Source organism: Rattus rattus, chromosome 8 (genome assembly GCF_011064425.1).
Source record: "Rattus rattus isolate New Zealand chromosome 8, Rrattus_CSIRO_v1, whole genome shotgun sequence".
Lineage (NCBI taxonomy): Eukaryota > Metazoa > Chordata > Mammalia > Rodentia > Muridae > Rattus > Rattus rattus.
Genome location: NC_046161.1, coordinates 46,055,589 through 46,118,143, shown reverse-complemented (window position 1 = coordinate 46,118,143; position 62,555 = coordinate 46,055,589). Strand labels below are relative to the sequence as shown.

Sequence of the window (62,555 nt, the reverse complement as noted above, 5' to 3'; positions counted from 1 at the left end):
AATTCAACTAGGCAGGAACCTGGAAGCAGGAGCTGGTGCAGAGGCCATGGAGGGATGCTGCTTACTGGCTTGCTCCTCATGGCTTACTCAGCCTGCTTCACAGAACCCAGAACTCCCAGCCCAAGAATGACAGCACTCACAATGGGGAATGTCAGCACTCTTCCAGTCAATCACTAATTAAGAAAACGCCCTACAGACATACCTACAGCCAGAATTTTCTCAATCGAGGCTCCTCCCTCTCAGAGGACTCTACCTTGTGTCGAGTTGACAAAACTAAGCAGCAAAGCCCCTCACCAGGTAGTTCCCATGCTTACTGTTTCGATAGGAACTCATGACCTTAAAATGCCCAGGAAGAAGGACATCTGAGGCTGTTGGTACACTACCAAAGGCAACTCGTGGAGCCGTTCTGTAATACGGATGGGCTGGGTGGCAAGGAAGGCATTTCCACTGGGGTGGACCAGATTGCAGGAAGACGAGAAAATGGAGGAGTATAGGCACGGATATTTACACAGAGGCTTGGCTAGGAGGCCATGCTGGGCTGTGACGTTAGAAGGTTTCACTGGCTTGGCATCCAGCAGCCTTGATGGTAAAGGATGGATGTCACAAAAGCCAAAGGGGCAAGAGACATTTGAAGGAATTCTTGTGTTGGTTGAGGAAAACCAGGCATTGGAGAGTGTATGCAGATTAACTCCAGTTGTATGAACTCCAGTAGGTGAAATCTACCAGGGACAATACCCACTTCAGGGAAGGCTGGGCATCTGGGAAGTGCCTCTGTCAGTGTCCCCTCTTCAGCTGACCCCTCAGGTGCAATCCCATTGTGAGGACCTGCCATGCTGTTTTCTGATCTGTGGATGTTTGACTTTTATAATTCAGCGAAAAGCTGAATCATACGACTCACTTTTCTTACCCTTGCTGAAAACCCTGGCTAAGTACTTGTTTATCTGTGCACCGGGCTCTCTCTGTCTCCTAGGTTTATTGAGAGAAAATGGGATTCTGAATTTAAATCACCATTTCAGGGTAGAAGTGCGGCCATCCTCCATTTATCTTGTGTTCTACCCGTCTGAAGTGAGTGTAATGCAGAATCACTTGTCTGTCCCCATGGCCGCGGCCAGAAGAGGATATTGATTTGTAAGAGTTACTCATGCTGACCAAGGAATGTTCACTGGCCCCTGTTTAGCAAATGCCACCCAGCTGACTCAGCCTGGGAACATTTGGTTCTTGCAGTGTCTGAGAAGAACAATAAATACAATTCCTCCTTTCAAACAAGTGCTTCTAGGTCTCGAGTGTGGTTCCTAGTGAAGGAGCCTTGGTCTCACCTAGGAATGTGCTAGAAATGGAGGCAGGGCTATGGTCTGTCAGCTCTACCAGAAAGTCTGAGAAAGGATTCCTGCATGTTTTTATTCTGTTAAGATTTATTTATTTTATGTATGTGAGCACACTGTCACTCTCTTCAGACACACCAGAGGAGAGCATCAGATCCCATTACAGATGCTTGTGAGCCACCGTGTGGTTACTGGGAATTGAACTCAGGACCTCAGGAAGAGCAGTCAGTGCTCTCAACCACTGAGCCATCTCTCCAGCCTCTCCAGCATGTTTCTTAGCAAACCTTCCAGGAGGGTCAGATGTACATTAAATAAGAAACATAGGACTGAGCAACAAAGTGAGAGATTAAGTAGGTGGGGTTGAGGATCACAGTGAGACTGACTGAAGCTTCTTGCTTGAGTGTGCAGACCTAGGTGGGGTAGCTGGACCTTCTGTCTACCACTGAATCCCAAGAAGGCAGGCCCAGCCTCCCTGTGGTCACCTCTGTGAGGCAGAGAGGTGGAGGTAATTGGACTTTCTGCGGACAGACAGCTCCCCCAGAAGAAAACATGGGAAACAGTGTTGTCCACAAACTCTCCAGTCAATGTCTGCGTCTTCCTGGGAAGGAATGCAGAATACATCCTGAGGCTGTGTCCATCTTATGTATGGGTTCTCTGGGGGAAAGGGAGACCTTCCTACCCATTGCTCCTTCAGGGAGCAAGCATGTAGGGTTGTTGGTAACTGGAAGGTATTGTCTTCTCCCTCTCTGGTGGTCAGACCATAGGCTTTGGGTTCTGAGCCATCGACTTCCAGTCCATTTGTCCAATAACGTGCAGCAGAGTCATGAAAGCAGCCCCGAGAGCATGAGTAGAGAGGGCCTCGTGTGTTCTGCCTCTGCAAAGGGCACGGGGCTTGGGGAGCTCTGAACATAAACATCCTTAATCCTCCTGCCTCCACGGCCTATCTGTGCCATCCAGCCATCTTCTGTTTAATATGAAAAGTGGGTGACTCCTTTCCCTTTTCCAGGGCACGTTCCAGACAGACACTAAGTGTAGAAATGGAGGTATATGACTCATTCCTTCAATCCACACGCCCTACTGTACAGCAGAGGAGTCAGGTCCCTGGCTGGAGCAACCGGTCCCAGGTTCGACCACTAATCCCCGCTACAGCAGACCACACGCTGCAGTGCCGGCTCATCACCTGCTGAGGACCCTCAGGCCTCTTCAGCCTCTGCTTCCAGGCAGTCTCCCAGAGGACTAGCCCATACCCCACCACAGCCATATCTTTCCTAATGGCTTCTGCCTGTGTCAGTCACTCGCCTCAGCCAGGAAGGATCTGTCCAGAAGGGCAGCATTGGCTGTGGATAGCAGGCTCTCTGTTGAGCAGAGAGGCTGGAGGTTCTGCTAAGAAATGGGATTAAACATGGCTTTGATACAATCCTACAACATGGCCGTGGTCCGTAACTCCCAGCCTGCTAAGTCCCACGCGCTCCTGCTCCTTATTTATTTACTTATATACACAGAAAGTGACCTTTCGAGGACTCCAAACCCTCCCTTGCCACAGTATGTTCCAATCCAGTTGTATGCCAATTTCTGTGTATGGCCAAGGAGAGGCCTACTGAGAAATTTGATAAGATATCACCACTACAGCAAAGCACATGATTATCTTTTAAGTTGTTTTTAAAAAAGCTGATAACAAAAGGCTTTAAGTGCAGGAGAGGGCAGTGTGAATAAACAAGCCTCGATAGCAGACAGACAGCGTTGCACTGATAAAGGGCTGTCTGCTCGTGTGCCCTCTGTACCGCCCTCATACCCTGAAAGCCTCCGACCAACGAAAAGACGCCTACCGTGACACATGTTGTATGGTTTTTATGAAAAATCTTTGAAGTTTACCTTTGAGCCTGGCAAAGACCTGGCACATTCTTTGCAGCACAACACGTTCCGAAGGTGACAGTTTGCAATGTGACTCAGCTATCTGAACAGTCACCCCAATGTCAGACAGCTGAGTCACACTGCAAACTGTCACCCAATGCTTCAGTCCCTTCACATTCAAACCTCCCTCAGCCAGGCCTGGTGCCACGGCATGAATTATTAAGGCTGCCCCACATCCCAGCTCTGCCGCTGAACCCTCCTCACCCCTTCTCCAAACACTGGCCTGTGTCTTAGTGACACTCAGTGCAACTGGAGAAGAGGAGAAACCGAGACGGAGCAGGGAGGTCCCAGGGGTCGGGAGGACCTGTGAGCGAGAGTGTGATAGCCACTGCCTGCCTCCAGGTGCAGAGAGAACGGGGAAGCCAGGCTCCAGATGACGGTAGAATATATTTATTGCTGTATTTATATACAATTATACAAACAGACCGGACAGGAGGGGGTATGTCACATCGATTTCTGCAGATTCCACAGGAACACACATGGAAGGAAGCTCACACCACCAAGTTTGTTCTCAGAGAGAAGCCAAAGATAAGTCATAAGTCACATACATTTTTTTAAAAAGTTGTAAAGTCTTGAAAATTCTCCCCGTATATTCCATCTTATGAGCTAATTAATCATGCAGAAAAAAGTGCTGGGGGAGGGGGACTCGGTGGTATTTCCAGAAGCTTAGGCCTTCCAGCACATTTGAGAAAGTGGCATCTTCAAGCCGAGCTCAGCAGATGCTGCCTCAGGACTACAGGGCTGCAGACATCCCAAGTCCTGATCTCCCGAGGTCTGATCCCAGGAAAGGCAGTGAGGAAGTGCAGGAAACACAGTAACAGGAAGAGGGAAACCCATAGCAAACAGGCGGTGGGGAGAAGCATCAGCAAGTGCCCTGGTTGATGGAGATACCAGAGTGTGGGAGTGTATGTGTTCAAGACTCAGGGCTGTCTCTGTACATCCTTAGTCTAAAGCCCACCGTGGGTCAGTCACCCGGGACCTGTACAGAGAGATGACAGGACGGTCAGGGAGAAAGAAGAAACTTCGACTTAAATATCACCAGGACGGGTTGCCAAGGGCATGGCCTTGAGAGTTCCTGTTCAGCGCTCTGGGAATGTTCAGGGGCTGGGCAGGAGGTGGAGCGCTGTGCTGAGGAGATGGCAGGAGGCACAGGCTGCTCTCTGACCTCAGACCAGCTGGAATTGTCCAGGGCCTCACAAGAAATCAACAAGAGGCTCGGGAACATTCTGACCCAGGATCATGTGATATTACACATGTAAAGCTGCAGTCAGGTATTTCTGATATGAAGAAGAGGGAGGAGAGCCTGAGGAGTGGGCTCATCCACTGACACAAGCTCCACATGGTGCACACCAGGTCACTTCAAGGACCCCACACAGAGAAACCTGAGGTCAGATCTAATCAGGCCTTTAGATAAAAAAAAAAAATCCACCCAGATCCTTGCAGAGACCCCAAGGCCTGAATGTTGAGAATGAGGAGCCCGGTGATCCACACAGGCCACTGAGCCAGCAGCCGCCAAACTGATCAGTCATTTGGCTAGAGTCTGGTCCTGAGACTGTAGGTGGCTCCACCGCTCAGGAAACCAGCCAGCTAAGTTCCTGTCTGTGGCTTTGGATGTCACCTCTACATTCTTGCCAGCAGAATCCCTCAGGCTGGCTGGATGACAGTTCTGGAGGGAAGCCCTAAAGATGGAAGAACCAAGGCTAAGGGACAACTGAGTCCTTTTCCACTAACAACCGACTGCGGAGGCCGCAGCCCTTCCAGGGTTGACAACCATATGACATTTCAGGCTGAAAGAGACGGCGACTGCCAGCTCCCTCAGTCCCCTCATGAATCCATCTCTGGATAATTCAACATCTGTCATTTGAGCTTGGCAGCCCTGGTGAGTCACACAAGCACCTTTTCTTCTCTTGACAACGATTGCTTGGCGACAGCCTTCCTCAAAGGCATCGCCTTGAAGGGGCACAGGGTCAGCACACGAAAGGCACTGAGACCGTAGCAGGGCAGTCAGCCTATTTTAATCTAGAGTTTTTCTAATCAAACAAAATGGAGTAAATAAATGTCTGTGTTGGAAGACGGGGTTTCATGGTGGGAAAATTGTGGAGAATGTTGTCTGTAGCATCCGTGAACGGTTAGAATGCATTTCCAGCAGAGATTTTTGTTCAAACACCAGGAATAAGAACAGCTGGATTCTCTGAATTTGCGGTTGGCACGCCACACCCATTTCTAAATGAGAGCGAGCCGACACAGACGGGTGCTCTGCGGCCTTCGAGCTAACCTTCAAACTGTGACCGTTTCAGTGGCATCAAGGGTTGTCTGGGTGTCTGGTGTGACCTGCGCCTCACGTCAAAGACTCTCAAACCCAAGGCTGAAGAAGTCAGTCATTTCTAGACTCCCTCCCTGGTATGAGCATAATACCTGTGCCATCACACCAGGGGGTGTACAAGGCACGCTGCTGTGACGGAGCCTACGTCACTTCCTCAGGCATGGCTGCAAGTGTGTCCATGTGTAACCAGGTGGGGAAAACTCCCCTGGAACGTTTGGGAGACCTCAACCTGGACCCTTTCCAGTCTCTACAATAAACTGAAGTGCTGCGGTTTCATGTAGGACTAAGTAATTTTCTAACAATCTGTCGTCATGGTGAGGACGTCAAAATGATTTTTAAATACAGCCAGACTGAGGGAGGTGCATAATAACTTTATTAATAAGGCAGATGAACCAGTTCTTTGATCTTCTGACTCAAGATGCAGGTACAGCATAGTTGTATGGCTTTAATACTCCGAAGAGTCACGTGTGAGGGGACACGCCTAACGCCCCGTTCTCACTTATCCAGAGAGCCTTTCACAGATGCAACAGAGCGTCCTACCTAAAACAGCACTTACAACAATCACTTGAGCACAGTCACAGATAAAAATCTCACTTTCACAGACTCAAGCTGACAGCGAAGTGATTTATTGGAGGATGGAGTCCTTGCCTGGGGAAGAGCCTGTTGGATGCGGACTATCGAGAAGGTCAGGATGGCGCAGGATGGGACGCTATAGCACGCTGGGGCTCAGCTCCTTCAGCTCGACAGTAACTAAAGGCTCTGGTCAGCAGGTGAACAGATGTAGGTTCTAGGGGGTCCCCCAGGATCTGTGCATGTCTCCTGGGGGCATGGGATCGCGCCCGCAGCGGCTGCCAGCTATACTTACCTCATGAGGAGGGAGGCACCGTCCTGTTACATCTGCTTTATGCTGCTTTGACAAGAACGCATCTGGAACAGTGCATACAGTTTGGGTCCCCACCTTTTGAAAGAGACATCAAGAGGTTAGGAGATTGGGAGTGCAGAGGGGCACATGGGTAAGTAAGGTGGGGGTGGGGGTAGCATGCTCAGCAGTACCAAAGCTAGGGAAATCTTTGTTTGTTTTTTGTTTTGTTTTTAGGCTTGGATTATCAGAAGGCCACATGGGAAACTCAGCTGCTGACCTGATGTCCTCTCTAACTCTTAAAATCTACCTTTGAAGCTCTGCTAGTGGAACGGGGAAGTAAGACTATCGGAGGGTTCCTGAGGCAGGTGCTAGAGAGGGTTCTCTGAGAACTGCAGCAGCCATCCACAGACTGATAAGTTCCACAGCAACCAGGGCTCTAAAGCCACACACACCGGAACTTTCAACAGTGGGCGTCCCTGCCTTGCTGTGTAGCTAAGGGTGACCTTGAACTTCTGTTCTTCAAGATCCACCTCGTCAGTGCTGGATCTCTGGGTATGTGCCACCATCTGGTTCCGTGTGGTGCTGGCAATGGAACCCAGGGCTTCCTGCAAGTTAGTCAAGCAATCTTAACAAGCGAGCTACATCCCCAGCCCACAGTTTCTGTATTACTTTACAGCTGTTCATGGCCTTGAGGGCACAGCCAGCCTGATGAACCTAACAGATTTTGTGGTACCTGCTTAGAAACCTCGAGCTGCTGTCTGTAATGAGCAACAATTCCCAATGTACTATCACCCATCCCTAGTAGGCTGGTGTTTGAAGAGAAGCAACAAGATATCCTCACAGCTGCACTGGCACTGGCTACGGAGACCAGTGTTGGCCGAAGTGAATTCCTTATTCTCAGATACAGACCAAAAGCAAGGTGAGGGTTAACCCAACCAAGGAAGGACTGCACTGGCCACACCTACTCACCAGCCAGCTCCCCAACTAGTGCTCAGGCATTTTCTGCAGTGATGAGCTAAGCAGTTAGAAACAGAAGTCTCTGTCTCCTAGGTGGGCTGTGTACCAAAAGGCACCTGTGGGGGCTATCTCCCTATAAACTACTGTGGATGGTGGCTTTGCAGCTAGGTCACTGACCCCATAATGAAAACTGAGCCCTTACAGTAAAATATAGAAGAAACTCCAAATTTGTCAAATCTGGTAATAAAAGGATAGAAATAATGAGTTACTAATAGCTTAATAATTTTCTTTAGTACTTGAGCTTGTTAAGCTGAGCAGAATTAATTAGAAATTAATGATTAGCAATTGAAACGTGAGGACATCTTAAAGGGATATCAAGCACTTGGAGGAAGTTAGCGGTTAGTTGACCATAGCTGGCTTTCTCTCTGTGGTGTCAAATGCCCCTTCAAATATATGGTTGGTTGTACTTTTTTTCTTGGATTGGCAGTTCTATGGTCTCCATCATAACCACCGCTGAGGGAGGCTTAGAAGGGCGAAGAGATGAAAAGGGAAGAAAAGCAAAGGAATTAAAGAATGATTTAACGCGCGTGTTAACGTTTAGACAAAGGGGGCGGGGAGCGAAGAGAAGGGGGTGGGGAGCGAAGAGAAGGGGGCGACTTGGAGAAGACAGAGCTAATAAAGGAAGCCCAGAGCAAGAGGGAAGAAATTCCCAAGCTGACCGGCAGGTGGCGCTATTACATAGCACTACGTTGAAGACCCGATCCCCTGGCGGGGAGGAGAGGGAGGTACATACTGACCAGACTGGCAGGATAGTCACAGTGCAGGTGGCTCGGGACTTGTGGAGCACTGGCCATAGCTAGGACATATGTTATAGCGAGTTATTTCAAACACATCAATTTGCATTAACATTAGATACATGTTCACCTAGTTCAGAAGATTAACCAAATATTCTTGAACACAGTTATCTCAATATGCATACGAATTACAATGAGATGAATTGGAAATCCGCTTTCGTTAACAAACCTCTTAGCAAACTATGAATAAGCCTATAAGAGGAAATTTCATTAATCAGGTAAAGGTCATGTCCCCAACCCCAGGACACAGTGTGGTATGTTAGAAACCTTGACCTCAAGAGAAACCGCCAGCACTCAGCACTGCATTGGAAAACCCATCCACCAATCAGTAGAGTAGAAATGGGGAGTGCTGGGAAGACTGAAAACTGTCACCACTGCAGAACAGAATGCCCCAAAGAACTTCTAAAATATTAAAAAACAAAAACAAAAAAAAATATAGGAATTCAGGGAATGTTCTCAAGGCTAGCAGGCAAAAACTGGTTTCATTTCTCCACCCGAGCCAGAATACTTTCAGTCACAGCCCTTAAGAGACTGTGAGATAAGACTATTAATAATAAACCCAACAAAAAGATGTACGTCCTTCTAACAACTTAAGCAACTTTACCCAAGCACATGATGAAGGAAGCCAGTACACTGAGATGATGATATTGTTTCTAGGAGTCTTTAATATTATACTGATGTCATTTCTTCCAGACTAGCCTATTCAAACATTTCTCATCAGGACCTTTTTCACTTTTAAAAAACAAAAAACAAAACAAAGAATGAACCAACCAGACAAACAAACAAAAAACTAATTCCAAGATTTACACAAAAGAGCTGGATCTGACAGGGATTTCTTATCAGAATGAGAAGAAACTTCAGAAGCAAGCTACGTCAGGAATGAAGACCTGTTAAACTAAAGCAGAATAGTACTGACCAATGACAGCCATATTGGTTATAGAGCATCAATCATAGTGGGATGTGGAAGAGGAAACAGCAGTGGTAACCAGAAGCCCTCTGTGGCAAGGAAGGGACCTGGCACCCGCCTGTGTCCATCCACACTGCTCGGGAACCATGCATCAGCTGCCAGCCATGGCCTCCTCCACCAAGCCCACCTGCAGCTCCCAGGAATTTTGCTCCCGACATCCAGCATGCACAGGCTCCTGCAGGAGTAGAGGACCCTACCTCACCTTCTTAGAGGCTACCCAGGTCACTCCAGGACGTCCTGCACCAGCCACACAGGGGAGGGGGTGCTTTCAACCCTACTCTGACTTAGTCCTCTCCTGGACATTGTAAATCACCTCCCCTGAAAGAAACAGGGAGGAAATTAGCCAGCAAACTAGTCCAGGTGTGCAGTGTAGAAGCAAAGATAAGAAAATACAAGACATCATGCCTCCCGAACAAGTCTCTAATCCCATAATAATGCCACCTAACAAAAATGACCAGAAGAACTACCATACAAAGAATTCAAAAGAATGATATTACTGTGTTCAGGTTACTCAAGACATGATAGCCATAAAGAGGGAAGGAGGGAAGGAAGGAAGGAAGGAGGGAGGGAGGGAAGGAGGGAAGGAAGGAGACAAGGAGGGAGACAGGAAGAAAGAGGGGGTGACAAGGAAGTTAACCCAGGATATGAAAATAGGAGACAAGAAGAGAATTACTGAAGAGAGCCCAACTTAAATGGTGCTGGGAATAAAAACTTTAAGCCAGATGTAAATCGCAGTGAGAAGCCTCACCAGTAGTATGGACCATGCTACAATCAGGGCAGGAAGACGTGGTAGAGGAATCAGATTGCTCAGCAAGGGCCATGTCTGTCAGACCCTCAAAGCCGATGCTAGAAGGGTCTTCCAAGGGCAGGCCCTGCCCTTCACTACAGCCAAGGAAACCCCCACTGTGACCCTATCAACAGTGGCGACAGCTGAGAAGGCCACGACACTCACCATCTGTGGCCTTGTCTTTAAGTGCAGGGTCTCACTATTAGCCTTGGCGAGCCGAGAAATTTATTATGTAAATTTGTTATGTAAAACTAGCCTCAAATTAAGGAGCTCTTCCAACCTCCCACTCCCAAGTGCTGGATAAGGTGGGAGCCATCTGCATCACTACAGATTCTTGAACCCAGAGAACCGGCCTGTGGAATAAGCAAATCTAATTTGTCTTCCCAACAGTTTTGGTTCTAACCATGACCTAAGCTTTTTTTTCCCATTGCTTACAAATCTAAAGCCTTCCTAACGATTTAAAAATAAAAAAACAAACATGAAATATACCTATAAATGAAGCCATGCTAAAACCTAGGCCTGCTCCCATACATGCTAGCTATTGGCCACACGCATGACAGTAATTAACTGGCTCATGAAGGCAAAACCTTACAATTTCTGGCCTTTACGGAAACGTTTTGCCACACCATGTGTGGTAGCTCACATCTGTGTAATCCTAGCACTCAGGAAAGCAAAGCAAGAGTTCAAGCCCAGCCTAGGCTACACAGTGAGCCCTTGTCTCACACAAAAGGTCATTTGCCAACCCTTGCTCTGGTTTGATAACCTGCACCTACGAACCTCAACGCATCTCTACTGATTCTCGCTTAACAGTGGAGTTTTTCACTCCATTTCCCCCAAGTAAAACTGCTACAATTTAAAAGAGACATAAAGGTAAATTAGATCCATGTTTACCTGGAGACAGAACATCTGTAAAATGTTACTATGTTGTTGTTTTTTTTTTTCTTTTCAAATATCTGACTAAGGCACGGACAACTGACTTTATTGACAACTGACTTTATAATCACACTCAGTTCTGAGAGTTCACTTAATATTCTTGTTACACACGGCCTTCTAGTTCACAGCTACAGGGAACTACTGTACTGTTCAAGCCACAGCTGACCTCACTCCTCAGGCTGCAGGATCCCACACACACACACACACACACCCATGGCCCTGCCGGGCTTCCTTCCTCCCCTATGATGTCACTCCTCAGGCAGCCCCCTCCCCCAGGGCTTCCTTCCTCCCTCAACCTTCCCTCCAATGCAACGACCTCTTGCATTCTCTCCAGCCTGATTTTAGTCCTTAGGTCCCAATTCCTGCTGAGTCCTGAAACACTTTACTCAACACCTAGTAGGGATCGGCATGAGCCTGTTTTTATCTCCCTCTTCGTTCCTGCACTCTCTATAGACATACGTTTAAATAGAATTTCATACGGAAGTGCTGTATCTGCATCCATCATTCCCAGCGTCTCCTGCCAGCTTCTTCCTGTGTCCTGCCCACTCCCTCAAGCTCACGACCTCCTCTTTAATTATTGCTCCGTATGTGCACACGTGTACATACACAGTTTGCCGAGCGCACTTAGTGCTGCTCCATTTGGGAGGATAACCCATCAGAGGGCTCATCCTTGGAAGAGAATGAGTCTCCTGCTCTCGACAGCCATTCATTGACTATGGCTCTCCACCTCTTGGGAGCATTTGCCTCTTTCTGAGTTGGGGAGCTTTAACAGGCAATGAAAAGTCGCATTCTCTCCCCATGCAGGGGCCAGTCACCTATCTCAGTTTGCATCGAAGCCACATTCACCTCATCTTGAAGCAGCAGCAGGAGCCTCGTCGCCCATTGATGGTTCTCATTTTCAGTCACTGCCACTCTGTTACTTTTGAACGGAGGGTTCAGCCTGGCCTCTGACGGATACTCACTCAGGTGTGTGCAGACAAGACCAGCCCACAAGAGCATTCAAGCATGTGACATATACAGAACACATAGACATATAGATCTGGACAAGTACAGTTCCCACTGCAGCACAAACCAAAGTTCAATGTAGACTCTGCCATGATGGCTGTTGCCTTTGGACAACACAGTACTGAGTAACTCACCGACCTTCAATCCGCCTGCAGCCTTCCTGACTCATTTCTGTGGATAAGGCAGAGGTGCCCTTTCTCCAGGCAGGCGCATCCCTGTGCATAGCTAATTACTGGGCCAATGCCACTTGTACCTCTGACCTAGCGTACCTTCACCTTCTGTCCCTCAAACTTCTACTGGAACACTTTGCGCCTAACTCTGGGAATCATGTCGTCTCCAAGGCAAAACTGCTCAGTGTAAATGTGGCCTAAACCTGGGAACTAGGAAAGACATGGTCTGGTCCCTTTCCAGCTTATTACACCAGTCTCCTCTGACTTTGTTCAGCCATCGGTCATAACCCTTCCCTTCTTTACCTGAAGCCAGACCAGCCCTCTTTTGCCTAAAGGCCTTCCGTGTGCTATTCTCTCTTCCAGGAAGCTTGCAGCAAAGACTGAATCTGCTGTCCAATGGGATCCTTCGGGTAAGCAGGTAGATTGTGCTTGGCTTGATAAGCTTCTCCAGTTGTGAAACAAGAGGCCAATTTCACACAGAATTACATTCTACCTCCCATCTACTATTTTATTGAAATAAACACCCCCAGTTCTGAGAATCAACTTAGCATTCCTCTCCAGACATGCAGTGAGATTACCTGAGGTGAGCCTGTGCACCTCCCTTCCCAAGGCCTCCCTCCCTCTTTCCCTCTGATCCTAGCTACTGTTTCTAGATGTCTTTCTGACTTGTCTGGGAAGATAAGAAGGCACAGCCTTTTGGTAGGGCTCCTGTGTCTGCGGAGCCATGTGTGTCCCCAGAGTTCCTGACTGGAGTTCTGGTTAGGCCCAGAGCACCTACCGCCCTGACTTAAGTGAAGGAGAGGGAAGGATATTTCTCTCCCTTCAAGTGCCTTCTTACATACCACCTGGCATGGGTTAAGTGGAAAGAAAACAGGACAAGGATTGTTGAATATGGGCCATGTCGCACAATTAAACCTAGTACTGAAATGTGCAGCACCTTAATTTTGCTTAATAATGCCCTTTGCTTTTCCTCCAGAAAGTGAGGTCATTAGGGCAAGGGCTTACGTCACGATGATGTCCTGAATGGTGTCTGGAAGGTTCTCAGCACTGAAATATTTGAACGAATGCATGCAAGTTCTCTCCCCACCAAAGACCTTCAGCAGCAGTTCAATAGATTTTAATCTTCCACCTTGACTAATCCTGACCCACCCAAGGCAGCTCAGCTCTACTCAGCACTACCCTTTACCCAGCTCCAGAGCAGGCTTCTGTCCCTAAATTCAATCCCTGCCCACAGAGCTGATGCCCTTGGTCCCAGCATGTAGCTACCCACAAGTGCCACACTGCCACCTCTGTGCAAATGGCCATGGAGAGCGGCTCTCCATGTCTGCTAGTGTGACTTTGCCTAAGGGCAGAGGGTCGGGGATGACCACACGGACATCCAGTCAGCGGGAGACTGAACATGTCTGACTGCTTGCCACTTATCTCTACTCTTCCACTTCCTCCTGCCTGCACTCTTAGCTCATCTGTGAATCCTCCAGGCCTTGTCATTAGTAAGTGTTCCCAACAAGATTATCAAGTAACAGAATCATTTACGTGCCACATGGAGAATAATTACTCCATGGTGATCACCACTTTGCTGGCGATAAGCCTGTGGGTTTGGGCAGGAAGTGCCAGGTGGATGGAGTTCGTGCTGGAGTGTCAGCTTTAGGCCCTGGGAGAGACCCAGGACGGTTAGAGAGCGCACTCCCCTGCTCTTTGAGACTTGAGGATCACAGAGCTTTATGAGAAACACCTTCCACCAGCCAACTGTCTCCCATGCCAGCGTGACAACTGTGACAGCGCCCTGTCCTGGGGCCCTTGAAGGGGCGTCAACCTTCTGTAGGGTTTGAGCTCTTCCTTCTCCATGTTCCTCTGCTTGGCAGCCGTGTTGCTGCTCCGCACGGTTCTGCCTAACCCCATCTTCTTCTAGCATTTCCCCCGGATCCCATCAGCAGCCCAAACTGCCCGTCCAACCTACTTCCCCACATGACTTTCCTGGGTCACACGCTGCCTTCTGAACCTTAGCCTGGAATGCTTCAGTAAGAACAGGCAGCGGCAGCCTGTTGTCTCTCAGTCTATCTGGACCTTGATAGATTTGCATATATAGTTTCTTTGATCTCTTGTGCTTATAGAAATTTCCAGAATTGATTGCCCAAAGACACTGCAGCTAGTAAATAACTATAGCAGTGCCCTCTGAAATAATCACCACTGTGTCACATCTTAATGACGAGGACCTTCAGTGACCCACAGAAGCTGGCTCTCTAGTCCCTAGAAACCTGTTCAAGGAACGCCTTCCAGTCATGAGATCATCAGGGTCCTCTGGGAGCACAGAATTTCTTTTATAGGCACCAGTTTGAGGTAACAGCTTTTCAACTACACAGAAGAATTGAAAAGTGCATGGATATTAGCCAACATTAGCCGGTAGTTTTTAAAAACACATCTGAAGTCAAAGTTATCCATTTCTGACAAGTGCTCTGACAAGGCGATCTGACTCAGAACTATGAACACAGTAGTCAGAATCATGACACAGCATGCTGTTAAGACTTGAATCAGGACCCAGAATCTCTAACTCTAGTTCACCAGGAATCCTCCCACAAAAAGTCAACACAGTCAGAAAAAGGTCCTATGAGTCCCCAAACAGGTCATTTAGAAAAGAAGCAGAAGAAAAGAGTATCGCTACATTCAGCAAAGCTGAGGACACATCCACATGTTTCTCTAAGTTCCTGGGAGGTGACACTCTCCTCCTCAGGGCCACAGTCTTCCTGCCGGCTAACTACTGAACACCAACTCCAGGCTTTCTTTAACCTCTGTACTTTTTCACTGTGGAGCACATTGCAACATTAGTTATCAAAGCCACCAGTCGTCCTTGAATCAAACTAACTACCCTGGCGCGTCTCCTAGCTGCACGCATGTATCCTGGCAGCATCCTTCCTGGCTCTGGTCCTCCAGTCAGTGTGTGGTGACTCACATTTCCCACTTGCTTCTCAAGTCTACAGACTGGCTCCCATCTTGCCTTTCTTTAGTGAGGTCTTCACCAAAGCCTGCTCTTCCTAAGTCAAGCATACAGTAGCCCGTAATCCCCGCACTTCGGAGGAGACTGAAGCAGGAATATTGACATTGAGTACAAGGGAGTGAGAGCCTGTCTTAATAAACAAGAATTCTACAACTCTGTTCCTTCTTTATGAAAAGACAGTAGTACGAGAGTTTAAAAAAAAAAAAAACTAATCATAGAATTACCATCTGATTCAGCAATTCCGTTTATGGAATATGATATTTTCATACCAAAGTTCTCAGCGCCATTAGTAAAAATGTGGAAATGATATGGTTGGTGTAATGATAAAAACGTGGACAATACTTAAATGCCAACTGACCAGTAAATGGATAAAATGTGGGACATTTATTCAACCTCAACAAGAAATAAAACACCATAAAACATGAATATCACGTGAGGTGAAATGCATGAAGTATGCCAGACACAAATGGACAAATATGTATGGTTTACTTTGATGAGGTGCCTAGAAACCCCACAATTCAGACAGAAAAGGCCAACAGTAGCTACCAAGAACTAAGAAGAGCTGTCACTGAGTGGGTACGGCTTCAGCATGGATGACGTTCTGCAGACAGAGGCTGGCGGTGGACGTACAACAGTGGAAATCTGGCGATCTAACACTGTGCCCTTGAGATGAGTAAAACCACTCGCTTCACCTTACACAAGGTTTAACACGAATCCAACCCATACTCAACCGAAAACTCTAACTCCATTAAACTCTTGCCTAACCCACATGCTGCTGGCTACGCCATTTGACGGGGTTATCAGCTGGGTTTGAATCTTAAGACTTAAAACCTGGAGCTTCTTCTCTTAGGATCTCTTTAGTAACCAGTGTTTAGTAACCAGTGTTTAGTGCTTGACCCATGAAATGGACACTGTAAGGTATCAGAGAACAAGCATCCCTGGGACCCCCATACCCAATACTCATGGTCTCGGCTACTATGCCTAGGTATCTCTACCACCTTTCAGCCAATATCGTTAGCACTTAAATGACTGTACTAATGGAGCAGTAACATAGAAGACTCAATGCTACACCTCAGTTTCACAGGTTCTGTAGTACGGACAGGAGTGGGGGAGAGGGAAACTGCCTTGGGATTCTAAGAAATGCATGTATTTCTAGGTCTAAGATAACGCAAATTGAGAACAGGAAAGGGTTATATGTATTTTGACGGTGTGAAAAGAATCCACATGTAGTCAGGGATGTTTCCAAGTCATCTGAGCATCCCCAAGTCCTTACCACATGTCTGCTACTAGGCATTGGCTGTAAGAGGAAAGGCTAGGCCAGTACCATCAGTCTCTAGGAACAAATCTGATGACATGCGTAGATATCAAAATAGAATCCAAGTGACAAAACCAAAATGGACAATTAGGATATGGAAATAAAGGGGAACTTCAAAGACTGGAGTAACCCGTTAGCTATAAGCAGGGAAGAACCTAGGCATGCAAAAATAAGAGAGCAACTGCAGGGTACTGGCATTTTAAAAGCCAACTGATACTGTGACCAAGAAACGCAAACCGATGTAAAGGCTAAGATAAATTAATACTTGAAGGCCATGGTTACTCTTATCTTGCTTCAAAAGTCCTCAAATGTAGCAGGCAATTAATTAAAAAATAACTTTGATTAAATGAAGGTTACTAAGAATGCAGAACCACTGTGTGCTCAGGAGCTCCATAGACAAGACACAAAGGTGACCTAAGAGGCTTTCTTAGTTGGGCTATGAAGTTCTATGAGATAAAGTAAATATTTCAGTGCTTAAGGCAGTGCGTGAGCATGAACACCTCACCCCCCTCAAGGGAGTGTGTCTAAGAAGAAAATGTCTTGCTTATGGCTTATAAGCTTGAGTCAGAACATCTGGTTCATACAACAGAAAGTGTTGAAGAGGAGACAGTGCAGGGGTCACAGCCTTTCCCATTAGGAAATGGCAGTCCTTAAATTCCTCAAAGATGGGCTCATCATTAAGAGATAATAAGTCTACTCAGGAAAAATAGTAGGAGTTAATAGTATTTAACTGGAAAACCAAGGTTGGAAAAGGTAAGCTTGCACATCATAGCTGTTCTACTATGTAGGAAGCACGGCCGGGGCTGGGGGGTGGGGGTGGTGCTCCTGGTGTTTTACTTAGCAGGATGAACAGACAGGGCTGCAGTTAGCCTAGACTGGCCTTCAACAAGAGTGGACCCAAGGATGACCTTCACATTCTCCTGCCTTCCCCTCCTGAATTCTGGGATCACAGGAGTGTAGATGCCACACCTGGCTTTGGGCGTTTGAGGAGACCATCACTCTACCTGACACAACTGCCTCACTGGTCAGTTAGCAAATTAATGCAAATTTAATAACCCCTTATATGTTACTTCAAGTTTTAATATTTAAAAGATGAGATTTCATTGGGTACATATAGGTGTAGATTTGATGTTCATCTTTTTGTTTCTTAAAACATTCCAGATCTTTAAAGTAAAAAATAGAAGTTGCCCTAAACTACGACAGCCACTGTTCTATGTATAGTAAAATTTCCAATAATGTGTCAAGCTTAAAAACAGTAATTCTAGTTCTAAAAAAGGTTCTCTAAAATTAAAAAAAAAATAAGTAAAACATTCTATAAAAATGTCTTTGTTTATCACAGGAGGGAGTAAGGGAGAATCTTGGGTAAGAGAGGGAAGGGAAAGAGGGGAACAAAATGATTGAAGCCGAGAGCCAGCAGAAAGAATAGAAACAGGCGTCCTCGGGAGATAGGAGGTTGGAGGGACCCTCCAGAATGTACCAGGTACCTGGGAGGTGAGAGACTCTCAGGACTGAAAGGGAGGGACCTTAGATGAAATGCCCTACAGTGGGGAGAGGGGACTTGTAGAGCCCACCTCCAGCAGAAAGACAGGGCATCAAGTGAGGGATGGGGTTGCCATCCACAGTCAAAAACTCTGACCCTTAACTGCTCCTTTTCTGAAAGAACTGCAGATAAAAATGGAGAGGAGCCTGAGGAAAAGGAGGTCCAGGAACAGGCCCAAAGTGGGTTCTAGCTCAAGGGGAGGTCTCAAGGCCTAAGGCTATGGAGCACTCACAAAAAGGGGCCTATCATGACTGCCCTCTGAAAGACCCAACAAGCAGCTAAAAGCAGCAGATACAGATATTTACACACAACCAATGAACAGAAGCTGCTGACCCTTCTGGGTGAACTAGGGAAAAGCTGGAAGAAGCTGAGGAGGAGGGTGACCCAGTAGGAGGACCAGCAGTCTCCACTAACCTGGATCCTCGAGATCTCTCAGACACTGGACCACCAACCAGGCAGCACACATCAGCTGATATGAGGACCCCAAAACATATTGCAGAAGACTCCCAGATCTGGATTCAGTAGAAGATGCACCTAACCCTCAAGAGACTGGAGGCCCCAGGGAGTGGGGAGGTCTGGTTGAGTGGGAACATCCTCATGAAGAGAGGGGGAAGCAGTGGGGGTTGGGAGAAGGCATGGGATGTGGAACAGTCAGAGGGTGGACCGGGAGGGGAATAAAATTTGGAGCATAAAAAAAAGATTAAATTAAAAAAAAAAAAGTCATTGCTTTTCAAGATCAGTGAAATCACTGCCTACTCCTGGAGAGAGAAAGAACAGTTGTTGGCTTTTAAAGTGTTCTAGATGAGAGCCATTACTTTTTTATTTATGAATATATGCTAAGTATTAATGAGAGACCATCTAAAAGGCGATTCTACATTTATGGCACCTGCTCTGACACAGCTTTCATAAGACTATTGTCTGAATAGAGGCACCCAGCATAAAGCAGAGCGCACCAGAGATTTAACAGTGGGAGGAGTCGAGAGTGAAACCCCGCCTTCCTTCCCTGGGAAGAAGACTCTGGATGGAGAAAAATAAAGCAGTGCCTGAATTCCAAATCCCGGGGTGGCAGAGATGTGGGTCACTGTGACCTCCACAGTAAGAGGAGGGGATAAAGAGCACGCTTGTGAGCATTCAAACTTTGTCCCTAAAGACATCACATAGTTCACGGCTCAAATGACAATTCAAGGGCTGTGTGAGAAAACCATGTTAAATAACAACAGTGGACCTCAAAGACATGAGCTTTTGTCACTTTATTGTTAACCAATGAATATTATCCAAAATTAGAGATGTAATTGTAATTTACTTGTACAACATGAAATTATGCTAATGGGAAATTACCAAATACTCATTAGTGTGTTTTCACATTGCTATATGAACATGTGCTCTCAACTGCTAATGATAAATGTTATAACTGATTCGGTCACTATGAAAACCCATTTTGCAAATGGCTGTTCCTGTTTAGAAAAATTCATATAGCTATAAAAATGGATTAAACCCACTTTAATCCTAACCTACAAATAGACTATTAACAGCAAATATAACTGGTAGCCTCTCAACACTGTAACAACTGGTGCAGCGATAATGTACACAATGCAAATAGAAAAGAAAACAGTAAAACCCGAGGGAAGTCGATTCTTTTAGCAATAAGGACTATTACTCTGACGCTTTGGAAAAGTGAACACTCATACTTCAAAGTCTCTCCCTCTCACATGTGGAAGGCAATTCCCTCGCTGATTCTGAAGCATGTGCACAACCACTGTACAACAGTCACTTCAAGGTTAACCAGTTTGTCTTTTGTCCTACAGAGTCCAAAAAATATATTAACCCTTTCTTTTTTATAATGTTTGCCCAAATTAATCCTTTTTAAGTCAGCAAAAAAATCAAAAGCACAAAACCAAGTTGAATCTACTGTGCGTGAAAACTGCTTAATAAAATAAAATGGCAATTGTAATCGGTAAGTGTTAAGTCTGAGTGCATAATACCAAATGGAAAGGAGCTGAACCACACAGAGAAAACAAGGCTTTCTGGAGCTTCAAATTCAGGGGCTTCATGATCAGAGAATGTAAGAGCATCTTTCTAGCTGGAAAAGACTTCTTCAGTAAGACATAATTGAAATAAAATTTGCTTTTAGAGATTGCAAAGAAAATAGGCAGTGATTTAGAAACCAAATATGCTAAAACGGTGTTACCCATCCCATCAAGAATGAAGAGTGGGAATGCTTCACGTGCTGCAAAGGCAATGTCTTTCTCACAAAGGGTCACTTCCTCAGACACAGAACACCCTCAGGGAACAGCATTTACCAGTGAGAATATACAATCTAAACACGAATCAGAGCCCCACAAGTCAACAAAGAGGCAGTTAGAACATAAGCACTGGAATCTCAAACCTATATTCAATGAGAGACATGATTGAGATTGCCCATGGGTAACAGACATGCAGCATACAGACTGGGTGAGCAGTCACCAGTGTGGAGTGAGGTAGTAGTATGTTCTTGGAACTGATCCATATGCCGCCCTTGCAGAAAGGCCAAGGTTTGGTTGGTTTTTTCCCCTTCAACAATCGGAATCGGCTATCATCAACAGTTATCTTCTGTTGGACATCTGTGTTTCTAATCAACCTAAGAACAAAACTTGAATTTTTTTCAGAGATCACGTACCTGCAGGCAGTGTTTCATCAATAATTTTCCTAGAAACAACTGCCTAGTGGCTATGTCTCTAGAGTGACAGGCAAGGAAAGCCACCAGAGGACTACAGGATGTGAGACACCATCACTCAAGCTATCAGAGATGACTGTACTTAAGTAAAGCAAACATTCAATCAGGTAAGGGATCTCTGTAATAATTAACCACCGCTGCATACTCTGCTGTCCAACCTTCTAATCGCCTTGTGATGTAGCCTCATGTCTGTCTGTCTGCCCCGCTATCTCATTTTAAAAACCTCCAGTAAGTGATCCGTGTGACACCAGAATTACAGCTCTAGCATGACAAGGCATGAGAAGGCCACACTGACAAAACATGAGGATGAACATGGAGATGTATGTAGCCTACAACATGGAAAGGGCAAAGAAAACGGAGTTCACTAACTAAACATGCACTGAAATGTCCACCATTATCCTGAAATGTACACAGTGCTCAAAGCACACACACATTTGTCAGACATGGTCATTAGTGTTAATAGTCAACCGAGAAAGAGGAAACAAAAAGTGAAAAATGTACAAAAAGGTGACAGAATGCCATTATCCATTCCCTGGACAAAAGAAAAGTGACCACACATGACATCACACTGCTGCTTAATGCTGAAGTGCGCCCCTCGGGTTCTGCTAGTGAGCACAGTCAACTGTCTGAGTGCTTTGGCAAGGCGGGATGCATCGCACTGCACCGCACAGGCCTGCTTTTCTCTGCTGTGGTTCAGCTCAGGGAGGACATGGATCACAAGAACGGCTCTCACATTGCTTCAAACTCATCGATGCGCTGCTTGGTGTTGCCTTGTCGAATCTGCCGCAGAGTCTTGTACTTATCACGGCCTGCCTTGACGTTCTCAGCATGGAGAACATCATTCTGTGTCTTCTTGGTTTCATCTCTCGCTTGGGCTAATTCTGAACTTAATGCCTGCATTAAAAAAACAATTACAATTCCATAAAGTTATGAAAATTATAACAATAGGTTAAAGATAAAAAAATACATGTATAACAAACCTGACTTTTTAATATATTAATTTTTCCACTGTGGAATGGTTTCTGGATGATATTCAAGCTTTTTATTTTTATTTCGTGTGCATTAGTGTTTCGCTTGCATATGTGTGCTGGATCCCCTAAAACCAGCTATACAGACAGCTGTGAGCCGCCATATGGGTCTCGGAATTGAATCCAGGTTCTCTGAAAGAACAGACAGGGCTCTTAACCTCTGTGCCGACTTCTCCAGCACACAAGCATCCTTTTTTTAGTAACTGTGATGCTAGGAAAGGAAGCCCAAGGTCTTTCTTTAGTCGTCGGCCATGACATTTTATATATTCTGAACTACTTTAAATTTCTTATATCTAATACATGAAACAACTGATCAAGTTCAATGCAGTCATTTTAAAGGAAAGAGACTGAAAGATTTAAAAACAATGGACTTTTTCTCTAGAAATTTTAATACAGTTAATGTAACCATTCTTTTGCTTTAGTAAGATTTAACCAACTTAAAAATTAGGTAATTTTTAAACTATTGAATAACACTAAATTTTCTATTCTGACCTAATAATGTACATTCAATAAATAGATCTTTTGTGATTATAAAATACGAATAACTCCAATGATATATTTTCAATAAAGGATGAAGTATCAAGTATTGTTTTACACAGCACTAGAATACTTTCTTCCTTTGAAAATGAGCCAATCAGCAAAGGCCCTTGCTAATAGGGCTGTAATGATAGAAGCGATAAGAAACTGTCACAAGCCAATCAGGAGGCTGACTTAAGTGGAGACTGCAACGTTTTAGATGTGCACACAGATCGGGCTGCCAGTACCTGGAGCTGCTTCTTCACGCGTTCGTTCTTCTGGGTCTCCGTCACCCGCTGCTCCTCGCTCCTGTGGTTCGTCACGCCCTCACTGGACAGCTCGGCGCTGGCCTCGGCACTGTGCTCGTCCTGCTCATCATGCTCGTTCTCTGTGGGAGGGACGACTGCGGGAGGGGGCGGCGGAGGGGGCGCACACATCACAGTTTTTAACTCTTCTTTGGTCTTTTCCAAGTCTTCCTGAGCTGCAAAAGCCTGAACATTAAAAATAAGTGTGTGAAACGAGTAACAAAAAATGATTTATTCTGTCTCTATAACAAAAACTACATCTTGAAGTAATAGGTCCTTTCAATAAAAGCTCCAGAATTCCAGCAGGTAGGAGGCATAAACATTTAAAATTATTAATCAGGTTTATTCTTTGTTCCTGTAACTGTTGTAAATGCTTGGTCAAAAACAACTTAATGGGTAGAATGCTGAGAAATGTCATATTTAATAGATTACATTTGAGCCACAAGCAGGAAAATACAACAGTCAATGGAGGAATCAGAGGGTCATTACTGTAAACACAGTGGTCAATTAAATCACTGACCTCAGGATGGGTTAGCTAGACAGTGCCATCTCACACGATAGATACAACATAAAGCATACAAAGCACTGATGTCTGGGGAACAATACTTCCCGGCTGCCTGGACAAGCCCTGCTCACAGTCCTGTCCTGTCTTCCTATTGAGAACACTGTTCTCTAAAGGCTCCTGAACTATGGAGGTCTCCTGTAACAATCCCTTAAGGAAATCCTCAGGATACCAAGAAAACAAAGAGACAAACACACAAAGAAGGGCATCCTACAGGCCCTCGGCAAATCAGGATCAGGAGAGAGGGTCTATTCTGTGCTAAGATTTAAAGCCAACAGACTCTAAACTCCTGCCTTGCACACAGCAGAGCAACCTACCTATACATTACCAACCTTGTTGGCTAAATTTTAAAATCTAACATTAGGATGAAAATTCAATAAAAATGACTTATATAGATGGAAAGATTTCATTTCAAATACATACATATATAACTTATACATAAGCAGGAGTAGAAAAGTATATACTCTAATGTTTTAAAATAACATCCTAGCTTAATGGACTATGATTTTCTTTATATACTAACTTACACTAATATAAAATTTTTAAATTGTTTATAGAACTTGAAGCTATGTTTTTAAGGTTTGTGTCTCTAAAATCCATAAAGCATCCTTTAAACCAGGTCTACAAAATTCTCACAACAAAAGCAAAATAATGGGGAGACTAACCATTTCATCCTTTTTCTACTTATTATTTTACTATATACACATGTAATATAAAATGTCCCAAAAAAAAAACGAACTTCTACAAAGAAATTTTGTTTTATCTTGTTGTTAGAATTTATTTATTTATTTTAGGTGCACTGGTGTTTTGCCTATGTGCATGTGAGGATGCAGGATCCTCTGGAGTTATAAACAGCTGTGAGCTGCTATGGGGGTGTCACAGATTGAACACAGGTCCTCTAGAAGAGCTGCCAATGTTCCTAACCACGGCGACATCTCTCCAGCCCTCTACAGAAAAATTTAAGAGTAGAACAAACCATTTTATACAGGAAGAGTATTTTATTGTAGAAAAACCACTACATATCCCCTGTACCTTCCTTGGGTATAAAAATTATAACTGCACATACAAGTTGATGGTACTGAATTAAACCCATCCCTCTAGTTACAAACTTGATTTTGCACTGTGAATTCTATTAGAAATCTTGCAGTATCCACTGCTCCCTTAAGATCTGTAGGCAGTTAAAGGCTGCTGGGGAAAGGAGTTCACAAGGCCCACCTCTCCCTAAGGAGCAGGAGTTAATGCTCATTGAGACCTCTAGAAGGGTAGCCACCAGCAAGCTGTCCTGGCTCCTGGAAGATTTCACACTAACACTCACTGGTCCAGGAAAAGTAGAAGAGGACACACTAAATGGGAAGAGCAGGATCAGACTGTATAGGATAAGCATATATGAAAATGCCATGTCCATGTAGAATTAAAGTATGCAAACAAAACCCAAAAATCTTACCAGTAGCAAAACTACAGCCTTCCATCAACCTCACCTCCTGTAGCCTGCTGTCCTGACAGTCTCAGCCTATCACAGTTTAACTCTTCCACTCTACTCTTCATTACTGTATCCTTCAGACATTTATTTAAGCATCCAAACCACACTGCTAAGTTGTTGTCGTTAATACGATCACACGTAATTGTGCTACCCATACTCTGAAATCTTCACTGATATTTACACACACAATCCACCAATTTGCATCAGTAGACCATTTATTTAAAGTCCCCTATAACTCAATCTTCTATTAATTAACTTTTCACTAAACCTACTTTTTTGACCTTATCCTTGGTTTTTAGCTATTTACTGACTGTCCTCAAATCTGAAACATTCACTCCTACTACTTATAACCATTCAATCTGTTCTTTCTGGAACAACTATCAACACTTCAGCCTTTAATCTGATTCCCCAAAACTAGCTTATTCCCCAAGACCCAAAGTAAATGCTTATGAATTTCCTGATCAGCTCTTACGTATTCCCCAGGGTCTGGGCATATGCTGATCTCACATCACCTCTATAAAGTCAGCAAATGGACCGCTGGGCTCACTGACAGAGTAGCTATTCAGGAAAAGCTAGCACACAACGAAACAGTGATTACTTTATGCTGCCACTCAGTAGCTTCCTCTTCCTTTTTCTTCTTGGCTTCTTCTAAAAGTGCAATCTTGGCAGTGAATTCGGCAAGTTCTGCTGCCTAAAATTAAAATGTTTATATATCATCAATACCAGAGGCAATAATGTTTTTAATATTCTTTTAATTTTTTTAATCAAAAACTTTAAGCTTGGGCTGTTTTAAGTTCCCATTTTTAAAAAGGTAGTATTTCCTAAAGGTCTTAAGTAGTTGGCTTGTAGTAGGTACTTGAGATAAAGAGGAACAGAACGTAAAGTTAAAAGATGTTATTTTATAGATAAGCAATGACTTATGTTTCAGCAGTAAGAACTGAAAAGTGTCCAAGTGCTGTGTTTTAAACCTTTGTCACTAAACAAATAATTACATGATGCTCTGCAGTGAGCAGTCCCATCTTCAAAGAGCAACTGACAGGCGTGCTGTCACCCCCTGGCATCAAACCTTGCATGGTCCTTAGAAGGTGGAGGCAGAAGGATCAAGAGTACAAAGCCAGCCCAGAAGCCACCCCAGGTTAGTAGCAAAGCTTTCTCTACAAACAAACAGGTTTAGAAGACACGTAGTGAATAAACACCTAAATTAATAAGCATATTTAGAAACTTCCCTGTGTTACATACACTTTCATTATTTGGAAGCATGTTAAATAAACAGAACTCCAACTAACTGGCTTATAGCCATCACACAGAAACCAAACAAGCTGTGTCAATTTATCTAAATCACAGGATGCCATGTGGCCTCTGTAGAGGTTCTCAACCTGTGGGTCATGACCCCTTTGAGGGTTGACCAACCCTTTCACAGGGTTACCTAACACCATTAGAAAACCGATAGCTACGTTACAATACACAACAGCAGCAAAATTACAGTTACAAAGTAACAACTAAAATAATTTTATGGATTGTGGACACCACAACATGAGGAACTGTATTAAAGCATTCCAGCTTTAGGACAATGAGAACCAGTGGTCCAAATGAATGAACTCTTTTGTGGGCTATAGGCTCCATTCAAGAGAAAACCACCAACAGAATATATTATTGAAAGAAAATCAATTTTCATTAAAAAAAAAAATGAACTAGAAGATACAAATGCATATAACCCGGGGTTGGGGATTTAGTTCAGTGGTAGAGCGCTTGCCTAGCAAGTACAAGGCCCTGGGTTCAGTCCTCAGCCCCGGAAAAAAAAAAAAAAAAAAATAAAAAAAAAATGCATATAACCTTTTACCTTTTATCCTGTTTGGTTTTCAGTTTCATTTTTTAATTTTATCTGGCAGAAATAAAACATCCGATTTCTGTCACTTTGTTACTATCCTGGTGGCATGCTTTTGAGAAGGGATCATACCCTTGGGTCCGTGGTCATGCCATGTATTTACTCGTTTTGCTTTTTCTGAGAATGGACAGGGCCTTACCAGCTGCTCCTGGTTCTTCATCTGGTCAGCAGCTTGCTTGGCTATTGCGGACTTGGCCTCTTCCGCAGCCCGGCGCTCCCTGTCTAGCCGCTCTGCCTCCTCTTTTGCTCGCTGGCGCTCCTGCTCCAGTTCCAGAGCTTTCCGGGTCTGCTCTTCTAGTTCTGAAATGTTTCACCCAGCCCACAGACATGGGTTAACCTCAACCATCCTCCTTACAGCAAGACACCAAAATGTGTAGCTTTAAAGATCAGTGACTAAATATGCAACAAACATTCCCATTTTAACCTGCTAAACAGTAATAATTTTTACATAATTTATGGTTCAAGTTGTGTCAAAAGGCTAAAAGCACATACTTAATTTTGTAAGTCTCTAACTTTAAGTTTTGACCTGAAAAAATTAGCAAAGTTAGGGAACTGGGTGGAATGGCTCAAGAGAACTCTTGCATAGATGTACAGGCCCAGGGTGCAATCCCTAAAACTATCCAAAAAGACTGAGCTGTTTATCTTAATAGAAATCTATAAATCAATGCATTTTAAGAATAATGATGCTAGCTTAGCAGTCAAGCCCTGTCTAGTACACAAGATGCTCCTAGGTTCAATTCTTAGTACCAGGACAAAATACAATGAGTCTTACCTACACTAACCACAAGCAGAGTAACCCATCTCAAATGCATGGGGATTCAAAGTGTTTTGGATCTTTTCACTATTTAATATATGTAGTGGGAGAATTTGGAGCTAAGGCTCACTCTAATGTGAGATGCATTGGTTTCCTATGTCCAGAACCTGAAGGTAACCCGATGGAGTACATCCAGTGTCTCCGCACAAGTGAGATCCACTACATGTGTAAGCTTCACTTGTGACAGTATGTAAGTTCAAAACATTTATTTCACAATTGGGGAAATCAAGATCTTTATATTATACTTTTGATAAGTTATCAGCAATCTTGACTGGCTGTTTGATGTTAAATTTGAGAAAACAACTCAACACAGAAGCTCTCACGTGGCTGAAGACATAGTAAGGTGACGGACAAGCATTGCAATCTGACAAGCATTGCATCAGGCATAAGTTCCTTTCTTATCCCGGTAAATTGAATAAGAAAGTAAAATATCACTAACAAAACCATTAGAAAAAACTGAGATAACTTTGAAACATTAAATTTAAGCATTATTTTGGGAAAGTCTTACATAAGATTTCTCACTTAGAATTCTGTGAGAAAATAGAGTATAATGTCCTAGGAGGCTGGCTCTCTTTGCTGGATCCTTTAGAGAGTCGTCAAAGTAGACTCAATGACAAGATTTTACTTAACATTTTTAATTTACTGGTCTCCATCAAAACTAGCATAAATAATTTCAGTTAAGAGATTTGGGAGATTTTGAGGATTAGAGAATAAAAATGACTCACTCTTATTAAGCTTTGAGTTTTTGATAAAATAGCATACAAACTCAACATAGCTATCTGGCTACAAATTATAAAAGTGCACAATACAGAATGTTACCACAGCTTGATTATATGGTGGTTTATTCTGAATTTTCATTCAAGCCTTGGTCAAGTAATAAACCTAGGAATAAACTTCCCTCATCGTGCTCTTCTGTTAAAAGCTCACCAAGCTCATGGCTCCACCATTCACCTACACAAATGAACCAAGAACTAAAGGCAGGGTTCCAGAGAAACATGTATGTATGTATGTATGTATACCCACGATCTTAGCACACACAAGTCCATCAACACATGCTCAGCCTCAAATTCTGAGGTATGATCCAGTATGTATGATCATACCTCAGATACTGCAAATATTCTACTAAGTACAAAAAGCCAATCACACAAAGATGCCCCATGATTCTACTATCTAGAACAACCAAGACCCCAGACAGAGAAGGGTATATGCTGGGGGCTATGGGGAAAGGAGGCTGAGAAGTTACTGCGTAACAGGCAGAGGTTTGGCTTTGAAGACTGAAAATGTTAGTGAACTCTTGATATCCTTAAACCATACTCTTCAAAATCAGCAGTACACTATTTTTTATGTTTGCCACAGTTAAAAAAATTCATAACAAAATTCTTACAAGTTTGGGATACAAGTTAAATGTTAACATAAATACTCTCTATTTATCCTTCTTATCAAATCCTTCATCAGTATTGACTCACTTATGGTCTATTTCAGTAAATAGTTTAGACATTTACACAGCCCGAGTATCACCCAAGTTGGCTTTTGTGTGAAAGTAGTCATATTTAACTTCTGAGTCAACTATTTTCTCTCAGCTTTCTGTGGTATCAATTTCAAAAAGAGATTTGATAGATTTTTGTGCAATTCTTAAATCTAGAAAAAAAAAACCTGTGCAATTCTTAAATCTATGACAAAAAAAGCTATCTTTTAAAATGTTAAAATGAAGCGTGAGTCTTGCTGTGCATGGTGCCACGGGGCTGAGCTATCTGGTCCCAAGATCTTGTGCCTTAGACAGCGCAGGGTGGCTTCACCTCTGTAGCCGTGGCCACGTGCAAGCTGCAGGCCAGAACGACTGACTGCCACAGTCCGGGAGCCCAGAGGGTTAAGTGGGCAGTGGAGGGAAGGAGGGATGCCTGGAGTTACTGCAGGAGTCTGTCAGAGCTCTGGCAGCCTTCCTCAGAAAGGCTAGGAAGCTGAAAGTCCCCGAATGGGTGGATGCAGTCAAGCTGGCCAAACATAAAGGGCTTGCCCCAAAGGATGAGAACTCGTTCTACACACGAGCGGCTTCCCCAGACCGCACCTGCACCTCCGTGGTGGTGCAGGGGTTCGTTCCATGACCAAGATCTATGGAGGACGGCAGGTCAGGCCCAGCCACTGCAGCAGAGGTTCTAAGAGTGTGGCCTGTAGGGTCCTCCAAGCCCTGGAGAGGCTGAAAAGGACCAAGATGGGGGCCGCAAGCTAACGCCTCAGGACAGAGAGATCTGGACAGGATTGCTAGACAGGTGGCAGCTGCCAACCAGAAGCATTAGAACAAAGGATGCTGGGTTTAAAAACTGCCTCGGTCACAAATTAAATAACAACGTTAAAATGAATACTATTTTAAATTAATTTACAAAGAAAGAGTTGGGTGGTCATATGACCTTACGTGGAAAAGCTGTTTTTTAATCAGTGCACTAGAACAAGCCCAACGCTAATGTATTAACATTTTATTGAGACATCACCAACAGCCTGACTCAGAGGTTAAATATGACTGCTTTCACACAACAGCCAACTTGGGTGAGACTCAGGCTGTGTGAATGTCTAAACTACTTACTGAAATAGACCATAAGTGAGTCAAAATTAGTGAAGGATTTAATAAGAAATAATACCAACATTTCTCCTATCTGGTCATTAAAAAATCTAAAACTTTCCATCTTAGGGGTGGGGCAAGAAAGCAAAGACTGGGGTTGGGGATTTAGCTCAGTGGTAGAGCGCTTGCCTAGCAAGCACAAGGCCCTGGGTTTGGTCCCCAGCTCCGAGAAAAAGAAAAGAGAAAAAAAAAAAGAAAGCAAAGACTGTAACACAGCTTATTTAAAATAAAAGACAAAGATTGAAAGTCACAAAGACAAACTTTCTGTCCTACTACTCACGTCAGACTGGTCTGATTGGTTATAGTATTTAACTGGAAGGCGATAGGGAAAGTTAATGTAAATTCAAGCTTATAAAATTTGAGGAAGCTTCTCGTTCTTACTCATATTTGAAACCTAGAACTACATGACTTTGCAAGCCAAATAATAACTTATACCAGAACCAAGATTAGAAGCTGTAATATTGCAGTAACAGCATTAAAAACAAAACAAGATCCTACATGCCTTAATAAGACGATATAACCCAAAGCAATGGTTTATCAACAATTACATTGATTTCCAGAGGAAAGCACACAATCTTAGAAGGAAAAAAATAAGTAACAGTTCAATAATAACAATTTTTAGAAAGCATAGAATACTGTACTTATGTATTATTGACTGAATTTTTTAAGTTTCTATAGTACACCTAAGCAATGGTCCGGTTACATGTCACCATAAAAGTGAGGTCTGTGAATAGTGTATGGGGGATTTCTAGATACAGTAATTGGAACAGTAGGGTGTATGTGCGCGCGCGCGCGCACACACACACACACACACACACACACACACACACACACACACACACACTCTCTGCCAGGCACAGTGGTATACACCTGTGGTCCTGGATACTTTGGGAGGGGACAGCAAATGATCAGTTGGCTCCAGGAGTGCAAGGCCATCCTGGAGAATATGCAATATCTCTCCTCTTAAAACAAAATACCCCAGGAAATATGTCAGATGCCTCTTAGTGTGACCAGTAAGAATACATTTTCATGTGTTCTGTGTATTTATTCTGTAAACAAAAAGGTATCTGCTTTTCCCCAAACTGGCATAATGGAAAAGCAGCACACCAGCCTGGGAATAGCGTTCTACTGGGCCAGAAAGACAGACATGGAGAGCCTGGAACTGAAGAAGTAGTCGGGACTAGGAGGAAAGTTTCTGAGAAGGGGCAACCAAAGAGAAAGATCTCTTCAAAACTGTGTGCTGCTTTCATTCAATCTATTTGTCAATTCCCCCAAATGTCCACATACGTGAGACACTAGGAAACATGAAGAAATTGTAAGAAGTTTAAGAACTAGGGAGAGGGCTCACTCTCTTGTCAAATGACAGCATGAAGTGAACACAGAAAAGGCCTATTCGGGGTTGGGGATTTAGCTCAGTGGTAGGCGCTTACCCTAGGAAGCGCCAAGGCCCTGGGTTCGGGTCCCCAGCTCCAGAAAAAAAAAAAAAAAAAAAAAAAAAAAAAAAAAAGCCTATTCATCACCCCAGCTACCATCTCCTTGGAGAAAATAGTGCTGATTGATAAAGAATTTGTGTCCCAGACATTAAGAACCCTTAGAACAAGAAATCCCATTGGCCAATGTGCAGAAAATGTGAACGCCCCATTCCCAAAATATAGAAATACCCAATAAACACATGAAAGGTTGTTCAACATCATTAGGCAGAGGTATCTAAGTCAAAACCCAACACCACACTGGAAGCCGCTTAGGAAGACGATAACCCCAAAGACAGGCACTAATATAACATGTCCTGGTGAAGACGGAGGGCTCACACACTGTTACAGGAACACAGAGTCACTTTCAAACCAATTGGGCAGCTCCTTAAACCAATCAATACGGCCAGCAATATAAAAATGTAAAGAGAAATCTGAATGTATACGTTTTTAACTTATACACCACACAGTGAAACAGTAGAAACATGCGAATGCCCCACAATTGATGAATTAAAAAATAACTAAAACAGCATTTATCGATTTAAAAAGAATCAAACGTCAATATATGTTACAACACAGATGCACTTTGAAAATAGCAAGCCAAGTAAGGGAATCTGGACATGTGCCCAGAAAAGGCAACTCTGTGGCACAGCGAACAGATTAACAGCTGCCCATGGCTGTGAGGGATTACGGGGGATATTAACGGACCGGCTGCTTGATTAGTGGGTACAGAATTTCTCAGAGATGACAGATTTCGAGAACTCACTGGAGTGACAGTACATCACTCTGAACATATTAAACATCGTAAAGCTGTGTGGGTTAAGTGGGTAATTTTACAGCATATTGTATCTCAACAAGGCCATCAGAAAAAAAAAATGACTAAATCTAAAAGCTCAAGAATTAGAATGACAAAAAGTATAAATGGCAAATGTCTGAGAAGCAGTAAATGAAAGAACGCCAGTATAGCAAGCTACAAGAATGTCTGTACAGTTTACATCGCTTAGGAATGAACTTCCCTGCGACAACTACTGAGGCTTACTCCCAACGGCTGGATACTGAGCTCTGTATCCGCACTCCAAGACAGAATTTAGGTTCTCAGAAAATAAAACTAATTATAAACATTATTTTTTTTTTAAAAAAAAATGGCTTATTTCCATTCCAAAATTTAGAAACCTAAGTTGCTAAACCAATTCACTCAGGGTGGAAGTCATCCGCAGTGACAGAATTAAGCTTTGCTCCTAACTATAAACAGTATTCTCTAACATTCACCACATTATTATGCTGCCTGCCCCTCCACAGAAGTTCAAACCACATAAAGCAATTAAGTTACTGCCCCATCTGCCATCAATAGTGTGTACTGCATCAAAGCAGAGACCTTACCTACATCCAGTTCCATGTTCCCAGTGCTCCTCATGTGCCCAGAATCAACCCACCACTACACCACAGACCCTTCTACAGTCTGCCTGATGCAAGTCCAACTCCCGTTACTATTTGCTAGAACAGCAAATGGATGGTCGGTGTGGAAGTAGCATCTTTCGGGAATCTCTAATACATATTCTCTATGGTCTAGAACATCTTTTGTTCTATTTAATGAGTCACTTGTAAGAACAATGTCAATAAAAAATTAAGAGTATAACAACAAAATATAAAGTTTTCCTCAAAAATAAAATTTAAATATCTTGAGTGAAATTTTATGACAAATTACAAGACAACCATGGAGGTTTCAGGAGAGCCTGGGAAAGCTTTATTAGAAAAACAGCAGGTACACTGATGTCCTTTGCCCTCAGACGACTGACTGGCATTGTCTTGATAAAGATGCTCTAATTCTGTATGCTTATCTCCCTTATACTCTTCAGTGCTTCTTTTTTTGTATGTAAATCATTAACACTTTTATTATACATCCTAAATAAATGAGATTGAAAGATGTAGTAAGTAGCTATTCCTTCAAAAGTTATATAAATTTAATCTTTACTATGAAAAGTTTAATTCTTTAAACATCCTTCAGTATACGACAGGAGGTCATGTGTGTGGTACTAAGAACCAACCCGAGGGCCCCACACACGTAAGCAAGCATCTGGACCAATGAGCTCTGCGAGCTATACCTTCAGCCCCTCAAGTCAAACCTCTTCCCAGCATCCTAGACAGATGCGACTCAAACCCGCCATGTGGGGTCTGACCCGACTTAGCACACCCCATGTCACTGCCAGTTCTCTACATGGATTTCTACTATCTGCACCGGCTTCACTGTCATGGAGGCTCTAAGTCTGTAAGGTAAACAGGTACCTAAGGCAGAAGAAACAGCATCAAATGTGGAATTCAACAATCATTTTGTCTCAATTTTGTGGTCTATAAACAAGTAACATAAACCTTTCAGTTTTGAAGTAAATTAATTTCTAGATGTGAGAGGTAAGGTTTAGCTAGATTTAGAATAAAACTCAATTTAAAAATTATGCTGTGTGTGTGTGTGTGTGTGTGTGTGTGTGTGTGTGTGTGTTATACACATGCTTGGAGGAGGCCAGAGGTCTACCAAAGTTGTTACCTCCCTTTTTGAGATGCAGTCTCTTAGGAACGGGGTCTGACTGATTTGTTGAGGCTGCCTGACCAGTCAACTTCAGGAATCTACTTGTCTCAGCTTTTCCAGTACCGGAGTGCAAGCCACTGCCAGCCATGCCCAACCTTAGCCTAAGTTCTAGTGATCAACACAGGGCTTCATGATTGCACATCAAGTATTTTACCAAATGAGTCTTGTCTCCAGCCGTATGCATATACCTGGTAAGATGACACAGGTCAGTTATCTTAGCATTGGTGAGGAGGGAGTCTCGAGTACCAAAAGGTTTGAGGCCAGCCTGGGTTACACTGAAAATGTGCCCACTCCCACAAACCACAACAGTCTCTACTAAAATATATCTCCAACACTCTTGGAGTAACTGTAGATAAACAGTCATTTAGGGAACCACCTCTTCTGGATACCCACCAGAAAATGGTTGTGACTGTTCTGAAAAATATCTCCTCACACAGGAAAATGATATAATCAAATTAAACCTTAAATAACACTACCATCCCCAATAAAAGTGAATGGCTAATTCTATTAATTGTTAGGGAAGGATATTGTATACAGAGTAAGTTCACACTACCTGCTAAGATTCTGCTGCTTGGGAAGAAACAATCTAATTTGCTCAAATAACCTTTTTCCTTTTTTTTTTTCCACTAATGCTCTGTCAAAGTAGTATATCCTAGAGTTACTCAATGTAAACGGTGTCCTTTCTATATATTGTAGCACTTTGGCTATAAGCAGAATAGGAAGTCCATCTAAATATGTCAAAAGCAAACAAGCAGCATGGCATGTCTGTGTATGACTGCACATGTTTTCAGAGCCGCAACCCTTAAAGATCACAGTTCAAAAACAAACCCTTTACCTTTCTGGGCTTTCATTGTCTGCTCTTCAATTTGCCTTAGACGTTCCATCAGCTCTTCCTTTTCCCGTTCTATTCTTTCCTTTTCCTTTTCTGCTATTTCCCGTTTCTTCTTTTCATTCTCTAATTGTGCCCTTAAAGAAATTACAAGTCATATGTTACAAATAAATGGGTAGAAACAAATCGATGTCATTTGTATTAACCCCAAGTCAAATAAAAGTGCAATGTAAGTATTTAAATGTTTAATATATTTGCCATGCACACTTCGGTATCTAGCACTGCATTATACTACATACGCAGTCAGACACAGCTGTGTCACAACCCTAGAGCTGCGGATGGCAGAAGCAGGTGGGACCCTGGAGCGTGCTGACAGACGGTCTCTCAGGTGTCTTCCTCGGATGTTCTCACTCCTCACCTGCACACATGTATGCGTGTGTGTGCGTGCATGCACATACGCACATACCATAGCATGTTCTCAAAGCCAGCTCAGGTGAGAAAAAACTCAGGAGAGTAAGCTTCTGCTTACAGAACAATTATTTGTAGCATCTTAATAGCTTGCTTCAGCCATTGCCACAACTCAAGAGAATTCTTTGAGTGAGCAGGTGTCCTCCATGGGGAAAGAGCAAAGGTTTAAAAGAGAGCGCACAAGTACCTTCAATAGTAACAGCATGGAAGGTAAATGATTTTCAACCATTAAAATAAATTAATACAAATGTAATTTCTGGGTACTAGTTATATATGCCTCGATAAAAGATGACAGTTAAGTTTCACCTTTCACAATTCCATTAGGATGGCAACAAGTGTTTATAGCTGGTAAAAGGGGAAACAATGCCATGAAGATTTAGATGTTACAAGTTCTGATAAAAATCATTTGGGGGAGAGGACTTGGGGACTAATATACATAAATTTCAAGAGCTCCATGCTGGTGACCAAAACCAAAAAGATGAATAAAAGACACCAAGTTCTTACTTCACATGCTTAATTTTAAAATTAATACTTCAATGATAATAGTTATTCCCTAAAGTGATTCCATCCCTATTATCTCCTTAATATTCACAGAACGGTATCACTGTCATCTAGTGTCTATTCTGAATTCCAGCTTATCACAAAACAGCACCATCAAGGTACATGTTCTTAATATAAAAGCTGGAATTTGGAAATTTCTGCAGATCTTGGGCATCCATCTGTTCCCAAGAGAGAAAGTGTGGAACACTGGTGGAGAGCTGTCACAAGTCAGCAAGAATTGCTGGCAGTGACTTTCTGATACACAAAAACTGGCACAGGAAGTTGAAGGGTCATTATGCCTCCTGCTAATTAACAAACTTCACCTACTTAAAAACCAAGACCTGGGGCTGGAGAGTGTAGTGGTGAAGAGCACTTGCGCTTGCAGAAGACCCGAGTTCAACTGCCAGCATCCACGTGGTAGGCTACAACTGTAACCCTCCCGGGATACGACATCCTCTTACAACCTGCGGGCATGTGTATGGTGTGCAGACATTCATGGAGACAACCTGCGGGCATGTGTATGGTGTGCAGACATTCATGGAGACAACCTGCGGGCATGTGTATGGTGTGCAGACATACATCAGTAGAGACAAAGCAGCATATTTAAAAAAAAAAAAGAAAATATTTTAAAAGAACAAGAAAACTAAAATAAAAATAAAAAAGGTATGGGCTAGGGTTGAAGAGATGGCTCAGTGGTTAAGAGCACTGACTGATCTTCAGAGGTCCTGAGTTCAAATCCCAGCAACCATTGGTGGTTCACAGCCAATTGTAATGGGATCCGATGTCCTCTGCAGGTGTGTCTGAAGACAGCTATAGTGTACTCATATACATAAATAAATAAATGTGAGAGAGAGAGAGAGAGAGAGAGAGAGAGAGAGAGAGGGGGAGGCAGGCAGGCAGGCAGGCAGGCATGGGCTGCCCCACTCTGGATCTAGGTTCTCTGTGATGTGCTTCCTTAACAGCAGACGAGCCAAAGGTTCTGCACTGGGTCTCTACAGCATTTCTCCCTCATTTCAATTTATATAAAGTATATTCAGGCAGAGTCTCAAGAAGCTGGGAGTTTCTACACCTCTAGAAAACCTAAATGAGGAGGCGAGTCAGCATACTCTAGGCTCCTTGGGCAAAAGAAAGGCCCAGTGGCCTTCCCTTAAAAAGCTGGCTGTCCCTGGAGGCTGCAGACGAACAAGAACCAGTTTTCACATGACTGCCTTTCTACAGCATGCTGTCTATAGCCCAGGGTGTGTGTTAGCTATTCCACTGCTCCAAGGCCTCTGAACAGCCATGTCTATCGCCACAGCTCCTCAAGGAGCTACCTTCCTGCCAAGCACTGACATCCTTCCCTCTTGACTCAGTACAAACCAAGCCACCAAGGCTCAATACCTACAGATTACAACCTATCTCAAGTGCTTACAACATTTTGAGTCCCACTCTGGCACAAATGTCCCCTTTTAGCAAAAGGTGTTGGCTTCACTTAGCTTTTTCCTATTGGTGTCCCATTTGGTCTTCTACAGAGAAGGAGAAAAAAAAAAAAGATACATAGACAGAAAGAAAAAAATGTAAGAAACATGGCTATAAGCAAGCTGGGACCAAACAGTGTTTAATTACTGAGAAGTTGTGAGTACACAGGAGACAGGGAGCCTGACTCTGCAGCACCGCTGTGATGTGCGTCTCACACCTTACCCCACAGACATAACCAAACCTCGACAGGACCTAGCTCCTAACATCACATGTTCACGCCTAGGGTTGCTAGGCCTTCCTTTCTCTCCGACATAAAATCGGGAGATATTCCTCTCCTCTGCACACTGCTCACAAGGTCCACAGGCAAACCCGACATATTCTTACCTCTGCACACGTTTATGTGGGCTTCCCCTTCTGAGTGGGTCTTTCCCACATCCTATCCGAATCACACTTTACCCAGGAAGCTTTTTGTAATTGCTCAAATTATATAAGTAGATGTTTTCATTCAGAGTTTGGGTTTCTAAACTTTTTTCAACCTAGTTCTATTTTGAGGATAAAAACATAAAGTCTCTGTGGTAACGTGTTAAGTTCAATCAGTTTTGGAAATACCTTTCAGGCCCATCACCAAAACTGTGCTGAAGGTCAAACACTAAAGCACACCAATAGACCTGGGCAGCCTGTAACTTGTGCTGCCATTAAAATGAACATCCCCACGCATACCGTTCTAGCTGCTTCTGATGCTTCTCCTCCCGGGCCTGAGCCTTCATCTGCTGTACTTCAATAGTATCAGGCTTTCTCCTTCGCATGTACAGCTCATGGTTTCCCATACATAAGGCCAAAATTCGCTTATTGATTCTCAGACGAGGTGCATAGAAAACAAAATCCTAAAAATAAAAGACAACTTTAAAACCTTTCAGTGACAGTATCCTTCACAACCACTCAATTTCAACAGGAAGTAGAAATCTGACGTCACTGCACATAGAGTCTTGGGACTATGAACCTCGCACACCTCCAACATAACTGTTTCCCCATTCCTTCACCCCTCCTCTGTTCTTTAAAGATGAACTAAATGTCATTAACTCTTACGTTTATTCAAAGAAACTACAAACAGCTATCCTTGTACCCTTAAACTGGTCTTTCTCCACGGCTGTTTAAGCTAGAAATGTTCTTCAGGGCTGGAGAGATATTCAGTGGTTAAGAGCACTGACTGCTCTTCCAGAGGTCCTGAGTTCAAACCCAGCAACACATGGTGGCTCACAACCATCTGTAATGGATCTGATGCCCTCTTCTGGTGTGTCTGAGGACAGCTACAGTGTACTCATATACAATAAATAAAATCTTAAAAAAAAAAAGTGCTCGCTGTTGGGGTTGGGGATTTAGCTCAGTGAACCACACTATTAAAAAAAAAAAAAAAAATGTTCTTCAAATGTTTATCATTTAGGTAACAAAGGTAGAATACTAAAGTATATGTAACACGAATCTTTGAAAATCTATCTCAATAAAAAGGAAGCCTCAGATATTAAAAACAGAAGGTCCAGACTGCAAGACTATAGAGTTAATCTAAAAAGGTTTGCCGTTACTGCATTTTGCAATCAATAAATGTTGTTTAAGTTATTTCTTAGGAATGACTATTAATACCCTTCTAAGACCATTATCAATGTTACAATGAAATCAGTTAAAATTCTTACATCTTAATAAGAAAACTGGAAACTTTTATATTTTTAATAACATTTCATCACTGAGGAAAATTTAACTATGGGAAGAGAATATCCCTCAGAAACAACTTAAGTGATCAGTGCTCTTCTTTAAGTGATTTCATAGAAAGTAGCAAAAATTTTTTAAAATTAATAAAATATACTTACAGGTGCCTTTTTGTCAATTGGCTTTATAACAAATTTTTTGTCATTAAACGAAATATTTCGGATTTCACTCCAGGGAAAACCAATTTTAGGTGTTAACCTAGGGGGAAAAAGAGTATTGCTTTAAATTAAAGGCAGGAAACAGAAGGACAAGTACACAGCCTACTGGGACAGGTTATGGGAATGACCAATCTTAAGAGCTCCAGACCCTCAGAACCTATCTTACTCAATGAGATTGATGCTATCACTGAAAGAAAATTTTAATTAAATCATATAAAATAATAACAATAGGTTTTTTCACAGATGTGTAATATTCCTAAAATTACCCTATAAGAATCTACCTAATAGTCTATTACTGAGCCTTGTTACCAGATTTCCCTCACAAAGAACCAAAGTGGCACACTGCAAATATAGATGCACTCTCTCATTTAATAAACAGACTCAGAAATAAACTCCGAAACTACAAGGTACTAGGAACAAAACTGGATGTGGAATTAACTAATTCTTTACTGAAAGGACAGAAAACAGCTAGGACAGCAGAGACAGTGACTCTCACAAGCAGAGCGTGTCTGAAAGTCGCTGGTCAGAGGAACAATGAACTCACCAACACCCAGTTACTTACTTGTCATCATGCTCATAAATATTCAGACCCAAAGCATCAACGCCCAGCCACAGCTCAGTACCCTTCTTATTCTTGATTTCAAAGTAGTTGACACCATACATCTCTAGATCTTGTGCAATCTTCAAGTATTCCATCATTGAATCTTCCCTATTCAATGTAATACATTAAAGCAGACACATTAAACATTCAGCAAAACTAAAAATACCTAGGGCTAATATTTAGTATTTTATATTTACTCATCCATATCAGAGGCTGGGAGGTATAACCTGGTTTGGTATCATCACAAACCTTCTGAACATTCATTCATTCGTTCGCTCATTTGGGGGTGGGGGGGATGAGAATATGTTTGTGTGTGTGTATGTGTGTGTGTGTGTGTGTGTGTGTGTGTGGTATGTGTGAACCACAGTAAATGTATAAGCTATGTCAGACTCATTATCCTGACTGAATACTAAGTAAGTCACAGATGTTACTTGGGAAGGCTAAAACAGTTTTAAATAGCTTAAGTTACTTTAGCTCATGCTTTAAAATGGGATATTATACAGCTTACAAAAAGTCAAATGTTTCAAAATGGCTTCCCAATTACTACTAGAAAATTAAGGAACAGGAACAGACAGAGAAGGGGGGACACAACTCTCGCAAGTTGGTTCTTTCCTATCATGTGGGCTCTAGGGATTCAACTTGGGTCATCAGGTGACACCTTTAGCTGTTTGCTGTGCTATTCTCACCCGCCCAAGGAGATTTTTAAGTGAGATGAAATGCTTTCACTTGGAGAAAAACAGAGAAACCCATCCCGATACCTTAGCATCCCCCTGTGTTCTTCATGCCAGTTCTGTATTCTCTCCTCCCACTGCTCTTTGGTCAGTTTGTGTTGTTCCAAAACACTGAAAGGAAAAACATGTAGTTAATGCCTTTGTAATTCAAAAGCCAAAGTACTTCCAAAGTCTAGAGTCCTTTCATAGCTTGACCGAGATAGCTATGACACAAATCAATGCATGCACTAATACTGCACAGAACTAAAATCACAACTGAGGCTATAAAACATGGACTAGAACACAGTGGTGTGCTGTGTCCGAGTCAATATCCTGGCTGAAGACTGAAGTCACAGAAGTCATGTTACTAGGGAAGGCTAAAACAAAGTGTTAGATAGCTTAAAATAGTTTAAAAAGAATATTATATAGTTTACGAGAACTTAAATGTTTCAAATAAATCATACCCTGAATTGAAAAAAGGGCGATATCATTACTAACAGAAAATTAAGGAACAGACAGGGAAACAGAATTCTTGGGTCCTGATTATCCCTTTATTTTCCATATCTATTTTTATGAGTAAATTTAACATTGTCATTTTATGGAGATAATATTCCTGATTTCAAAAAAAGACATATATTAAGCTGAGTATGGTGCTGACCATCTATATAATCCCAGTACTTTAGAAACTGAGGCAGGACAGTTCTGAGTTTGAAGTTAAAATGGGCTAGTCAATGTTTTCAAGGACCATTTGTACTCTACACTAATCCCTATGCCACCAAAGAAGGCACACTCTGAATCACATGGCACCCCACACACCTCTCCTCTAGTAACCTTTGTATTTTATCTGTGAACAAATAGAGTATTCTATTTGTTCTTATTTTTCTACCCTTAATACCAAAGCAGCAAATGCAATATACTTACAATGTGCTATGAATACCATCGACTGATTACAATTCTCTTTAGGTCATAGAGTAATTATCCACTTTTATTTACAGGGGATCCTTAGAGGTTACAAACCTAAGGTCATGAGCTAGCATGGAGCAGATTAGACTTAGTTCCCAAACCTCTTCTTTAGCCATTTGTTTCCCATGCAGGACTCTGAATGTTATAAAGGAACTGCAGACTATACCGTCAACGCCTCCTTTAAAGTCTTTGCAAAATACAGAAAACTTCATTCCATGGAAGAAATAGCTCTTGCCACTTAGTACTCTCACGGTGTTTATTACACATCTATCTGCATGTGTTCCAATGTTTACAAACAGTAATAATTCATATCCTTCCCTAAAGACCAAACCATAACCTCCTTCTGCTGCACATCCTATAGGCATTGAACACAGTAGAACAGAGTTAGTTACACAACACATAAATTAGAGTTGTGACTAAGTCATGATCTTTAAAAAATACGGTCTATGATCTACCTTGCAACTTAAAAATTTTTTAAAGACATTTAGCATACACTTCTGAAATATAATATTAAAGAATATTTAAAAAAGGCATGATTTGCTTACCGCTGTGGTAGGAGTCTGTCATTAGCCAGATAGCCTGGTTTATGAATCTCTTTATTATAATCTCCATACTTGGCTTGAACAGCATACGAAGCCAAAAGAACTGCAGTTTCTGGTGGGCAATATATCTCATCATTTAAGATGGCTTCTTTAACTTGCAAGAAGAAAAGTCTCTGTGTTATTTCTTGAATCAATTCCTCAGAAACATCTTCAGGAAAGAATTTAGCTCTAAACTTGAACTGTAAAGGATTTTCTTTTTTAACATCTTGCTGTGTTACCTAGAATAGTAATTTCAAGTATAATCAACAAAACTTTTAATTCACTGTAAATAAATATATTTACTACCTCATATTCTTTTTGGAAGACGCTCTTGTGCAGTCCTGAGGCTGACAGCAGCTCTGGGAGCCCAGGCCTCAGTTGGACTGACTTGTGTGTGTACCCAAGCTCACCCTGCAGACATTACAGATATGTGCTCAGTGTTAACACCTGCTTCAAAATTCTATTTCTCATATGCTCAGCTCAAACAGAGTGTGTGGTAAAAGTTGATGCTTCAATGAATTAAACGTCATGAGTAATGATTAAGACAGACAACTGCAACAGGAGGCCTGCAGTTAGTCAGGTGCCTTTTCAATGGATTACTAAACATATCAAATTAATGTTATTAAACAAATCTTACCTTTTTATTCAGTTTAAGCCATGTGGAATATCCTTTGCTGTCTACATATTGCAGCCCAAAAAACCAGACCTCACGTAAACCAACTGTTTTTACAACCTATAAAACAGATAAATTCAGTTCAACATTCACACTGTGATGACAACACCTGGCACTACACATCACAAGGACAAACCACACAGGCGGAAAAGGGCTTTCTTCCCTTTAACATGGTCTTTTTAACATGTTCAAAGAACAATTCCAAAAGCAGTTCAGGTTTTCTATTCTCAATCCTGTCATATCACTTCTCTCTTCTTCTTGACTCAGTATTTTCTATCTCCATTTTGTTAGCTCACATCATCGCCTCAACAAACAACAGAACAGTCTGAAGGCTAGCGGCACACGTGTGGTAAACCTGTTTTTGATTCTCACCAAGTGCCACACTAGTACCTAGGCAAAGCACATCACTTTGGTGACAAAGTCTGGTAGCTTCAATGTTCTACTGTCAAAGAGCAGAAATAACTCTTGGACCCTGCCCTCAGTGTACAACTATCTATTCATTTATCACTCCTTTATGGCAAAAGTGTCTCTTGAGCCCAAATGACACACATGTCAAAGTCAAAGGACACTGTTTAGGCATCAGTTGGGCTGTGGGAACTGAACTCAGGTCACTGGGCTTGGCAGCGGGTTCCTTTGCCTGCTGAGCATCTTGCTGGCCCCTTTTAGGCTTTTATGTATGTTTTTGAAAATTCACTAAAGAGTTATTTATCCCATGAAAGTAGAAATGATAATATATAAGTATTCTATAGTTCTTCAAACAACCTGAATATGCACTGTCAAAATTCCAAGCAGTATATGATAGGATTATTTAGGGTGGTAGAGAAAATGTAAGATACGCAACAGCACGCACATGATGGTATCAAAGTTGCATCTCTTGGTCTTGGAGACGCCTCACTTGGTAAACAGTGCTTGTGCTAACTATGAGGAAGGCATGAGCTCAGGTCATATATAGGCCCCGTGAAAACATGCACCAATACAGTAACACCAGTACAGTAATGTAGGATGATGTCATACAGGTGAGGGCAGGTACAAGATAGAATGAGGCCTGTCATTCGACGAGAAGGAAGGATGGGCAGGAGAAAAGTTTTAGAGAGAGGAGGAGACTGGAGTAGGAGAGAGAGAAGCCGCTGAGAGAACATGGAGGCTGATGTTAAGATTCCTCTCTGCACATTTACAGGTTGTTATGAATGTTCTTAAGGGATGGATGTGTACAGGGCTTTGTATGTTTAGGTGGGCAATTATATCTTATCAATTTCATCAGAGGTTATTGTGTGTTCTTTCATGTGGTGATTTAAGTTCAAGAGAGTGTGGTGGCTGGAGGCACTAGGCCACCACGGAATTGGGATGTATATTTCTGGCGTGGTGGCAACCTGCCTTGGGACCTAGATGGGTAGAGATTGCTGCCAGGCTCAGAGAGAGGCATCGGCAGTGTGATATGGGATGGAGCAGAGCAGGTGAGAGGCTTCGCTGACTGAGATGAAGATGTCTACCAGATATCTTGGGGCACTGCGGTGCCAGATCTAGTGCAGGGTAAAAGACAGTTTTATTTTAATTTTACAGCAACACAGTAAGTAGAAGCAGGACTGCTGTGGTTTGCTTGTCCACCAGCTTACTCCAGGTTCAATGACAGACACTGTCTCAATACAATCAGGCAAAAATGATTTGTCACCACTAAACACACACACGTGTATATACCACACAAAGACATATTGTCTGACACACACACACGTGTATATACCACACAAAGACATATTGTCTGACACACACACACACACACACACACACACACACACACACACACACACACGCACACGCACACAGGCACACATACAATTACCCACTCAGGCATGTGTGTCACATAACACACAGGTTGCATGCTTTGTGGGATGAAGTGATACCTGGTCAAAAAGTTGTTTGCCAGTTGTATTGGGCTGAATGGCAAACTCTAGTTCAGCATCCATTGTAGTTACTCTTACATTTATCTGTAATAAAACCAAAAAAAATAAAGTTATTAAGACAGAGAACATATTTACAAAGTAGTAAGCATGAGAACATTCTTTGACTTGTAGTGTTTCTTTGGAACAGGATGCTGGAGATCAAACCCAGGGCTTGGTGCACGTTATGAAAACTTCTACTGCAAAGCTCATCCCTAGCACTTGCTTCTTGAGCTAGTCTAACCATGTGACTCAGGCTTGGCCTATTTGAAATGCTCCTCCCTACCAGTCCCCCCTGCTTGGATTATAGGCATATGCATGTACAGTTAAAACGGGGGGACAGTACTGGGAAATGTGACAGGCCTCACACATGACAGCCAAGGCTCCACAGCTGACCCACACGCCATCTCTAGTTTTACTAAAAGTGATACAGTTTGATTCTTATTACAGGAAATCTTAAAAAGGAGAGAAAAAAATACCTTATAAATACCTCATTGAATTACTAGAGGGTCACCAAGATGGCTTAGTGAACAAAGGCAGACATCTACTGTCAAGCCCGCTGACCTGAGTTCAATCCTGGAACCCATGGTACAGGAAAGAACCACCTCCCAAAGGACATATGGGCATTAAATATAGATCAGATATTTAAGCTGAATGTAACCCCCGAGACTTTGAATGTCATCCAGTATCTTGTGTCATCCACTACCTCATATTTCTTCATTATAAAACTCATATACAATGATGCCATAGAAGCTTGCTACTTTGTATAATTAAATGATAAACTGAGCAATATGCTGAGATTCCACTGAAAATAGCAATCTTTAAGAAAATAAATGATAACAAAGGGGAAAGAGGAACCTCTTCACTGCTGCTAAAGCCACCATGGAAATCAGTATGGGGTTCTTCACAATATAACTTATGGTTCAGCGCTATTAATCTTGAGTCTACAATTAGATTCCAAACCGACACACCACACACTGACATGTCACGGAGACACCTACATGTCCATGTTTGCTACTATACAACAAGCAGGAAACAGAATCAGCTTAGTATCTTTTGATACGTCCTACACGATAAATGTTATACCTGTACACAATAGCATTTTATGCAGTCATAAGGAAAAATGAAATCAAGACATCTGTAGGAAAATGAATGCAACTGGAAATCATCATGTTCATTACGTAAAGTGAGTCAAGACTCAAATACTTCAACCTTAGGCAAAACACAAATCTGATGATGTAACGGTGTGTGTGTGTGTGTGTGTGTGTGTGTGTGTGTGTGTGTGTGAGAGAGAGAGAGAGAGAGAGAGAGAGAGAGAGAGAGAGAGAGAATATGTGTGAGGAGAAGGATCCGTAAGGTAGGGACAAGCTAGGGAACACAAGCTGAGGAGGATGAGGAGGACTGGGCGTAAGAGAAAAACAGGCTCAGAGATGGCAGGCGGGAAACAGAGGGGAATCAAGTATAACACAAAAAGAGTCGTGAGGACAAAACCATTAGGTCTTTACAATTTTTTTTAAGTGAAGAATTTCTCTGACTGGTTACAAAAGACTCATGCTCGTGTAAGATCAAGCCAGTCAACATTCTAGCATGGAATGGGGTAAGGCTCAGGAATCTCCCATTCCTCAGGAGTATTGATGGTTGATGGTTTCTGGGTTTGTTTTCTTAAGGTTGTGGTTCATGGTAGGTTGGCCATGATACAATAAATGGTCCTAGCACCCCAGCACAAACTGAACTTAGTGAATTACTAAAAAATAAAATTAAATTAAATTAAATTAAATAAAACAAGAGGACTTAAGTTCAAAAGGGAAGAAAGAAACAAAGAAGGTAGGGTGGTTAGAGAGCTGAAATAGGGTGGGGTGAATATCATGTATGATAGTATCAAATAGAATGTATTTAAAAGAGAAAGATGCATGTATGTGTTTGTGTGCTGGTATTTGCCCTATATGGGTGCAGGTGTCAAGTGGGTCTCTGAAGAGTATAAGATCCCCTGAAGCTGGAGTTAGAGGAGTTGTAAGATGGCCACCATGGATGATGGGAACTAAACTCAGGGCCTCTGCAAGAGCAGTGCGTGTAATCACTGAGCCAAGTGACTAGCTCCAAGGACTGTTTCCTCCAAGTTTGTGGGACTGTTTCACTTTTTCTTTTAGTTCTTTAAATTTTGTTCATTTTACATCCCCAGTACAATTCCCCTCCCTCCACCCCTCCCAGTCTCTTCCTGCCAATCTTCCCTCTCTTTCACACCCCATGCACTCCTCCTCCACTTCTCTTCAGAAAAGGGCCTGCCCGCCTTGATATCAACCAGCCATGGCATATCAAGTCGCAGTACCTCAAGACTACGAACCTCCTCTATTAAGCCTAAACAAGGCAACCCAGTAATGGGAAACAGTCCCAAAGGCAGGCAACAGACTTCAAACAGAAAGAAAATCATCACAGGTATATAAATTTGGGCTATCATTAATATCACGGTCATGGCATCAAACTAGAATTACGAGAAAGTTGACAGGCATAGTTCCGGCATAACTCTCACTAGTTTCTCCTAACAATAACTTAAAATTATTGAGAACAAAATGTATACTAGATTCTTCTTATATAATCCCTGTCTCCCTCCTTGAGTAAATAAAATTATGTATTTTATATAAAGGAAATCAAGAGCAAAATGGATTAAACAGAAGTCATACAGATTAACTATGAAAGTCAGAATACAACTACACAGCTTGGTCCCAAACTTATTATTTTTAACCTTAACCACCCTGTCACGCATGATTATTCTTCACAGCCCGTACAATGCTAAGCAGTATCAAAAGAAACAAAACACTTACTGGTTTCGGCATTTTCCTTTTCTTGTTTGTTACCTTCTTCAGAAACTCTTCACTTCTATAAACAATTATCGCCTGTTAGAGAAAAGGAAGATGCTTTGTTACCCTTCACATTAGGGTTTTCCTCTGCCTTGCAGGGATAAGATAACAAGTAGGGTACTTTAAAAGCAGGTTAGAAGTGGCACTCTGAGCTCCTATGCTCACACTCAAAAGTCTTGGGCTAGTATCTCACATGCCCTAAAGCCTGATGTACAGTACTGGAAGCATTGCACATCTCAAACAGCACAGCATAAAGGACGCTCATCTAAAAGACAGCAAGAAAACCTGACCGCTATAGGCCTAAAGACTGCCTCTCCCGTCCAAGCGCAGCCATGCCCCAGCCCTGTGTGGGAAAAGATAGTACTGATGAAGACGGCAGCTTCAAGTCTAAGGAAAACTCAGGATTTCCTTTCTTATGTACTGTCAGATTTAAAAAAAAAAAAAAAATCTGATGAAAATGGTTTTTCTTAAAAATTATTTTTCTTTTTGAAATTCTAAAAACTGAAAAAGAAAATACACAATAGTGTACTTATCTAAAGTGTACAAGGAGCCACAGCTCTGCGTAGCAACACAGCTATGCTAGTCCCCAGCTAGTCAGTGACCCCGCTGACACTACAACAGTCAGCCCTACTAATGCTGACATGTGACTTCTCTCACTAAGGCACCCACCTTAGCAGGGAAGGACTACCCTGTTGTCCTTCAACGAAAATGTTTGCCTTTCTGAAAAATCTACCAAGCCTTTACCAGACGTCTAGGAAAAAATTCCAGCATCAAAACTGTGACTAATGTTCTATCAGAGACATTAAAATTTATGTAGATACTATTACTGCCAAGAAGATAGTTGTAGGCCCAGCTAAATTAACACACATTCAAATAAGGTAATTTCCCTAAATTTTATTCACACACATGCCAATAAACGTCTACATACACAGAAACAATTTTCTGGAGCTCTGTAGGCTGTGTTTCATGTTTGTATCTGAGTCACTGGCAATGACATTCAAGAGGAAGTAGGTATTAAACCCCCACTCCTGAACTTTTTCTAGCCTATTCCCTATCACCCCTCCTAAATTTTCAGTCTCACAGGCCACATTTTCTGAATTAAAGGAGTTAATTTATAGCTGAGTTAAAGGAGTTTCAAGTCAAACGTTCATGTTCAAAACGAAGGTAGCATCTAAGAAATGTTTAAGGATACAGTTCTCCTTTGGGGGGGGGAGTGCTATCTTGAGTGGAGGAAACATTTGTCACACATTTAAGCTACACCATTTTTATACATTGCAAGGTCAATGGTTTTGGGTTGTTTCTGTTTGTTGGTTTTGAATTTTGTTTTTTCACACATGTTCTACTCTTTCACAAAATGACCTAGAACCTCTTGCTCAGGCTGGCCTCAAATCCTGGGCCAAATGCCTGGTATCCTCTGATTTGTATATGGACTTCTCTGGCTCATTACTAAGCTCTTAAATATTCGGTTTTCAATCGTGATTTCTAATAACTATTTTAAATGTTTTGTTATTGTTTTCCCATTTTACATTTTCAAATTCAAGAGTTATAGGTCTATAGGCAAAATACTAATTTTGTATAGTTTCTGCATTTGTTTCAATATTTAAATTTTAGTGCAGTGTCACTTGTTCCAGATATAAGCAAAAATACTACATTGTATGTGTTGGGTAACATGTTAGATCAAGCTAAGACAAGCGTTTATTTTTTTTAATCTCTCATTCTACTCACTTTAGTCTGCTTAACCAATCTGACAGAAAATACACCAAACTGACTTCTGATAAAATGTCAATTTTTCACTTACATAATTTTTTAGGCTGGTTATCAGGTAAGCAATTCCAGAACTGTTACATCTTCCCAGTAAAAGCCCTCTCCATAAGCAGTAATAGAACTGTACACACACCATGTGGATGCTGCTTGCTTAGCACTGGCTGTTACTATGTCTCTTTATTCTGGCAACTGTTAGCACCCCTGAGCAGTCAGCTGTCAATTTAAGTCATTCCCCCTTGCACTGATCTTTCTACATTAACAACACTTACTTTTCTTTAGTGTCAGATTCCCTACAAACTGCCAGATATGTGGTAAGCTTCCTCATTTTTTTTATTGGCTATTTATTTACATTTCAAATATTATCCCCTTTTCCGGAATCCTGTCCACAACCCCCCCATCCCATCCCCGTCTCCCTTTTTCTAAAAGGATGTTCCCCTACCCAACTACCCACCCCTTCCCACCTCCTCGCATTTACATTCCCCTACACTGTGCGGGGAGGGGGTCAAGCCTTGGCAAGACCAATGGCTTCTCCTTCCACTGGTGCCCAACAAGGCTATCCTCTGCTACATCTGCAGCTGGAGCCATGGATCTGTCCATAGTTGGTATTGTTTTTCTTTTATGGGTTGCAAACCCCTTCAGCTCCTTCAATCCTTCCTCTAACTCCTTCATTAGGGACCCCGTTCTCAGTTCAATGGTTGGCTGTTAGCATCTGCCTTTGTATTTGTCAGGCTCTCGCAGAACCTCTCAGGAGACAGCTATTATCAGGCTCCTGTCAGCAAGCACTTCTTGGTATCAGCAATATTATCCGGATTTGGTGGCTGTATATGGGCCGATCCCTAGGTGAGGCAGGCTCTGGATGGCCATTCCTTCAGTCTCTGCTCCAAACTTTGTTATTTCCTCCTCTGAATATTTTTGTTCCCTCTTCTAAGAAGGACTGAAGCATGCACACTTTGGTTGTCCTTCTTGAGCTTCATGTGGAAGCTTCCTCATTCTAAAGCCTTAGCTTTGCTTGGATTCTAGCAATCGATTAGCAACGCCTCTTCTTCTGTCTAGGTTCTTTTCACTCAGTAGTTCTGAACACATTCTGACACTCTATCTAATCTCTGACCATGTTTTCAAAATGTCCATCCGTTTAACTGAGTGATACTCCTCTGGCCGGCAGGTTTCTACAGTGGAGTGTCTGTATGTCTTGCATTTTCAGGCCAGGTTTCACAAGGTAGCTCTGGTTGTCCTACTAGGACTCACGCACTTGAGGTATCCCTATCTCTGCTTCCAGGTGCTAGAATTATACAGGTCCAGCTTCTCCAGATTTAAGATTGATTTTTTTTTTATGTGTATGTGTGTTTGTGTGGATGTATGCCATGTGTGTGCAGGTGCTCACCGGGGCCAAAAGAGGCGATCAGATGCCCTGGCACCAGATGTACGGGCAGCTGTGAGCTATTTGATGTATGCTCTAGGACTCAAACTGCGTCCTCTGAAGAGCAAGAACTGCTCCTAACCACTGAGCCACCTCTCCAGCCCCACTCTCAGTTATTTTCAATGTATTTTATCTATCTAGGATTTAAAATTTTGGTGTTTTATTAATAGAAAAATGTTTTCAAAGATTTTTAAATTTCCATTTCTATGTGTGTGATGGTGTTTGCTGAGACCAGAAGAGGATGTCAAAATGTGGAGCTCAAGTTAGAGGTGGCTGTGAGTGGCCCAATTTGAGTGCTAGGAACTTAGCTTGGGTCCTTTGGAAGAGCAGCAATGGTTCTAATCACTAGGCAATCTATAACATCACTAGAAAGTCTTTTTTTTTTTTGATTGAAAAAGTTTTTAATACTTTCATGGTATAATATTTTAAAATCTTTTTATTTACTCTATATCTCTTTAATTTGATTTTTCAGCTCTAAGAGGCTTGTTTTTCATAGCTGATCATTTTAGAGAGCTTACATCCCTAGTGAACTCTCCAAAGGGGGAACCTTGCCAGCCGTACTGCACTGCATATCCCTGTGGAGGGGCTTCTGGGGGGCTTCTTTGTGGCCAGCAATTATTATATCAGTCCCAAATCACAATAATCACAATTCTCTCTAGAAAGTTATTTTTTTGATTTCTTACGAATGATTTTATTTATGTAAGTACACTGTGGCTCTCTTCAGACACACCAGAAGAGCGTCTCAAATCTCATTCCAGATGGTTGTGAGCCACCATGTGGTTGCTGGGAATTGAACTCAGGACCTCAGGAAGAGCAGTCAGTGCTCTTAACCACTCAGCCATCTCTCCGGCCCCTAGGGTTTGACTTTTAAATTTTTAAAAGTTTATAAAAAGTTTTTAAAAGTCAGATGTGAAACTTTGAAAGGTATATTTCACTAACCTGTTATATTCCATAATGTGGTATGCACAGGAATTCTACCTTTAAAATTTCTAGGACAAACTATGTGTAAGTGGAATTAAAATCTAAGTTTTAGTCAAGTTAGTGATCAACGAACAATTTTCATATCAAGATACTATTAACCATGAATGGTGCATATAGGATCATATACTTTAAATAAAACTAGCATTTGCCAGTAGCAAAACAGAAAATAAAAGATTACATGAAAAGTTAACGTGAAACTAACTTATTCAGCATCTTTTCTCCTCTCTCTCTGTATGGCTACCAAACATACAAACTCACTCTTTTCGTGTTACTATTCATAAAGCAATGACTCTCTTCTCCCCTTTAACTTTTTGAATGTTTCTCTTGCAGGTTTATAAATGTGATCAATTTTTGCCACTCCAGTTTCTCCCCCGCCTGCATTACTTCAGAGGTTCCACCCTATCTCTTTTCCACACCAACCTCCTCAGAAACACAAAGGTAGGCGCACCTACCTAGTCTTCAGTTTAGAGGCTTCTGTCTCAAGGGATGCTGGCAGCAGCTGTCTCCACTTCCCACCACCTACCACACGAATAAACAAAATGCCACAAAGAGGAGACTGATATATAGCATCCTTCATCCTTCAACTCTGAGGAGGACCCTCCTGGTACCACAGACACTGCCGCATGCTGACACTGAAGCCTCATTAATTAACACCAAACTAATTTTACTTTCAAGTTATTCTTTTCCCAAGGCCTAATGGTAATTATTTTCAGTCTTCTGGGATTGGAACTATGGAAGGGCACAATAGTTGTCTTTACATAAATTTTAAAAGAACTCTTGGCCAATTTACTGGGAAACTAGGAAGTAATACAACAAAAACAAGTTTAAAATGCACCAATTAGGTAAATGGGCAAATCAATGGTTATGACACTGACAAAGAAATTATCAATTCACTTTTTTCTCTGCATGGGATACTCTAGGGAGGCCTGTGAACCACCTCCCAAAGGTGTTTAAGCTCATAAATAAATGTGCGAAATACATAAAATTACAAGAAACCTATTATGCTTGAATGTAATTATCAAAACTTTTACGTCTATGTCAGATATATCAAATACACAAATATACTTGATTCTTTTCCAGCATTTTAAATAACAGTACTTGATTTAATCACCAGACTTGTTAATAAAGATCATTATAACCACTATACTGAGGGCTGGAGAGATGGCTCAAAGGTTAAGAGCACTGACTGCTCTTCCTGAATTCAATTCCCAGCAACCACATGGTGGCTCACAACCATCTGTAATAGGATCAGATACCCTCTCTTCTGGTGTGTCTGAAGACAGCAACAGCATACTCATATTAAATAAATAAATCAATAAATAATTGCTTCTTTTTGGTAAAAGTTATAAATCTTTAAAAAATAATAACATAACTTGAATGTATTATGAAGATCCCTGATAAATCTTAGGGGAACAGTCTCTCTGATACTGCCATTCATAACAGAATATATGAAAAAGGTACAACTTTATCCAAGTTCACACACACACTCTGAGGTTTAAAAACCTTAAAAATAACAAGAAATGTTTATTTTATATATATATATATATATATATATATTAGCTTAATAGTGTAATAATACCTTTTTTTTTAAACTTATGTAATTCCAAAGTGAAGTGCAGAGGACAAAGCTATCTGTAGAATGCTCACTTTAAAGACACTTACAGATTAGGTCAAATTCTCATAACTGCCTGCTTCTCCTCACCCTACTTTGGTATTCCAAACCCTATACCTCTAAAAAGAAAGGCAGATGTGGTTATAAGACTTGCGCAAAGGCATGGAACTAGTTAGTGAGGTCAGAGACCTTCAAAGCCTGGGTCTGGGTCCGGATGGTCCTTTTCTGTTTTCTTCATGCAGTCCTAGTCAACAAAAGGGACTTTTAAGAAGAGGCTGAGAAAGCTTTCAGCATCAAGCTGAACAAAATTAAAGCTGCAAGCTGATATAGTCCTAAAGATATCTGAGACTTACGCATGTGGCAGTAGTCTATGTTTTAAAGAGATTTTCAAGAAAATTATTTGCAAGTTTTGAGAAAACTTTAAATTCTAAAACTTAAATGAAAAACAGAAATACAAAAATAACATATTATCTTGAATTTCAATTCTGACCTAAAATTTTAAAATCTTTATAATTGATACGAAATTAAAGTTGTATCTTCTTACATTGGTATAGAATTTATTTTCATACAGATTTAAGATTTTCATTGATATATATTTCTTATATTGATACAAAAATTGGGGTTAATATTGTTACTCTTAGACAGACATTGTGCCTATGCACCTCATTCAAGAATACAAAGCTTAGGCCCAGTCCTCCTACGACTGCTATTACAAACTGAGTTTCAGATGATTGAGCAATATGGGTTAAGATCCAGAGAACAAACTCATGGCTCTGAGTTAATTATAAAAGGCTGTTTTCGAGATATTTCAATTAGAAATATCTGAGACTTGTTCATATGGTAGTATTCTGTTTTAAAGATGTTTTTAAAAACATATTTGCAAATTTTGAGAAAGTTAATTTCTAAATCTCAAATGCAAAACAGAACTACAAAAATCACATGTCTTGAATTTGGAAACTAACCTAAAAATTCTTGAAATAATCTATATTGTTACTAAGGTGATCAGAAAGGCAAATGAAGCATTATCATTTGTAAATATGTGCTAAAATAAGACAGTCATCTCCAGTTCAACTTCTTCATTTTACATTTAAGAAAACATTTTTTAGATGCTGGAGAGATGGTTAAGAGCACTGACTAATTAATAAGTTCAATTCCCAGCAGCCACATGGGGCTCACCACCATCTGTAATGGGATCCGATGCCCTCTTCTGTTGTATCTGAAGACAGTGACAGTGTACTGAGATATAAAATAAATATATAAATCTAAAACAAACATTTTTACACTGTTAGAAATGGTTAGAGGAAAGCAGATTCACGTAGCAGTAAAGAACCAGACTCAACCCTGAACTACAAATTCCTTACACCTTACGTATTTTGAGACATTAGACGTTACTTAGCAGTAGCTGGGTTTTTTTACTCTTGATGATGATCTAGGCTTATATCCTTTAGCTGGTGGCTATTTTCAAGGACAACATTTTCTTCTTAACGTTATAAAATGGCCAAGCTAGTACAAATCAATGAGACATCCAACACAAACATAATAAAGCTTACTTTATCTTGTTCCAAAACCATGTCAGTTAGTTCACTGAATTTGAGAATTAAAGTATCACATTTGAGGACTATGATCATCATGCTGTTTGTTTGAGGTGTACACAGTAATCTTTCTGATCTATACACCTCTACTTAAAACCAAACTAAGTTTGTACAGTTTCTCTAAATATAGAACCTAGAACCTAGAAAATTATAAGTTCTCATGACATCTAACAAAGTTTAATCCATTCCCCCATTCAATGAATGTACAACTTTTTTAAAATTAATTTATTTATTTTATGAATATGAGTACACTGTAGCTGTCTTCACACACCAGAAGAGGGCATCTGATCCCATTACAGATGGTTGTGAGCCACCATGTGTTTGCTGGGAATTGAACTCAGGACCTTTGGAAGGGCAGTCAGTGCTTTTAACCGCTGAGCCATCTCTCCAGCTCCCGAATGTCCAACTTTTGACACTTCAATATGGCACTGTCATCTACAGATGTGTTAGGATGCACATAGCTATCCTCAACCATATCAGACCACAGACATAACACTTGAAAAGACACAGTCAATTAACCATAGCTAACATGCTGTACATCCTCACTGTCTGTTTTACAAAGGGAGGATTCCTTTTTAAGAACAAACACATCTACTCTGGTTGTCTTTTATTCAAAAGATTATTAATTTACGAAACAGGAATATTTAGAAGAATTTTAAACAAAGAAATATCCAAAATTGACATCCCAGATAATTCTTAGAGCATAAGCCACAGTCCTACTTAACCCACATTTACGATATCCAACATGGCACATGTTCTTTACCCTGTCAGCCCCTCAGTCAGTATCTCTTCCATCTTTAAGGCCTAAATGCAACAGTATTTACCATACTGTAACAACGGCCTGGATATATGACTGACACCTTAAAAACAGTTCAGCAAACTTTCTTTGTAAAGGACCAGGTAAATAAACATGTTAGGTTCCATAAGCCATAGTCTGATGTTGCAATCGTTCAAATAAAACTTTAACTGTGAAAACTGGCAGGAGGCTGGACTTAATCCTGTAGAATAACTTAATAAAGCATTTTAACAGCAATTAATGTTTTTCATTTTATAATTATTTAAGATCTGAACCAAGAATGTTAGTTGCATGTTCATTTAAGCATTTCTAATGTATAACAGATCACTTTGGATCTTTTTCCATTTGGGGACAAAAAAGAACTCAATGTATTTGGTATATTACTGGAAAATAGCAGAACATAATAAAAAAAAATCTGTTCAACAGTGGCGAAATCGGGAGATATGGAACATGCTACAATCCTGGTCAAGGAGCAGAAGACATCTTGGGAGAAGCTTCTGAAAATGAATCCTCCCCATTGCCCTGGATACTCATCCCTAGAGCTAACCAAAGTAACAAATCATCTTAGTCTAAGCTAATGGGGAAGGCCCAGGCCAGAGTGAGAAGTTTCTATTACTTTTACTCAGTGTATCTTAAACGATGTAAAGACTCAAAACCTTACGAATTCACTTGCAGCAAGTCTCTTATTTAATTTCAACTTTTTAAAAGTAAAAGAAACATTTAAGGTCCTGAAAGCCAAAAACTAAATTTAGAAATAACTAAAATTTAGAGAAAAAATCCTCTAGATATCAATTCCTGGTAGTACAATTTATAAAGTTAGTTACCCCACTATCTCGGACAAAATAATAATGTAGTACTCCTTTGCTCCTGTATGTAAAAACATACCCAATCTCACCTCACCGATGGGACTGAATCCTATTAGGTACTCTATCATTGAACTCTTATCTGCTGCCCTTTATTTGTTGTTTTTATTTTGAGATGGGGATCTCACTAAGTTGTCCAGACTGACTTTGAGCATGCAATCCCCTGCCTCAGACCAGGACAGCTAGGATCACAGATTTGTACCATAAAGCCCAGTTTAAAGCAATCTTTCAATACAGTACAAATTTTTTTGTTCTTGTTTTTCTTTCAAATTGGAGACGTGCTAATTCTCTCTGCAAAAGGCAAAGAGTAACGATTTCAGGTTTTCTAAATCACATGGTTTGCCATCCTGGCTCAAGAGAAGCCACAGGCAATATGTAAACAACCAGAATGTACAAGTTCCAATAAAACCTAGCTTATTTTCATTTTTGTTCTTTCATGTTTTCAGGGTTTCTCCATGTAGCCTTGACCATCCTGGCTCAATTGGAGACCCGTCAATCTCTGCCTTCCAGTCCCTGTTGGGACTAAAGGCATGTGCCACCACTGCCTGGCCAATAAAACTTTATTTACAAAAATGTGGGCAGGCTGGATTTGGCCTACTGGTTTTAACTGGCTAATAGACAAAACAGTTACCAATCTTTCCAAGTAAATTAACTTTACTACTCTATCACTTCCAATGTATATAAAGCATAAAGAAATCAGCATTTTTTTAGTTGTATCACTCACTAGATGTATAAATCTAGTGATAGTGTTTGTAACATAAAATATGTAAATTAGAATTATACTTAAAAGGTCAACTATAAAGAAAAAAAGAGAAAGCTTAATCATACACAAATTTATAGCAAGTTACCTATTCAACAAAACTAGGTTATTTAATCACGGTATGGTGGCACATACCTTTAATCTCAACATTCTGGAGGCAGAAAATCTCTGTGAGCTCCAGGCTAACCTAGTCTACATAGCAAGTTATAGGACAGCCAAGGCTACCCTGTCTCAATACAACTAAGAACAAAAACCCTAGTTACTTTAAATTGGTGAATTTGCAACACTGCTATACATAATTGCTGTCTCCTGTGGAGGAAATCCATACAACCCCCACCTTTCCCACTAACCTGGTTACTAGCTAGAGTCTACTATTAAAGACAGAGAAGAAATTAATCAGACACCTACTCCTTTCTAAATAGTTTCCAGATAAAAAAAATACATATAGATGCTGCTATAAATAATAAACCTGTTTCAAAAGGCATTTTGTGCTTATGTGTGAGATGTATGTATATGTACATGTTTTTGTGCGTGTAAAAAATTTTACTGAGAATTTACACTATACCTTAGGAAGAAAAAAAGCAAGCCTCACCACTAATCATAAACCAATGTACTTACACAATACTTCTGAGAATTAGTATATCAAATTCCATTAATTTCATTGAAATGACAAGAATTTGAAAAATACAATATATTTGATGTTTAAGGTCTGCTACAGCACAACCTTATACTAGTAGACTTGAGATCCACAAGTGTGCTCACCCTTGCAGGAGCACTACCACTTTCTATACATAAGGCAATTGTATGAAAAATGGGGCCATGGACAGGACTGCAGAGTTCTGGGGCATGAAGATGAGCTTTTTTTCTATGGCTTTACATCTTTCTGGGTGTTATAACTTTACCATGGAGTATATTATTTTTATAGTGTTTTTAAATTTATTTATTTAATGCATATTCATACACTATAGCTGTCTTCAGACACACCAGAAGAGGGCATCCCATTACAGATGGTTGTGAGCCACCATGTGGTTGCTAGGAATTGAACTCAGAACCTCTGGAAGAGCAGTCGGCGCTCTTAACGTCTAAGCCATCTCTCCGGCCCTTTTATAGTGTTTTTAATGATTTAAAATATACGTCCATAAGTACTAAGAAGCATATAGTACTTATATATTATATAGGGCAGATTGGATAGCTGTAAAACACATGAGAGAACAGAAAAACTGAGGACAGACTGGATGAGCTTCCTATTGGAGTCTGAAGTCAGGGCTTTCCCAGAACACCCTCTAGTGACACCTATGGTCTAGAAACTTAAAATAACCTTATGGGGCAGCAACTTAATCCAGCTCCCTATTCAGGGTGTCAACAGGGTAAAGTAGTACCCATCAGCCCAAGTCATCCAGGAGTGATTTCCTTACTTCCCAGACTGCAGCAATGAGAGAGGCCCAAGCCAGAGAGTGACTTAATCTCCCAGGCTTCACCAATAACAGGAAACTATTGCCTATGCCCCACGGATATGCTCTTCTGCACAGCTCAGCCTTCCCTACCTCAATGGGACAAGATTTTAAAAGCCCTGGTCCTAGGGGAAAGAAAGTTAACATTTGTCACCCCGTTTTTAAATGGCTCAACTTAAAGTGTGTTGTTTTAAATGAATGAAAATTCTGGACTCTCACCATCACTCAACATTTCAAAACCTACTATATCAGACTGTACATAATTTTATATTAAGAGATTGAAAAACTAAAAATAAAAATCTTTAAGTCTTTCAACCACTCACCAGAGATTAAAAACTAGCTAATAATTAATTCTTCTCTTGGGAATGGTGAAGCAAAGAACAAAACTCAGTTGGTGAACCTTTCTCCCATCCCCCATCCCCCCAAACCCCAACTACTGACGGCTACCAAGAGAGGCAGAAACCAAACCTGTTGTCCCTAACCACTGCACAAAAATGAAGCTGTGTAATCTCCACCCAGGTAACGACAATTCCCACAAAATTAAGATTTAATGTGTTTTTCCGCACAGCAAAATCTATTAAATCTATCCTACAAACATCAGAGCTCCTCCTACATTCTCTCCTTGTATGAAGCTACATTTGAGCAAACCAGTATGTAGGACCCACAGAGGCAAGGGCTTCACATCTAAGTGTCACAATCAAACTCCTTCTCCTGTAGACAAGCTAAAGACTTCCTAGTGACAACGGGAGTTATGTTCCAAAATACAGTTTTCAAAGGGATTTATGCAAAGAAAGCCAGTGTGGTTCTTTTCACAGCATACTGACAATTTGAAAAGGAGTCTGCATTTTGTCATATTTGAAGAAATTATTATGAAAGATAAGGTACACCCTGGTGCAAGTGACAAAACTCTAAAGATACAAACAAACCAACAACGCAGTCCTAAACATTAGGCTCTCTTTTCAGATCTGATGGGGCTGTTTTGCCAAGCAGATTAAGCCATTATTTATGCAGCAAAATGAACAGGGCAATTGTTTATTCTGTGCTCCGTCACAGTTTTATAAGTATTCTATAAAAAAAAAAAAAAAGATGTTTGGTCAACAATAGATTGCAGTGTCCAAGTACTCTTTCATGACATGAACCCTTGTTATCTTGGGCTTTTACATTTACATCATGCAAATCTTGGTGCCTCCACACAGCCAACAAGGCATCTCCCTCACTCCTCTTTTTACAAATCTCAACTGTACTTTAAAAAAAAATTATAAACTTGACCTCTAAACACATTTCCAATGAAAAACCACTCCTGGGGGGTTGGGGAGGGGGGCAAAACCACCCAGAATCCTGGCAACGTTTACAGAAACATCTGTGTAGGTGCAGACGTGCTATTTCACTGAAATAGCGTACTGCTCCCTTTCTAACTTAGCTGGGAGATGGGAGTTTGGGAGCCCCGAAAGGTAGAAATGCTTAGTTTCCCGGTGGGGGTCTGCTAATACTGCGCCAGCGACTCCGAGGAGCGGGCAAGTCCGGGGGCCGGGAGGACACGGGCAGCCGACTGCAGCCCCAGGTAAAGGTGGCTGGGAGCTCGGGCCTGGCCTCGCGGGCTCGCACGGTGGGACCGGGCAACGCGACGGCCTTTCCGCTGCTAGGGTGTCCGCACGCTCTCTAGTAATCCAACACCCCGACTTTCAAACAGGAGGCCGGGGGAGAAGTTCTAGCCTTGCCGCCCCCCGTCCCCGGGTTTCGAGAGAGCAAGGGACCTACGCTCCACGCGGCCCCCGGGGGCGCGCCGGGCCGGGCCCGGGGCCCAGTCCAAGGCGGCGGGAACCCGCACCGCCCGACGCACGGGGCGGCCAGGCCGACGGTGGACGGCGCGGAGCTGCGGGAGACTCCGGGTGAGTGGCATGGCTCAGCCGTTAACGACTGCGGCGCCTCTCCGGCGGCCAGGCGCGAGCCCGTCTGTGAGGCGCGCCAGGCCCCGGGTCGCGGCGCCACAGCCCGGCAACTTCTGGCCGCCACCTCAGCGCCTCGGTGGGGAGAGCAGCACCCGGGCCTGGGACGGGGAGCGCGCCGAGCAGGGCTTACCCCAAAAATGAGCGGCTCCTTCCTTGCCCGCCGCCGGCTGGCTGAGGCGGGGCTCGGCGGGGGCGTCGCGGCTGGCGGCGAGCGAGCGGAGAGTCGGCGGTGCGAGCCCTGAGCCGCCTGAGAGAAGACGCGCCGCAGCCGCCGCAGACAGCTCGGCAATATGGCCGCCCGGCGCCTCCTCGGGGGGGAAGGCGGGGCCGCCCCGCGCCCCCTCCTCCCGCGGCCCGCCAGTGGCGGGGCGAGGCCGGGACTCGAGCGCCAACACCGCGGCCGCAGCGAGAGCGTGTCCCCCGGCCGCCCCCGGGGTTTGGCGCCACAGGCGGAGTGGAGTGGGCCTCAGCCAGGGGACGCGCTGCGGGGCCTTCGCGAAGCCTTCCCGAGGGACGAGGACGCCGCGGGTCAGCCCGAGTCCGAAGCCCGCAGTGAACGAAGCGGAGCCGCGCGGCCCGAAGCTCGCCGTGCGCCCGCCGCCAGCCCCCGCCCCGCGTGTGGAAACTTGAAACTCCCGCTGGTGCCAGGGAACTCACGGAGGGCGTTTCCAGCGCCCCCGAGGTGGAGCTGTTCCCAGGAGGAGGGGGAATCGGGCAGCCGCTCCTGGGTGTAGTTCGGTGCTAGGCTGCAGGATCCCGGGCTAGGAGAGGGAAATAGGCCCAGTGTTTGCAACAAAAGAACATTAATTTATGCGGATTTTTAACCAACTAGAAAGGCTGGCTGGTTTTAATTTTGCAGTGTTTTTTAAGTTCCATCAAAACGTCAGTGGGTATAACCCCATACTGAGATCGGATTATTTGATGGTGGTGGTGTTAGCAGTGATACTCCTTGGCAGTTAGAAGGAGTAGGTTAGGAAGAAAAAGTTGGAAGTAGGGCCCAAAGAACAGCCAAACCTAAATTATTGTAGACTTGGAGAGAGTTAACAGTCTGACCATCATCTATCTCACTGTATCCACTCACTAGAGAGACACAGTGCCTGACTTCTTGTGAGGTTATCTCGGTGCTGCCAGCCCTTGGTACTTTCTGCTGGGATTTGGAGTAACACTTGGTGTAACTTGTACACACAGCAATGGTTCAAACGTTACTAGCCTGCTGCATTCCGTTTACAATGCTTAACTCACTATCTCTTTCGTAAACGAACTTTCAATACAAATATGACGAGAGTGTACTTAATTCTTACAGGATAAATAAAGTCATCTTCAGGGCAATCTTAGACTTGCCTTTGCTGAAACAGTAGCTCTTCCAGGGACTCTGCAAATCTTTTCACCAAGCTTCCTCTTCAGCGAGCTACCACCATCACCCTCAGAGACCTCACTAAACAATTAAAAAGCCCCCAGAGACTCCAGGTTAATCTCAGAAGTCTTTAGATTGCAAATTCCTCAAGGATGGGAACCAGGTGTGTGCTTTGTAACCAAACAGGTTTATGTGGTTCTTGGAGACCACCAAGAGAATACTTGCTTGACCCCTCTCTCCAAGGGTGCAACACAGATAGGGGCAGTAAAAATGTTATGCGAATCCCTAAGTAGTACACTAGTCAAACTGAAGTGGTTGGTGCACTTTGCAACTGAAAATGGAGCATTCACTCTTGGTCTTCTGTTCAGAACAGTGAAGTGCTTTCACGTGACTACCTCCCTCAATGATTACAACAACCCGGAATCAGGGTAAAAGCTATCATTGGCATTAAACTAAGGAATAAAGGGGAGCTTCAAAAAAAGTTATTCGTCAATGTAACCTGGCTAGAAATTGGCGGAGCCATGACCAAACCCAAATGCATGTTTGACTCAAAAGCCTTGATCTTATCCTATGTCCTGCA

The 62,555-nt window shown here is 42.3% G+C and overlaps 1 protein-coding gene and 1 pseudogene across 2 annotated transcripts; one reads left to right on the top strand and one right to left on the bottom strand.

Moving 5' to 3' along the window:
- Positions 1 to 3,601: 3,601 nt before the first annotated feature.
- Positions 3,602 to 61,019, bottom strand: Rdx (radixin). 2 transcript variants are annotated; one of them, XM_032909270.1, is made up of 16 exons: positions 60,752 to 61,019; positions 47,401 to 47,472; positions 44,546 to 44,629; positions 42,612 to 42,707; positions 41,939 to 42,213; positions 40,479 to 40,562; positions 39,682 to 39,828; positions 39,063 to 39,159; positions 37,921 to 38,084; positions 34,741 to 34,871; positions 26,567 to 26,727; positions 25,141 to 25,233; positions 22,444 to 22,686; positions 21,385 to 21,545; positions 6,422 to 6,514; positions 3,602 to 4,212 (listed from the first exon to the last, which is right to left on the bottom strand). In XM_032909270.1, exons 2-15 carry the CDS (start codon positions 47,410 to 47,412, stop codon positions 6,448 to 6,450), a joined length of 1,815 nt encoding a protein of 604 aa, XP_032765161.1. In that variant the 5' UTR covers positions 47,413 to 47,472; positions 60,752 to 61,019; the 3' UTR covers positions 3,602 to 4,212; positions 6,422 to 6,447. The 2 variants fall into 2 exon arrangements, with proteins under 2 accessions (XP_032765161.1, XP_032765160.1); XM_032909269.1 differs by lacking the exon at positions 3,602 to 4,212 and adding an exon at positions 5,908 to 6,315 and having other exon boundaries at positions 60,752 to 60,907.
- On the top strand, positions 29,136 to 29,535 carry LOC116906555 (annotated as a pseudogene).
- Positions 61,020 to 62,555: the final 1,536 nt, after the last annotated feature.

Excerpts from the sequence above, each read along its gene's own strand:
- Rdx (XM_032909270.1), bottom strand. Across the intron at positions 42,214-42,611 it reads GGCTTAAACTGAATAAAAAG|GTAACACAGCAAGATGTTAA; the intron begins GTAAGATTTGTT and ends TTACTATTCTAG. Across the intron at positions 34,872-37,920 it reads CATCAGAAGCAGCTAGAACG|GGCACAATTAGAGAATGAAA; the intron begins GTATGCGTGGGG and ends AATTTCTTTAAG.